Source organism: Pan paniscus, chromosome 12 (assembly GCF_029289425.2).
Source record: "Pan paniscus chromosome 12, NHGRI_mPanPan1-v2.0_pri, whole genome shotgun sequence".
Classification (NCBI taxonomy): domain Eukaryota; kingdom Metazoa; phylum Chordata; class Mammalia; order Primates; family Hominidae; genus Pan; species Pan paniscus.
Genome location: NC_073261.2, coordinates 88,788,795 through 88,860,883, shown reverse-complemented (window position 1 = coordinate 88,860,883; position 72,089 = coordinate 88,788,795). Strand labels below are relative to the sequence as shown.

The 72,089-nt window shown below is 43.0% G+C and overlaps 1 protein-coding gene across 3 annotated transcripts; it reads right to left on the bottom strand.

Annotated features, from left to right (window-relative positions):
* Window positions 1-19,397: 19,397 nt before the first annotated feature.
* CDC42EP3 (CDC42 effector protein 3) lies at window positions 19,398-49,982 on the bottom strand. 3 transcript variants are annotated; one of them, XM_003817645.8, is made up of 2 exons: window positions 49,514-49,982; window positions 19,398-24,261 (listed from the first exon to the last, which is right to left on the bottom strand). In XM_003817645.8, the coding sequence occupies exon 2, from the start codon at window positions 24,024-24,026 to the stop codon at window positions 23,262-23,264; it is 765 nt and encodes a 254-aa protein (XP_003817693.1). In that variant the 5' UTR covers window positions 24,027-24,261; window positions 49,514-49,982; the 3' UTR covers window positions 19,398-23,261. The 3 variants fall into 3 exon arrangements, with proteins under 3 accessions (XP_003817693.1, XP_034808842.1, XP_003817692.1); XM_034952951.4 differs by having other exon boundaries at window positions 49,490-49,877; XM_003817644.8 differs by having other exon boundaries at window positions 48,856-49,751.
* Window positions 49,983-72,089: the final 22,107 nt, after the last annotated feature.

Genomic DNA, 72,089 nt, shown 5'->3' with positions numbered 1-72,089 from the left:
CCTCTTTTAATATGACCCATAGTATCATTTCAGTTAGCTAATTTGCTCTGAATTAAATGGCAGATTTATTTTCAGTTCCTGAATTCATTACTGGTGGTCATGGTTGGCGTGGTTTATTAAGGCAATTCCTTTTCGAGTCAGATCATTCATAGCCTCTTCAAATTAAAATTTGTGAACAGATGTACTGCCACAGGTACCCTGAAGGCTGTCTGCATATGAACAGGGTTTGGTTTTGTAGTCAATATGCCATTTAACAAGATGAACCCCACAGTTAGTAAAAACAATAGCTTGCATTGTATTATTACAAAGCAGTGTTTATGTAATGATTACATATTTTCACTTACATAATTATGAAATGCACAACTGTGACTGCTGCACAGTAATTAGTCACAAATGGCACACATTTCATGTAAATGGCTGCAATTCCTGTGACTCTTCCTATTGGGGCTAGCTTCATGAGCGTGTGACCTATCTAGTCCCACAGGGTCCCCTTGCTCAAGAGGGCCCCATGTTTGGTTTAATGTGCTGTGGCTGCTGTCTTGAAATTGTTCATAATTTTTGACACGGGGACCCACCCCACATTTCCCCTTTACACTGAGCCCTACAAATTATATGGCCATATCCAACTGCTATTGCAAAGATTCAAGCTGGGCTGGGAGGTAGAAATAGAAGGACCAGGTAGAGAGGCAGGGAGCAAGACTGAATCCTTTTAGTCATCTCAGGAGCCTCTGCCTCCAATCCAACAAGAAGGGCTTCTCCTGTTACTTAGAAAGTCTTGGCTCTTTTTATTCCACTGGAACAAGGAAGAAGAATTAGCTTTTCAGAAAATAAAAAGTTTTGGTTAGGTCACAGTAAGGGGGAGCTGGGGAGATGCTATGGTTTTGATATGTCCCCAGATTTCATGTGTTGGAAACTTAATCTCCAAATTTGTATGTTGATTGGAGATGGGGCCTTTTGGAAGTAATTAGGATTAGATAAGGTCATCAGGGTTGGAGTCCCCATGATGGGACTGGTAGCTTAATAGGAAGAGGAAGAGAGACCTGAGCTGGCATGCTCTTGCCCTCTCACCATGTAATGGTGAGAAATCAATGTCTTTTCTTTATAAATTACTCAGTCTGTGGTATTTTGTTATAGCAACAGAACATGAACTAAGACAGAGAATTGATACTGAGGAGATGGGCTATTGCTAGTAAGAAATACCTGAAAATGTGGAAGCAGCTTTGGAAGTGGGTAATACATAGAGGCTAGGCTCTGAGAATAACTCACAGTGGTCAAGTGGCCTAGGAGATGCCTTCAGGGAGACCAGAAGCACTTGATGGGATAAATAGTGGTCATAAGATAGGCAGTGTAAACTACCTCACTCTTCCCCACTCTTCCGTAGCATCTGCAGTGAAGATACTGTTTCTTATGGTTTTGTTAGTAGATTTCTTTGTGGAGCTCAAAGTTCTGAACCCAGGTTGATTCAACGTGAAAATAAACATTGATCGTGCAGGCTCAAGGAGCCAGAAGACAGGGGTAGGGGGATGGAAGGCGGGACAGTGGGCAATTGGGCTCAGAGTGATGTGTCCTCAGTGAGAATTCCAGTTTTGCCATAATCTTCCCTGTGAAGTTCTGAGAATGAGTGTACAATGCCATAATGTCCTGGACTATGGTGGGGATGGTGGGTGTTCCCCACACTTGAGCAGAACGAAGCCTGTGTAAGCTGTGAAACTGTCAGCTTTGGAGATTAGTCATCCTTGCTCAGACCCTATAAAGCTTTTGCATTAGTTAGGCTGATGTTTCACTTTTAACTCCTATAGTAGACTTCAGACGCTTGGAAATAGTGCTTTTATCATTAGGTATGTTGCCATTTTTATTTTTTCAAGTTTCTCGCTCTCTCTCTCACCACATAAGTACACTTAAAGCTTTACCCTTGCTATGAGGTTAACCTAAGGCAGAGGGTATGTTGCCAGCTGTAGGCCAAAACTCTGGGTAGGCATGTGAGAAAGAAATATTTTGGTAGCAATATAGCTTAGGAAGTCAATATTTTTTAACATAAGTGACAGCAAATATTTACAAATTCAGGCTACTGTGGGTGTTCAGATTCTGAGTGAAAAGCAATCTCATGCACTGATATTTACTTTGAATATGTTCTCCTTTTTTCAGCACCCATGACTAATTCCCCTTTTCACAGGGTGAAGAGCAAGTTGGCTCTTGATCTAGCCAGAAAAAAAAAAAAGGTTTTCTTATACTTCTGGTAGTAGGCATATGGTTAGAATACAGGAGTAAGAAAACAAATGTGACTCTTAAAATTATAGTACAGATTAATAAACGAACTAAACATCTAAATGTTGCTAAAGTGACTGAATCACAGATCCACTATTTCTTACTCTGGTTTTTGCTAGAGGGGCAATGAACATGTAAATTCAGGGTATAATGCAGCAAATGAACTAAATTAGAGACTTTATTTGAGTATTGTTGATGCCGGGAGAGATGAGAAAAATAAGACAAACCTTGCCTTCAAGGAACTTATATTTGTGAGGAAAATATATCAACAATGCAAAGTCAAGTAATCATAAAAATATGAACGACACTTTAACAGTAGAAGGGAGGGAGAAAGCTGAGCATGGTTAATTTATACATGGAATGAATGAAGTTGTTTCAGAGAGGCAAGAAATTATTTGCCTCTCTGAGTCTTCCTGGAAGCAGTCTCCCTGGAGGAGGTAGATTTGAATATTGAAAGGAGCATTCTAGGCAGGCAGAAGGCATGAGTGGAATCACAGAGGTGGTGAAAGATCCATGAGAGTGAGATGAGTAAGCCAGGCTGGCTGATGTGAGGTTTTGGGATGGTGAATAATTGGAGACTGTGCTGGAAATAGCTAGTGCATTGGACTCCAGAGGGTCTTAATTGGTGGGATAGGAGCTTCTGCATGCACCATGAAAGACCTGCTCTGACACAGTGAAAATCTCTGCATCTCCCTTTCCCACTGAGTCATCTTAGGCTTCCCTCTCTGCTTTTCCCTTGAAGCCAGGAGTCCATTCCCAATGGGCAGGCCCATCCTTCCTGAAATCCAGCAGAAGATGAGGCCTGGTAGGTGAGTGTGCAGGGCCGTGGTGCAGACTCCTCCAAGCTCATCATTACTCCAGCTTGGTCAGGGTCTGTTTGGAAAATGGAGTGGTGACATCCTCTTGCCTCAGGATGTGTGGAAGCTCCTTCCATGTATACAGTAGAAACAGAGCATCTCTGATCCTTTATTACCCCCAGAACCCACTCTTCTGGCTCCTGGCCGAAGGGCCTAAGAAGCAGTTGTAAAATTGGGAGCTTGCCCAAAGGACCAGTACTATATAAAGATTCATTTCAAACCCTGAGCAAGGCGTTACGGATGCAGACCTGATAATGAGCCATTATGAGAAAATGAAAAGCACAGACTTTGTGGTGGTGCCCTCAGAGCTAAGTAATTCTGGAGAGTAATTATGAAGCAGAAGAATGATTATACAAACTGCAGACTAAACATTTAGGCCCTGTGTGTGAGGCCAGCTGACAAAGCAGAGGTAATTAATAGGCAGTTACAATGTGGAAGATTCTGGAAAGTAGAGTTCTGTTGTCTGAAATTTAGTCTGACAGAGGAATATTAGCAAGATAAATGTATTTGGACCAAGCACTCCCGAGAGGAAGGGCATGCTCAAATTGTTTCTGTAAAAAGTCTCTGGCGGTGTTTGGCTCCCTTCTGCGTCCTTCATGAAACAGTTCTCCTTGACTATTACGGTTGGCAAGCGTGTGGGTGGGGGAGATGTCACACGCACCCGCTCCAGCTGTACAAGCAAGCCACTGCGAGGATTAGATGCTTGTTAGTTATGAACTTAGGTGTCTGGTCTGTTTCTTTGCCTTTCAAAGGCACTTCCTGGCAGAGAGGTACAATGGTGCTTTGCAGGAAACCCTGTGCCCACAGCATCTGTTCTGCAGCTTGGCAGACCGCAGCTGGCCCTGAGCATGGCCTACTAATTTTCTGGGTCAGGTGTGGCTGTGGTGAGATGGATCTCAGCCAGGTAAGACCCTCTAATCTCTGTTTTCTTTCTCCTGCCATAGACACACTGATGATTGGAGGGTATGACAGGAATTCTTGCCTGCCTTTGGGTCGTGAGGGAAACATAGAGAGCGTAATGGGCTTTTTGGAGTGCCAGGAGCAGAGTCCCCAGAGTTCATTCTTAGAAAACTATGAAGCTGTTCTTTGAACTCCAACTTTTTCTCCTATATTCATTCAGGGCTCTTTCCTCTACAACCCCCTCATTCTTGCTGTTGATAGATGCCTCTTTCCTACTCTCTAAATGTCCAATTTTATCTTCCTTTGGAATGCCATCAAATTCTTCCTCCCTTTTTCTGTACCCCACCTCCAAAAATAATCCCAACACCCACCTCGTCAGAGCGTCCATTTATTTCCTCAGGGCTAATCCCAGAAGGAGCATACAAGTTGGTGAACTCATACTAATATGTGAATGATTGTTGCCCTTGGATGGTTAGAAAATCAAGGTAGTTGTCCACTGTAGAAGATTGTTTAAAGCCAAGTGGTTAAGAATATTCTATATCCTTCCTTTTGCATATATTATCTCGTTCATCCTTGTGAAGCAGATAATCTCACCATCTCAATGTACAGAAAAGGAAACTGAGGCTCAGAACATTTTGAGTAGCCTACTTAAATAGTCTAGGCAGAGACTGAACCCACATCTCTGGCCCCAAGAGGTCTTGATAATTCCCTCACAACTGCTGCCTAACAGCAGATAAAATATATTTGGATTCTTCTCACCTTTAAGAAAACCTAGTAAGTTAATCTCTAAAAATCAGCAATCTGCTCAGGGGATACAGGGAGAACTAGGACTATTGTCCCAAATGTGTAGTCATATTTATCTGCTTACCAAATGACCATGTGTTGAATCCCTGAAAACCATGGGAGAAATACAAATTTAAAAAAAAATCAGAGTTCTGTGACTTCTTTTTTACTAGGTTTCCCTAAAATTATGTTTTACTACAAAACCCTGAGTATAGACCACATGCTACGAGATGATCCGTGATATCTCTTAGCCCAGTTATAACAACTTACAGTTTTCCTTTTCTTTCTAATTGAATACAATGTTCCCAATTATATTAGTTATAAAAGATAATTGCAAAAACCATGCCTGGTCATTTAAAGTCATCTTCTTGAACCAGTTGATTCCATCTGGTCTTCTGGATGAAAGAAGTGGAAGACATTGAGCTGAGTTCTGCCCTCCAGTGAGCTTTGTTCTCCAGAAGTTACTTTCTATGATGCCAAACCCACACATCTGGTGAGAAGCAGATGAGGAAGTTTCCCTTGGGATAACCCAACTGGAGGTGATTCACATCACTCAAGGGTGATGCCATAGTCAGAAAAGGAAACTTGACTTAGGCAGAAAAGGAATTGTTGTCTCTCATAACCAAACCATGGGAGCATAGGGTTGTGGCTGGACCTTAGGAATAATCTGGATGAGGAGTCAATGATCCTAAGCCTTTGTCTCCCCATCCCTGGCCTCTGCTTTTCTGTGCTTGTTGATTCCATTTTGTCTGACAGACATCCTCCTGACAGCTGAAAACAAGACCAGCAGAAGCAACCAACCCTCACTGCTCACAGCTTGGGCCCAGTGCTCAGCCCCAGGACCAGCTGACACTGATAGTAGCTGTTTTAAACCACAGGAATAAAATGGAGGAAAAATCATCTTCCAAAGACGAGAAATGCTGCTCACAAAAGAAAGGTGCTGTGTAGATTCCCAATAAACAATATTATCTATAAATGACTCTGGGAATCACTAATAAGTGATGATAAAGCTGATTATGCATTATATAAATGTTTAGATTTGAAAAAATTGATTTATAGCATATAAAATCCCATTATTTTATATTACTGAAATAGGAATATGAAGGAATGGAAACATTTTATTTTAAAAACATAAAGTTACACTAAGACATTAGCTCCTTTGACTCACATATTTCAAAAACAATGATGGTTTTCAGTGGAAAATAATGCTAAGAAGTTCTGAAAATAACAGTAATAAGGAAGAATTTGAGTAATAAAACATTTATTCACTCATTTTCCTTCAAGTATGTACAATATAGCTATAAAATAATTAGACTAAAAAATGGCAGGCACAGCAGAACCTTAAACCAACAAATTTAAAGTATAGACATTTTGTTGGTATAATAATAGCATTAATATGTATTGAATGTTTACCAAGTGCAGGTAACTATTATAAAACCTTTATTGGCATGATCTGAATTAGTTCTCAAAACAAATAGTTGGCAAACTAAGGCCTGTGGGCCAAACTCGGCCCACCTTCTATTTTTGTACAGAGTTTTATTGGAACACAGCAACACTCATTCAGTTATGCATTGTCTATGGCTACTTTTATGCTACAGAATTGAGCTGTAGTGGCAGAGACTGTATGGACTACAGAGCCTGAAGAATTTGCCATCTGGCCCTTTACAGAAGAAGTTAGTTGATCCCTGCAAAACAATCCAATGGCGTAGGTACTGTTATTTCTGCTTTACCCCAAGGTCACAGAATGGTAATTGTCAGGGTAGTGACTCAAATCCTGAACTGTCTGACTATAAAGTCTATCATCTTTTTAGATAGATTTATAGCACAGAGCACAGGCCCTAGAGTCAGACTGTTTGGGTTCAGATCAGATTCTACCATCTAGTAACTGCATATTGGACAGTTTGCTTAACTGCCCTGTACCTCGGATTCCTCCATAACTCTTCCCATTGGTAATAGATGTGGCTGGTCATCCTTCGTGTCAGTACAGGCCTTGGACCCGGGGTGTCTGTCCTAGGCCCTGCATCTCAGGGCCTCCCATGCTTTGGAGTGCCTCCTTCAACATTCTCAAAGTTTCTCTGGGAACAGCTGGAGTAGCAGTGCCATCTGGGCAGGGTACCCTGAGCTGGGACCAGTAAGTATCCTAGTCCCCATTTCTGCCCTTTGGATTGCTCTTTGATCTCTACTTCCCAGCCCTCATGTGGGGCTGATCTGATGCCCCAAGGAGCTCCAGGACTCATATCTGTGGGTTTATTTTGGGATCCTTGACCTGGCCCTGATTCCGGGTGGGTGACCAGATGAGCCACTGCTCCCCAGAATAGCCCAGTTTTTCTTGTTGAGTCACCAGGCAAGTGCAGACATGTTGATTTTGATGACTCTCACTTACGTAAAACCCATACGTTCAGGGCTCTGAGGTTCTCATGGCCCACTGCTGGCCCTTGACTAGAGCCATATGTGGGGTCCATGTGTCAGGTCTCACCGCTCCATGTCTGAATAAATAGTGGCTTCCATTCTATAGCACCCCAAGGTAGTAAAGGTGGTATCACTTACCCTCTCCCGTGTACCCCTCCCATCACTAGCACCAGGAAAGTCAAACCCCATCGCTGAGCATTCTTCCAGAGCATTGTCTGTCCCCAAAGAACATTTGACACTTGTTCTGCAATGCTAGCAGACCCTTCTGCTTGAGGCCCTCCAATCAATGTGTTGCCTGTGTCAATGTGTTGACATGAACCCTCTGTGCTTAAGCCATGTTGGGGAGACGTGGACATTTCTTGCACAAATAGGACCACTCTTCTTTTTCTACCCATGGGTTCCCCCCACCTCCCCATGGTGAAAGTGTGTGGAAGGCAAAGGTGCTGTCAACATTGAAAGAAATCACATTCTAGGAATGCAGGAATTACCGTAGGGAGTTCAACAGAAGATATGGTCAGAAAATGTGCTCTTCTATATTTATGCTATAAAATTTCAAACAGTGAATTTAACATTCTCAGAAAATGAATTAACATTCACATTTTCCTGCATATTCTGGGCAAGACTTGACTTTGTGGTCATCATCTCCAAAACACAGTAACCGCCCTCCCTTGAGAGCATCAGTGGAAGCCAGGATTCATGGGTGGCAGCAGGGATGACACAACATCATGATTGATGATATAACCAGCATTAAATAAATGATATTAAGGAAATCCAGAGGCTAGAAAAGCTGTTATTTCAATACAAACAAATGCTGAAGAGCCAGTGTTGTAATAACAGCATTGCAACCCTTTTCTCCCAGTGAGACATGTGGAATTAGCACATCTAACAATAAGAAACACAAAGAGGATTCTGGCATCTGCACAGAAAGTGATGGTGCCTAGACACTACGAAAAAATCTTCCCTTGCACTGATTGAACAATAAGCAAATACAAAAATACCCGTTCTTTACTCATTATTCTAAATCTTCATTGATAAATCATGACTCAGATAGGCCTACGAATTTTGTAAAACATTAAATCAAATTCTTTATACAGACAGGGACTTGGCAGAAAATATTTTCCAGGGACACATACCATAAAGATGCCCTGCTTGGTATTACCTCATTTTCTTTTCTATGAAGTCACTCTTGCTTTCACTTGCAGTTTCTCCTGTCTTTCTTCACATTGGTGCTTTCCCATGTTTTTTTTTTTTTTCTCGTTTAGGGTCTTCTTTCCTTCTTTTCAAAAATCACTTTATGCTTTGTAATATTTGTAGCCCTCAACTTCTTTCCAAGCAGGTAATTTTGCCTTTCTCTCTGTCTCTTTGGTCATCTGCCTGTCTTAGCCTTTCAGACATTCTCACACTGTAATACACACATGCACGTGCACACACACACTCTATACATATACACTATGCACATATCATATATACACACAACTGATAAACATTTTGTTTTAACGTACAAGCAGCATGTTTACACAGAATTTGTCCTTGGCTTTAGTAACTATACTCACCAAATAGAGGGCTACATATGTGATACAGGAGAGTCAGTCCAGGATTACTTGCTTTCATTCTCAATCTTGTCTGGATAATCAGGTTACAGTATGCTAAGGACATCAAGATGCCCAGAATGGCACAAGTGGAAATTCTTTTAGATGCCTTGTTGTGCGCTCTTGAGTGTCTGTGGTTAGAACTTGATTCTTTACTGGCCTATGGATCAAGTGTCCTGTGGTTTGTGATAGCTGCAGCATTGGATGAGATAACTGGGGGTGCCAGGCATAATTCATCCCCGTATGCCCACATTCTGACTATAGAAAGCTATTGACCTAAAATAACATTTTATATCATTTAAAAATATTTGGGTAGCCTAAGATCCATTTTTTGTTTTGGATCAGCAGGCACTACAGCCAATTTTTACATGTCGTACCTCTTTGTTTTCACAGATAATTTATATTTCTTTATCTCTGACACTATTTGGCTGTCCTAGAAATAGCTGATGACACCAATTAGGAGATATGCTCAGTCGCTGATGACGTCCTATCCTATTATGTGTTCATGCACAGCAGGGCAGGGTATCTGAAATGCATTTGCTTTAGCACATTTAGATAATGTGTGGGAAAGGTGACAGGTTTTTATTTTCTTTTTTGCCAATTTGTACATTAGTGTCTCTTAAGTGGCAGATTAAAAATTTATTAAAGCACTAACACTGATTAAAAATGTTTGTTTAGGCTTGTTCAGAACTCTTAAGTGCTTGCAGGATCCAAATCACATTCTCGTCCTTTAAGCAAACAACATTTTAAAAGCCTGTAATGCTGTATCTTATTGAAGCAAACGATAATAACTTTCTATAGGGCTATTTTCTTTTATAAGGTAAATAACTAAAACTTGTAAATATGGAAAAATAATCCAGATCCATAGACATATTTGTAAGTATATATTTCTTAAAAATGTTTCAGTCCTATTAGTCTCTATCATTTTAATACACTGGCAAAATGTATAGTACTTTGTTCTTTTCTCAAAACTCTTTTTCAGAATTTATGGCATTTCTTGTACCTGGTAAAGACTACTGATAAGCCATTTTTTGTGGACTAATAAAAAAATTAGTTTTTGGTAAGCATTAATTTTAGTCCCTGCTTTTTATCTGTTTATTCATTCTTTCATCCTTCATTCAACAACAGCTTCTGTGCTGGGCTGGGAGTCAGGTTGGAGGAATGTGCCCTCTCACCAGGAGGATGGACTTGATTGTATCACTGTGGGGGACCCACTGAATAATGGGACCTCTGCAAAGTGCAGTGCAGCCCAGGAGGAGAGAACAACTGATTCTAACACAGGCTTCACAGAGAAGGTGACAGAGGTTTTAACGGGTTAGTAAAAAAGGAGTTCATGCAAAGACAGAAAGGCTGAAAAGATGGGTATCTGGGGAGTTCTGCAATGGTAAATGAGGGGGAAGCTAAATGTGTGTGGCTGGTGGCATAAGTAACGTGGGATGTGTAGATTGAGGCCAGAAGGCGAAGGGACTTGAGTGCCGTTTTCAAGACTTTGTTTGGACTTTGTCTCCTAGCTATGGAGACCTCATAAGGACCTTTAGTCAGGTGGTGACTTAAGAGTGGGCACTATTGGAATCAGAGGCTCTTGCAATAACTGTGAGAGGGAATAAGGACTTAAGGCAAAGACCTTCTTTGTGATTATAGACAAATTTATTATGCAATACAATAGATAAAAAAGATTAATGCATAAGTCTTCATAGCCCCTCCTCCTCTTCTTCCCCATACCCCCCAGGAAAATTCTAGCAGAGCTATGGATTATGAGTTGGATTTTCTTTGGAGTTCTTTAAGAGAAGAATATAAATATTCTAAATGCTTTAATTCTTCTTTGTTGCTACATCTTGATTTGTTTGTTTTTTCACTGTAACTGCACTGAGATCAGTCCCCATGGAGCTCTAGGTTATTAGGGTTACATAACATGTTTTTTTTTTTTTTTAGGAGAGCCAGTATAATGTTGGGTGACCCAAAGGTTAATGCCTACTTGGGGGCAGTTTGAAGACCTACTAGTTAGTCACATCTACAAAGATAAGATAGGCAAGATTTTAAAAACCCAAACCCTTTCTGGTTTCCTGCTACCACAGTAATTTCCTGAGGAATACTCCAGGATAAGAACATGCTATTTATTACCAGCTAGGGCTTTGTCCTTGACACCTCACAAAAGTGCCTATTCCAGGTCATGAACCTGTGTCAATCTGTGGGCAAGATGTAAGAACCCTTTGCCTCCTCTGAACTCGGAAGCAATTGAGATGACATCCATCTTTGGATGTTCTCTCCTGGACTCTACCTGGTTCCTGCTTGGTTTTCTAACAGAGGGAAAAAAGAGGATGCTGCTTTCCAATCATAAGGAGGCCTCCATCCAATCTTATCCTATCAGCTGCCAGGAAGGGAAAAGAGAGAAGTGATCTCTGTTCTAAGAAAGTTGAATTTTAAAGGAAGAAGTTCTGAATGAAGTGCCCCAATCAGGAGCAAGGATACTTATCTTCTTTCCTCCTCTGATATGGTTTGACTGTGTCCCTACCCAAATCTTATCTTGAATTGCAGTTCCCATAATCCCCATGTGTCATGGGAGGGACCCAGTGGGAGGTAATCGAATCACGGTGGTGTTTACCTGCATGCTGTTCTCGTGATGGTAAGTTCTCATGAGATCTGATGGTTTTATAGGGGCTTTTCCCCTCCTTCTCTCTGCACTTCTTCTTGCTGCCACCATGTGAAGAAGGGTGTGTTTGCTTCCATTTCTGCCGTGATTCTCTTGCCTGAGGCCTCCCCAGCCCTGCAGAAGTGTGAGTCAGTTAAACCTCTTTCCTGTATATTTAATCAACTATCTAGTCTCTGTTATGTCTTTATTAGCAGCATGAGAACAGACTAATACAGCTAACCCACTTTGCCCTTAGCAGCATAGATTCAATTCCACCTTCTTTGTGGAATTGAATTCCTAATTCATATTAGGGTGTTGGGCAGAGTGAGTATTTGACTTTCATTTATTCATTGGATTTTACATCCAGGTTGTGCCACTAGCACAAACAGTTCATGGAGGGCCTTGTATACCTGTTTAGGAATTTGGGCTTTGTATGGTAAAGGAGAGTTTCTGAAGGTTGTTAATTAGGGACTTTATGGGTTTAGATGTTCAGTTAGAGAAGCTTAAAATATTTTTTAAAATAAAGTATCTAAAAAATATTTTTAGAGGCCATCACTCAAAATTAAAAAGGAAAAACATTGGCAGGGGTCATTCTAAAGACAGTGAAATAGTTAGGAAGCTGTTGCTATATAATAGAAGCAAGGTATGATGAGGGCCTGAATGAAGTCAGTGGCAGTGGGATTGGAGAAAAGAGATTGGACATGAGAAATATTTAGGAGGCAAAAGGAGAGGGTTGTGTAGAAAAAGGAGTCACTTCCCGGGTTTTGTCCTGAGAAGCTGGCTGGATGGTATTGTCACTCATAAGCACAGGAGAAGGAGGATGGAAGCATATTTTTGTTGGTGGTGAACTTGATTTGAAATATGGTAGATTTGGGGTTCTGGCAGGCCAAACAAGCAGAGATGTCCAGGGCTCATCTGGATATTCAGGTCTGAAGCCCAGGAGTTGTATTTGGGCAGGAGATAGAGATGTGGGAGTCATCAGAAAATAGATGGCAGATGAAGCTCTGAAACAAGACATCACCAAACAGAAGAATGAGAATGACCCTAGGGTGCGTGGTAGCAATGGGGTCAGTAGTCGAAGAAGAACCGGGAAGGATTCACAGTGATGTAGTTGGTGGGAGAGAAGGAAAATCAGAGAGAAGGGAGTGAGAGGAGCAGCAGTGCCCTGGAGAGTCAAGTGCTGCAGAGAAGAAAGGGAGGTAGGGTGGGGAACATCTGTGACTTTAGGAAAGTGGTTCATTGGTGACTGCTGAGCGCAGCTTCAGTGAACGGTGGCAGTAGATCTGGAGGAAAGTGACTCAGTGAATGTGAGGTGAGCAAATGGAGACATTGGTGTAAACGCCCCTCTCGAGGTTGTGGAAGCAGCTCACGTTTTTGAGGCAGGGCTGTGTTTGTTTTTCAGAGGTAGGGACTTGAGCATATTCTCTGCAGAAGCCCCCAGTCAGTGAGACTGGTAAAGACTGTTGTCATGTGGTCAGAGGCAGAGTCTCAGTTCTACTCCTTCTCTTATCTCTGTCACACTGAATACTTTTGCTCTTTCTTAAATCACCATTTGGCTCCTGGGGCTCCCAGGCCTTTCTGGGTTTGCTCTGGGTTTATTCACCTCTTGTGTCAGTCTGTTCTCATGCTGCTATGAAGCAATACCCGAGACTGGGTAATTTATAAAGGAAAGAGGTTTAATTGACTCATAGTTCTGCAGGACTGGGGTGGCCTCAGGAAACTTATGGTCATGGCAGAAGGGGAAGCAAACATGTCCTTCACATGGCAGCAGGAGAGAGAAGTGCAAAGGGGGAAAACCCCTTATATAAAAACATCAGATCTTGTGAGAACTCACTATCATGAGAACAACATGTGGGTAACTGCCCCCATGATTCAACTATCTCCTGCTGGGTCCCTCCCATGACACGTGGGGATTACAGGAACTACATTCAAGATGAGATTTGGCTGGGGATGTAGCCAAACCACATCACCCCTGTTAGAGGTGGAGGATTTGCTGTGCCCCTCTCACTGCCACCCCCACTGCCACCAGGGCAGTCATGTCTCACATGGTGCAACGTTTGGTATCCCCACTCCTTCACCCACTTGTGCCTTCAGAGAGGACTTGGAGCCCTCAGGAGAGCTACAGGGTAGTCCCGTAAATGGCCAGGGGCCAGTGAGATGATGTACTCTGAGGAGAGGCTTCCCACAATACAAACCTTAGGTGTCAAATGTGCTATGAGGACACTGAGGCATTGTACCCTCAGCACCTGTGGCAGGTAGGTGGGGCCCAGGCCAGCCACAACAGCCCTTTCATTTCCCCATGGTGCTGTCCCGATGTCATAATTTTCCTTGTCATGATATGGGAAGCACTGCCTGATGGGGCCCCACCTCCAGCGCATTGGCTGTCTCTCTGTCACTTGGCTTCCTGAATGGTATTTAAATGCTGCCCGCATCACTGTTGGGTCTCAGCAAACTCTCAGGCCTCTTCTTCAATTTGCCCTCTGCATACTGGGAAGGCCTATTTAACTTTGCCTGGCATCTGTGTGGAAGAAACACTTCTTAGGCAAAGAGCTCCTGGAAGACAATCTCCCTAGCAACAACGAAGCATCCTCTCTACAGTCTTTTCTGCTTCTCTTTTGTTGTTATCTGGATGACAGGGATTGGATCTGGCCTCTGCCCATATCAAATGCTGTCTGGGGCTGCAAACAAGCCTCAAAACATGTTTTAAATATTTTATTTCCCCCCATCTCCCCTAAGTCTGCCCACCATGCATACGCTTGATTAAAGTTATGCCCCAGTGATCAATTGTGAGTGACAGTGACCCTCCTAAAGGTAGTCTACTTAGCCTCTGGGCTCAGGCAACACACTGTGTCTGATTAGACACTGTTACCCTGCTTGAACATGTGCCACATGAAAATAGCTTTCTCTTGTGCTCTCGTAGTGGGAGATGCTTTCTTGTAATGTTAATGCAGGGCTAGACTTTTCTCCTGCTGATCCTTTGCCTGGAATGTTCTCCTCTTCCTTGTCACCAGCCAGAGCACCACTAAATCAGTGTAAACTCCTTAAGGGAAGACTAAAGTCCTGGGAAGTGGGGTCATCCTGGCCTTATCTCCTTAAAGAACATAACTCTTCAAGGGGGTCTTCCCTGTTAACCCTCTGTATTAGTTGGCTAGGGCTGCAATTGCCAATACCATGAACTGTGTGACTTAAACAACAGAAACTAATTGTCTCACAGTTTTGGAGATCAAGATCAAGGTGCCAGCAGGTTTGGTTTCTCCTGAGACCTCTTTCTTTGGCTTGCAGATGGCCACCTTCTTGTTGTGTCCTCCCATGGCCTTTCGTCTGTGTGTGTGCATCCCTAATGTCTCTTCCCCTTTTTATAAGGACGTGAGTCCTATCCAATTAGGGTCCCACCCTTATGAGCTCATTCAGCCTTAATTACTTCTTCAAAGGCTTTAGCTCCAAATATAGTCACACTGAGGGTTAGGGCTTCAACATATGAATTTTAAGGGAACACACTTCAGTCCACCTCATTATCCTTAACGTTTTCCATTTTTCTGTATTCTCTCCAGTGCTTGGGTATTGCATCAGTTTCCTATAACTGCTTTAGCAAATTACTAAAAACTTCGTGGCTATAAACACAGAAATTTATTATCTCACAGTTCTAGAGGCCAGAAGTCTGAAATCGGTGTCACTGGGCCGAAATCAAGCTGTCAGCAAGGCTGTACTCCCTCCAGAGGCTCTAGGGGGAAATCCGTCCCTTGCCTTTTTCACTTTTTGGTGGCTGGCAGCATTCCTTGATTTCTGGATGCATCAATCCATCCTCTGTGGTCACATTGTCTACTCCTCTTCTGGTCAAATTTCCCTTTGCCTCTCTCTTATAGGGACAATCGTGATTGCATTTAGGGTCCACCCAGATAATCCAGAATAATGCCCCATCTCAAGATCCTTAACTTAATCATATCTGTAAGGTCCCTTATACCAAATAAGGTGACTTTTATAGGTTCCAGACATTAGAATCTCCTATTTTGGGGGCCATTATTCCACCAGCCACAGGAGTATTGTTCATAATATATCATTTGATGTTTAAACAAATGATGTATCATTTGATGTTTAACAGCTGACCTACAAGAAGAGCCCTTGTTGCAAGGGCAGGAGACACAAAGATGTTTTTGCTGGGTGTGTTCAGACAAGATCACACCCTTCATACCATAATCTAGACCCTTGGCTCTGTCCTCCCACATGACCTTCGCCTGAGGGGAGGGGCTGGGGACTAGGGAGCCAAGGAGTCTCCCTGGGGAGGTGAGGTTTCAGATGATCCAGGGGTTGGAAGAAGTTTCTCCCATGCATTTTTATCTCATGGCTGGTTAAGAGGGGTGGGCATCCCACTCCCAGAAGCCATTTCACTTTGAATACTTTGTTTACTTCTGGTTAGAAGAGTCTTCAGGAGTGTGGGCTCTGGTAAGAAGGTCCCATTTTCCCTGGTCTTATACAACCAGGTCTGCTTCTTGTATTTTGCTATCGTGACACTTTTACAATTTTTCCTCTCAATTACCTAAGGTACCTGATGAATATTCAACATGTTTGTGAAATCCAGAGTGCCAGATGTATTGAAAATGAGCAATTTTAATCAACGGTGAACCTACCTCTTTTTTATATTTTTTTTTAAAAAAGAGGGTGATTACTGAAGCTTCACAAATAGTGCTTTATTTAGTCATAGGAGCCATGATCTGGTACTAGGATGGGAGGACTTTATTGGCTGCTAATCTAAGATTGTGTTTGTCTGTTCTTCCTTCTTGCCATTTATGGTGGAAAATCTTCCAGAGCACCACAGGTGTTTTGTTTCTTGCTTCTAGTCCCATCCAAATTTCATTTTCATGCAATGGGAGTCAGGTTTGGAAGATAATTACCAATTTCCTTTTCCTACTTTTAACAATGCCCCTGCTTACCGTACAAAGTTGTGTCTGAACATTACTGCTTATTCTGAAAAACTCAATATATAATTTTTAATGTCGTTTCAAGCCTTCTGAAGTTTCATCTGTTTCTGGGGCATTGCTAATGGTTTACCTTACAATGCAGAAAGAACTTATAAAGGAGATGTCAGGAGAAAATAATAATCTGCTCAATGCAATCATGTCATTAAGATGCTACTGTTAAGAGTGGGGGATGAGGCAGAGGAAAGACCAGACAGTGACTTAGAAACATGAGCATTTGGCATCGAAGGCATTACTGTCTTGAAGCCTTCTGGCCTGTAGGGTGTATGGAAACATGTCAGTTATGGAGAGTTTTATATTAATCTCCTGTACCATCTAATTTGGTTGATTCAAAATTAGGTGTAATTACAAGTACTCTTCTGGCACTAGGGAGACCGGCCAACAATAACCTTCATTATCTCTTCTGGTGAAGGCCACATTTGCTCTCAGGTAAATCTCTCAGAAAAGCTCATCACTGCCCATTTTTCTTTGGTCCCAGGCAAAATTATGCATTACAGGAACTCACTCTTCATGCTTTTCCTGGTCTCTCTTGCTACCTGGTCCCAGGCCAGTTGCTAGAGACTTGTGCTCCCACAGTGGGCATCTGATAAGTGAGTTCACTTTTCACTGTTGGTGGCTTGCAGATGTTGTTACTCCTGGAATTATTCTAAGGGGACTCCATGCCTAATAGAAAAAGCCTCACCTAAAAAGGAACCCATCTCCAAGGGTAGATTTTTCTAGCCCTGGGGCAGCTGAGTGTAGAAGAAATTGTTTTGAGCAGTACTGTTTTTCTAGGGTCACACAAATTCTGCCTATTTCACTTGTAACAATGCTGCCCATGGGTATAAGGATGACATCCTTTGGAGTTTTAATGCACATTTCCTGGGACTTAAAGATGGGAATTTTCTATGGACACAGTACCTCAAAGGGTTTCTTTGTTGGGATTTTCGAGACCCAAATGTAATGAAAGAATCTTTTCACTACAGATGATCCTTGACTTATGATGGGGGTTACGTCCTGATAAGCCTATTGTAAGTTAAAAAATGTAAGTAGAAAATGTGTTTTCAATTAAGAACCATCCTAAGTCGGGAACCATCTGTACTTTTGTGGGTATTTGGGGTGCAAACGTTGGGGACCATGTGTTATGCTGATAATGACCATCTTGCTGATGTGCCTTGTAGGGTAAGGACTCACCCTGGGAGAGACTGTGAGTTTCCCTGAGGGGTGGACAGTCCACACATCACCTCTGGGAAGAGGCAGGTCCTCGGAAGTCTGGGGCTTCTGCTCCTCTCTGAGCCTCAGTTTTATGAGTCTGGACTTCAAGGAGTCTGAGAGAACTTCCAGGGCTGTTTGTTTCTACTCAATTGAATTGTTTTTCCTACTTTGTAAGCCAGAACTCCTGGCTCTCTTGGGTTCTAATGACCCAGGAGACTCTTCAATGACATTTGGATTCTGCTTCCTGGGGAGCTTTCTTCCTTAATCCTGGGGATACTCAAAGTGTAAGCCAGCCTGGGAAAAGATGGATTGAAAGAAGTTCCAAGGCGGGAGGATCACGAGTTCAGGAGATCAAGACCATCCTGGCTAACAAGGTGAAACCCTGTCTTTACTAAAAATACACAAAAAAAATAGCTGGGCGTGGTGGTGGGCACCTGTAGTCCCAGTTACTAGGGAGGCTGAGGCAGGAGAATGGCGTGAACCTGGGAGGCGGAGCTTGCAGTGAATCGAGATGGCGCCACTGCACTCCAGCCTGGGTGACAGAGCGAGATTCTGTCTCAAAAAAAAAAAAAAAAGTTCCTGGGGCTGGGCACAGTGGCTCACGCCTGTAATCCCAGCACTTTGGGAGGCCAAGGTGAGTGGATCATTTGAGGTCAGGAGTTTGAGACCAGCCTGGCCAACATGGTGAAACTCTACCTCTACTAAATACAAAAATTAGCCAGGCATGGTGGTGAGCACCTGTAGTCCCAGCTACTTGGGAAGCTGAGGTAGGAGAATCGGTTGAAACCAGGAGGTGGAGGTTGCAGTGAGCCGAGATTGCGCTACTGCACTCCAGCTTGGGTGACAGTGAGACTCTGTCTCAAAGAAAAAGTTCCTGGGGATATAGCTGGTGGGACAACTGCCCAGTGTGTTCAGCCCAGGGACTGCAATACCAGCTTGCTTCATCTGGAGTTGTTTCAGGAGACACTTAGCCCCTCTCACTTCCTTCACCTTCCTAAATGACTTTCCCTGAGCACCTCACATCAGCCTCACTATTGAGGTGTCCCTACTCTGGCCTTCAGGTCTCTGAATGGGCACTATAGACTGGGCATGAGCTTTCACAAAATGCTGGCTAATTTTATATAAATATCTATCCTGGGAACCACCTGTTCAGCAGTCTGATTCTAGAATCTTCTTCTACTGGAGTCTTCCCAGGAGTGGATCCCAATCTTGCAGACCTAGAAGCGGGCATTTTTTACTCCAATCCCTGTTTCTGGACTGTTTTGAATAGAAGCACTACTAGGATGTGAGTGTATCCTTTGGTTAGCTCATCATATTCTTTCCCTTCCAAGAATGCCCCCTCTCCCTAAAATGATATCAGCAGACCCTCAAGGTACCTTTTGGGTCCTTCTCTTCCACAAAACTGCCCCAGGTCTCTCCCTCCCCAGAACTCAAAGCTCTTTTTTCCCCCAGTGATCCTTTTGGCAATGAATCACGTGCATATTTTGTGACACACTCCAATAATCACTTCATGGTGAGCATAATACCCACTTCACTGACTCAGCTTTGCTCATTTTGATGTATGGCAGACATCTCTGTCTGCGTGATGAGTCTCTGGAATATTAACTCTATTCTGCACGATGGCTTTGCTTTGGGCAGATGTTTTTATCTATTACCCGTGTCGATCTGTTTTCCATGAGGGAAATTTGGCTGACCTTCAGAGGATGGATTACTGACCTCCCGGGAGCCAATGGAAGTGACATCATTAACGGATTTTTTTTTTTAACAGCAAAAATGGAAGATAATTAAATGCAGCACAGTAGTTGTAAAACAGATTTCATTGTGTTATACATCACTTCATAAAGTAAGCATAGTTCCCATTCTTCCACATGATGCTTTCTGCAGCATTGTACCACAGAATAATGACTCCCTAATAACTCAGCTGAAAAATATTTAGATCTACTTGCTCTAAGAATAAGGTCAACATTAAACATTCTCAGATGAAAAGCTTGCTGGATGAAATACTGCACCATCAGAATAAAGCATGCAATATATTTACAGTCAGATGAAACAAGTGTGTCCATAAATCAACCAAAAGACCATCTCCTCCTTTAGGAAATACATGTATTGCTTAGCCAGTACCAATAAGTTAACGTCGTGTGAATAATTTTGGGTATTCTGGCCTTCCTGAATCTCATACAGCCAAACCAACCAGAAGGCTTCCCCTCTGGGTTGATGGTGGCTTATCATTTGGCATCTGGAAACTTCTCTTATTTTGCTGGATATGGCTGTCTAGTGGGTGGCTTACTGACTTGCCTAAGGAAAAATAATCATTCAGATTAATCTGGGAGGCTAATTCTAAAATCGGATTTTATGAGAATTGCTAGATTTGGGGCTAGGTTAACCTCATTTCCAAAAGAAAAACTCTTACTGGAGAGAAACCATCATGTTGGCTCATTCTATTGTGTTTATATATTTCACAGTAAAATGATTCAGTCTTGCCAGGTTCCATATTAGAAGGAGGATTAGAACTACATCACTCGATATTTTCTTTTGTCTGTTCTAAAATATTTATCAAGTTAATTTATGGACTTAGGGATTTTTTCCATTCCAGGACTTCATTTGCGGGGAGCCTTCAGAAAAAACAGGTCACTTGCAGTAATATAGAAGGACTAAACTGTGATTCTGGAGACCCGGGTTTCTCTTTGCTGTTCAACCAGTGTAGTCTTTTGTGTGTGCTGTTAACAGTGATTTCTGGCTCAGTGAAATGTGATAATGACTTCATATTTGTGAAGAGCTAAGTATCCTGATATTTTGATCTTTTCAAGCAGATAATTTCAGGCAGAAATAATATAGCTTGTCTTTTGTTAGGTCTCACTAGGGGAAAAAAATCACTCACAAGAGCCTTGCCTACCTCAACAAGAAGTGTCTCTACTTATACAAATGGCATGGTTTCTTTTCTGGTTATTGGGTCACAGGTGGCTCGCCATTTGCTTTGAGTTTGCAAATAAAGTACATCTTGGGTTTCCTTATCTTTAAACAAGTAAAGATAAATTAGGTTAAAGTGGGAGAAGGTTCACAGGATGAGAACATCAATTCAGCTCACAGCAGGTATGGGTCTAAAGTGCCTCTCTGCAGGAAAGAAAGCCACCACCAGCAGTCCACCTGCTCTCAGGGGAAGGGACCAGGCATTGGAAAGGCTGCCTCGGGAGAAGTGACTCAACAAAATCATAAGCCGGATGTAGCTTTGTTTCCTCTTTCTAATAGGGGCATATTTATTGCCATCTCAATTATACCTAATTCAATTAATGGAAGAAAATGTACATGAAAGAACTCCCAGAAACTAAAATGGCTAACTGTAGGCAGGATGTGTGATTAATATTTAGAATCTATCAAACCCAGTACTGGCAGGGCTGTTCTCTCCCCAGTACTTACCAGAGAGGGAGTAGAGCTAATGCACAGCCATACTCCTCCCCTTTTCATGAAATAGTTTCATCTTTACCTTGAGGTCACGCTACAGATGAAGAGTAAAATGAAAGACTGAATATGATCAATACTAATTAAAATGGGGGGGAGGTATTGAAAAGAGTCTAAAATTGGCTACAAATAATGAGATACATTGGACTGTTCGTCATTAACAAGATTTAGAATAGGCTGGGAAATTTCTATTTGGAACTGTGAACTGTGACGGGTGTGGTCCAACAGAAAAAACACTGGAGAGTCATGGATAACGAAATACAACTGAGAAGTTGAGGAAAGCACGCAATGCCCTAGGGCAAGCTTGTCCAACCTGTGGCCCGCATGAAGTCCAACACAAATTTTTAAACTTTCTTAAAACAGTCTGAGATTTTTTTTTTGTTGCAATTTTCTATTTTTATTTTTTTAAGCTCATCAACTATGGTTAGTGTTAGTGTATTTTACATGTAGCCCAAGAAAATTCTTCCAATGCGGTCCAGGGAAGCTAAAATATTGGACACCCCTGCCTAGGGGAACTTGCTTCGTCTACTTGGTTAGTTGTCCTAATTGCATTTTACCTGCAGTCCAAAGGTTATTTTAGATGACAGAATTGCAAGAACCCCAAACCCAAAGAAAGAATCGTTGAAGTGGTTGGGAGAGGAGGTCATTTCTGAGATACATTTCCAGGAGAAACACAAGTTTGTGAGAAGGAGCTGGTAGTTAGTTACTGTGTGCAAGTGTTTTTCTTTGATGGGGAAGGAGTAGTTGGCAAAGGGATAGGAATCTGTGTGTACATTTCCTACTCCTGTTTCCTTAACCACCATCCTCAGGGCATCTCTGGCACCCTGGGGTCGGGTAAGTGCTCTCTACTCCCCTCGTTTTAGCTGCCTTTATCTTGTCTATATGGCACTTCCTGCGTGAAAAGACATTTGCCTTACAGGGATGAAACTGGACTTGCAAGAGTTTGCTGTAGAAGGTGTTCAAGTCAGGCAGATGCTCAGAAATGACCACTGAGAGGGTGGCATCAGTGCTGACTTAAAAAATCTGACCTCACATGTTCATTTTTCCTAAAGTAGAGAGGCTCAGTTTCTAGCCTCTCAAACCATAAGGAAGTAATCAAAATGAGAGTAGATGGAAATCATCTCTTACCTTAAGGGCTCATGTACATTTCAGAGAAGCAATTTCTCTAGCTATACTTATTCTCTTATGGTCTTGTTTATTACTATAAACAAGCAAGTTCACTTTATCATTTACTTTTTATTGTGTTGTTTGAAGTACCTATGTAATGCAAGTATGTACTGTACTAAAATACCTATATTTCCAAATAACATATGTGGTGTAGCCCACAGTCTCTGCAGAAGCATCATGAGTAACCTGTGCCTTTACACTTTACAATCCGTTATTGGTTGCTATTAAAAGTATGATAACAGATGAAGAAAAAAAAAAACTAAGTATGAATACACTTTTCCAAACACACACATACACAGCTTACAATGGAATCCCAATGGAAATAAGTGACAACATCTGATGTAGAATCTATAAAATGTAGACTCTGCAATAAAAAGCCAAAGGCACGTAAAAATATATTTTAACTTTAAAAATAACTTAGTTACAGTAATACTTTGCCTGTGTCTTACCAACATGTAGCTGACAGTCAAAATTTTGCAATATAGATATAATATATAGGGATATATAAGAACTACAAGAAAATCCCCAAAACCCATAAAGTTCAAATGTGAAAACAGAAAAGTTTTAACACTGGAGAATTCGCTATGGTGAGCCCAAGCAATATATAGAAAAGAGTCTACAAAAAGGCTTAGGTGTTAAATAAATTTTGACTTCCTCTTGCTCAGAAAATGTCGGAGTGCTATAAAGTTCCGTGAAGTTCCTTAATGTGACTCGCTCAGCCCTTCATAGCTAGTGCCAATCCTGGCCAAGCCAGATTTCTTGTGTGTCTGCAAACACTATGTGAGCCGAACATCACCAATGCCTCCTGAAAATGGGCTCTGACTCACTTCCTCTTTTTGCCAAGATAGGTTTTGCTTTGTTGTTTTTTTCTAAATTGTTTTTGCAAACAGGGCATGACAGGTAAAAAAATACTTTGTAAGAATATTATTTTAGAAAACCCAACACAAAACTGCAAATACAGCTCCGGAAGCCCTTCTCTTCAACTGTGGTTAGTTTGTTTTTGTACCTTTTACCCCAAAGGAAAGAAGTTGGCATCTTGTTACTTATTTTTATCCATTACATTCAGCACCTCATCCAAAAGTGAGGGCCCAAGATCAAGCTGCAGGGAGAGGAGGGAACCTGTAAGGTCAGAGAGGGACTCCTCTGACTTAGTCTTTCCCTTGATGAGCTCGCATGGGGTGGGATGGTCAAACATGTCCTCGGCTGGCCAGTCGGGGTACTGTTCGGACAGGCTGGAGGAGTGGCTGTCTCTGCCTTGGCTGGACTGAGATGCAGAACCGCTGGAGCCCCACGAGGTGTCTCCCTGGTGGACTGTCCCGTTCTCCAACAGACTGCTTTTCTCCTGAGCTTTTTCCTCCATGACGGGCTCGCAGCTAAGCCTGGGCAGCTTTGCTGGCCCGAAGGACTCCTGTTTGGAATTAAATGTCACTGGTGACAATAAGGGCAACATGAGAGCTTGGGATCCTCCAATGGTCGGGAGGGAGATGGCATTTTTGAGCACCGGGGAGGGCGTTTCTGTGAACACAGAGTCTGAGGTGCTGTTGGCCCGGAAGAACTCATTATGTCCAGGGAACTGGCCCAGGTGTGCTTTCTCCTGGTTTCCAGGTAAAAGCTCGTAGTTCCCTTGAAGAAAGGAAATATCTCCAAAGACATCGTGCTGGCCCTCTTTGCCAATGTGGATGGTGTGGCGAAAGTCTCCAAGCGGGGGACTGATCATATCAGGAGACAGAATGTCCCTCAGTTTAAATTTCTTTCCTTTCTTGTTATTGGCTGCTTTCAGGTAAATTGGGGTCTTGGCTGGCATTTTGGAATTTGAGAATGTCTATTTTGCAAGCGGGAAAAAGGGCCACTTTCTTCACAGATGGTATATGTTTCTGAATCCTTTTTGATAGGAACTGTCACATCATTTTTCTCAAGTGGCTTCAGAAGTGGCTTCGAAATGAGATGAGGTCAAAGAGAACCTTCCTGAGGTTACGGCCAAGTGAGGCTTCCTAGAGAGCCAGTTACATCATCCAGTCTTGACCACAACCAGGACAAACCTGCAGAAGAAACCAAAGCAGGTTATAAGCTAAAGACCCTTCTGGGTGCCCTAGGGCCTCCCTTTTCACAAGAGCCTGTAAATAATGGCAGGGCCAGTTTCAACTAATGCTGAACTTATTGTTTCCCTCCAGTAAGTGGATAAAAATTTTCATCTTAGAGAAAACAGGAAAGAGAAAGACCTAAAAACCCCATATCTATGACACCAGTACTTTTTAGACATAGCCATGGACACATCTTCTGGACATGTCTATGGTTTTAGTCATTTTCCTCTAAGAATTGCTGTAAGCATAGGATCAGTGATTTCAGCTCCTTAAATACAACTGGATTTGTTTGTTTTAAAATACATTTTCCTTTTGCTTTGATGTGCATACTAGCAACACTAATATTTCATTGTTGAGTTCCATATGTACATAAGTTAATGCAATAAAATGAACAGTCCTAAAGGAAAGGTGCTGGAATTATTTAATAAGTGACAATAACTATTATATGCTACTGTCCTACAAAATGTTAGTGGAATACATTCTTACAGATAAGAAAACGGAGATTCAGGATAAGCCCTTCTCCCAGAAAGTTACCTTTTCTCAATAACATATAGCCAATAAATAAGAGAGCCAGAGTTGGAATCAGGTTGTGGCAAAGTATTGGGCTGTCGAGGATGTCAGGATTTGAAGTCATTCTGAGATGGGAGGAAATGAACAAAACTACTTCACTTCAAAGAGAAAACATTGTGAATCTCTATTACAGGCTGGGCCTTCACTTGGGAACACTTCTGAAACATTACTGATAAGGCTATATCCTCCCAGCAGTAGGCAGAATTTGAAGGGAGCCCCCATGATCTGCCTCCTGGTGTTAATGCCTTTGTGAATAGAACCTGTGACTGGCTTCTAACCAAGGGAATATGGCAAAGGCAATAGGTCCCTGATTAGGTTACATTATAGGAGATTTCATCTGAGCTGACAAGGGAGAAGACTCCCTGACTCCCTTTGCTGGCTGTGGAGAGGTGAGCAGTTACACTGTGCAAGGGCCTATGGAAATGAAATCTGCCAACAATGTTGGGGAGCTTGGAAGTAAGTAGATCTTTTCCCCAGTTGAGCCTCTGATGAGACCACCACCCTGACCCACACTGAATCATAACTCAGGGAGATGCTGGAACTCAGCCCTGCCCAGATTCCTGACCCACAGAACCTGTGAAATGGTAAATGTTGTAAGCCCTCAAGTTTGTGGTCGTTTGTTACCAGTGTAGAAAGCAACATATCCTCCCTGCACATACTATATGATAAGATTAAGAGGGATGAGCTACAAGAAGGCATTGGGGTTGTAATGTCCTCTTTTGCCAATGAGATGCTCTTATCTTTTGAAAATAATCCTCCACCTCTGATGCTGACACAGAGAAGCTAAACCCTTTCCCACTGCAGGAACTTCCCAAATGGCTCTGCCATGACCTCTTCCCTCAGGTGCTCCTCCCACTGGCTGCAGAGCCTGCAAATAAATACTCCAAGGGCTGGGTGGGTTAGCTGGTGTTTTGAAGGGAGCCACATTTGCTTGTAGCAGCTGGCGGCTGTCTGCATCTGCCCCATATTTCTTTCCTTTCAGCAAGAGTTTTAAATTCATTTACCAGTGGCAGGTGACAAGAACTGTGCTCCACCACCCACTGGCTCAGTAACAGCTAACTCAATTTGGGAAGCAGCTAGTTCAGCGTGTCAGCATGCTGGCCAGCAACCCAGGCCGGAGAAGGCTGGGAACAATGCACTGGAGAGAGCCAGCCCCACTCTGGCTTTGGGTATGGGGAGGACACAGAGAAAGTATGAGGAGGTTTGCATTCATGCAGAGTGGGCTGACCATGGGGCTGCCAGCAATGACATGATCGTGGGTCCTGACACTCGTTCTCATAGTTTTAGCTCTAATTTGGGTCTTGTTGTGGTAACAAAAGTTGAAGCCCATGTTCTTCCTGTTAAAACATCAGAATTTCCTTCCTGTATGAGTGTACAATGCCTAGTCCTGGCCTAGGGCCCCTTGCTGTTCAGAGGTGGCCTCCCTGCCCTTTGGGCACAGTGTGGCTGACTGCCTGCGGGAGCAGCTGGGTGGCCTGAGGAACAGCTGCCCACAGGAGTGGTGTCCTCAGCACACATGGCCAGGAAGGCAGCTGCCATGGAAAGATACAGTGTGTCCATCACAACTCAAGGGCATGCCAGGGCTGCCTGGGGTCAGCTGATGGAGGCAGGGTTATGCAAGGCCAGGTCCCAGGGCAGGGTGTTCCAATTATTTAAAAAAAAAAAAAAAATCGATCACTTAAGGCTTGGAGTTTGAGGTCAGCCTGGGCAACATAGCAAGACCCTGTCTCTATGAAAAAAAAATTAGCTGGGCATGGGGGCACCCGCAGGTAGTCCCAGCTACTCAGGAGGCTGAAGCAGGAGGACTGACTGAATCCAGGAGTTTGAAACCAGCCTGGGCAACATAATGGGACCTCATCTCTACAAAAACTTTCTTAAAAAATTAGCTGAGAATGGTAGCACACACGTGTAGTCTTAGCTACTTGGGAGGCTGAGGTGGGAGGACTGGTTGAGCCCAGGAATTCAAGGCTGTGGAGAGCTATGATTGTACCACTGCACTACAGCCTAGCAAGGCCTTGTCTCAAAAAAAAAAAAAAAAAAAAAAAAAAAAAAAAAAAAAAAAATCCCATGAAAATGTAGCCAGAGAGCAGTTCCCTGCCACTCTGACTGGATCATTCACATACACCCTTGAATTAAACAAGGATTTGGGACAGTGAGGAGGAAGAGCAAAGGGGGAGAAAGTGCCTGCTGCTGAGGGTGCAGGGGAGGGAGGGCCCAGTCCGTAAGCTGGTGGGGGCTGGGCACCCACCAGGGAGGAAGATGCTGGTCAAGCCCCAGCCTTTGGTCAGTCCTTGCCCAGCCACAGGCACCAGCACCAGGGGCCTCCAACCAGAGGCTCACTCGTCCTGCTTGAAGTTGGGCTTCATGTCGGTGGCATGGAGGCAAAGGTTGGAGGGAAGCAGCAAAAAAAAAGGCAAGAAAAGGGTTGGTGGGGAGGCTACCTAAGCTGTAGTGAGATTCTGGTGAGTAGGAGATACTAGAGAAGATACCTTCAGAGGCATTTTGCTTTCTTTCTACAAATATTTACATCATATTTACTGCATGATGGGGCATAGGCTTCTAGGACTATAGAAAAAAATAATTTGAATTGAATCTGAATTGCCAATCCTAACAGCTCCCAAATACCCTGAAAGTTAAAGAATTTTGGGCAAAATGTCAGTTTTACAACTCTAGATAAATTGACGTTTGTGCTGCTGGGAAAGTATCTGGCAGCTCTGATCTAGTCCTTCTATTGCATCTGTTCTCTTTCCTCCCCAGCTCAGGGCCAACCATGATTGATCCCAGGAGAGTCAATCCAACGCTGATAATCCAATGCCCATAATTTCTCGAACTGACCACTTCCTCCTCTCCTTTCTGAACATTCTGGGCTAAGTCCATGCAGCTTGATCAGTTTCCCCTTCTGCTTCCTGGGCTCACTGCTCTTTCAAAATCTTTGCCAATTACTTACTTAGGCAGAAACCTAATGGGATAGTTTCTTCCCTAGCAAGAAGTAGCTGCTCCTGGAGACGGTATGAGCATCTCCTGGGTACCAGCAGCACTTGCTACAAGTCAATATTTGTTGAGGGCTTCTCTATGTACCGAGCATTGTTCCAACCCTTGACATGGACTAGCTGAGGAAGCCATGGGGCTGTTACTGTGACTATTCTCATTTTATAAATGGATCACTACTGACGAACTGATATCCAGCCACTCTGCCAAGGCTGCATGGCTACCAAGCACGAAGCCACATGGCTGGGCTCTGAGCTTTGAGGTCTTGACATGATATTTAATGAGCACCCTCCCTGGGAATTCTGTCTGCTCCCTAATTATGAAAGGGGTGCATTCCAAAGCCTGTTTAAAACACAAATGTGTGGCAATGTGCTGGGCTGATGAGGATGGGAAACAGGCCCTGCATAGACTGACAGTTGAAGTACGAACAGGTCCAAACTCAGTAGAGGCAGTGGGGCAATATCTATCAAAACTGCAAATCATATGCCCTCTGACCTCAGATTGCACTTACAGGGATTTACCCAACTCACATAGAAATAACAAGGCTGTTCAAACCAGCACAGTTTATAACAGTCAAGAGTTGGAAACAACCTAATTGTCCACCTATGGAGGACTGGTTCAATTAAGCGTATCCTTACACATGAATACTACTCAGATCTAACAAAGAAGTGCTTAATATGCTCATCCGAGAAGAGCCCAAAGATGTACATCATCAAAGGAAAAAAAAGAGGTGCAAATGCGTGTATTCATATTTGTACTGGCTTATCTATAGAGTATTTCTGGAAACACACAAGTAATAATAGTGACTGTCCACAGAGAGAGGAAGGAGATGGAAAGGGAAGTAGATGGAAGGGGAACAGGGTGGCAAAGAAATTTCCCTATCCTTTTATGATTTTGGATTTTCAAATCATGTTAATGAACTGGCTATTTTTTTTTTTAAATCACAAATATATAAATGTGTATGCAGGGCTCAGATTAGGCTTTCCTGGAGAGCCAATTTTATACATGGCTGTTAGGTCCTGAAAAGCCTACTATGAGTTACTAATCATAACACAAACATCAGGAAAATGTGTCTAAAAGCAGCATCTGCAATGACAGTGTGTGGGTATATGAAGACTTCACAAAAGGCCTGAGCCACATCTCCCCTGACCCTGGCTATGGGACAGATCACTTTTTGCTTCTGCGATCAGGCCTTCACCAAAGAGGCAGCATGGATCTCTACTTTATAAAAGGGAAGAGATCTCAGAAGAGAAACATTTGTAGTCGGAAAGGAAAGTGAGAAAATTCAACAGGTGGGAGAGGATGCAGGAGGAGCTGCCGGCCAGGGCATGAGCGAGGAGGGAAGTGCAGGCAGGTGGAATCGCCTGGGCCCGTGAGGACAGCTCCTTGTGCAAGGGTGACTAGTGACACACACACATAACCTTTGATGATGGAATGGGCCTATATGCCATGACTTGAAATCCCATCCCTCCTCATCATTTTAAGAAGACACCTGGGGCCGGGCACGGTGGCTCAAGCCTGTAATCCCAGCACTTTGGGAGGCCGAGGCGGGCAGATCACAAGATCAGGAGATAAAGACCATCCTGGCTAACACGGTGAAACCCCGTCTCTACTAAAAATACAAAAAATTAGCTGGGCCTGGTGGCGGGCGCCTGTAGTCCCAGCTACTCGGGAGGCTGAGGCAGGAGAATGGCGTGAACCCGGGAGGCGGAGCTTGCAGTGGGCCAAGATCGCGCCACTGCACTCCAGCCTGGGCGACAGAGCGAGACTCCCTCTCAAAAAAAAAAAGAAAAGAAAATAGAAGACAACTGGGTTCCAGGAGACCGCTGGTGGATGACCAACACATCAGAACAGTCAGCATGAGTCAGGGGAACCCCAGGGCTTTGCGTTCTGCCCAGAAGGAAGAAGGATCTGCTTGGAGGAAGGGATGCTGGGAAAAGAGAAAAGGAGGAGCTAAACAGGAAAAGCTTACAGGCCGGAAGCGAATTACTAGACTACAACTAGGGAGCGGGCCCTCCTGGGTGTTCCACAACCCAGATGAGAGAATTTTAGCTTTCTGTCTCAGTCAAAACTCTTAACACCAGCATTAACCTGTGGGCACTGAGCCATCCGAGGGTGCTGAGCACATTCACTTGTGTCTGTCCTTTCCTCATCTTGAACCCCTTTCCTGCAACCAAGGGTCAAGTCATGTGGTCACCCAGGCTGGAGTGCAGTGGCATGATCACAGCTCACTGCAGCATCGAACCCCTGGGCTCAAGCCATCCTCCTGCCCCAGCATCCTGAGTAGCTGAGACTACAGGTGCACAACACCATTCCCAGCTAATTAAAAACAATTTTTTTTTTAGAACAAGGGGTCTTGCCATGTTGCCCAGGCTGGTCTTGAACTCCTGGCCTCAAGTGATCCTCCTGCCTCAGCTTCCCGAGCAGCTAGGCTTACAGATGAGCCTCACCATGCCTGGCTCTCTAGTTTTCTTGCATTTCTCTACTCCCACTATCTTACCTAAATCTTAAAAGACAGACAAAGGTTCTTATAGTTAGCCCTTTCTCAAAAACCTTGACCCTGAAATTTGAACTTTCCACAATTATTCCTGGTTTCTTTCTAGTTCCACAAACTTTCTCCTAGTTCTTGGATCATGGTTTGTTCCTCTTTCCCTTCGTAGATAACACTGGAGATAACATTCATCTCAGAAGTTAGATTCCTTTAAAAACAAATGCTCTAGTTCCTGGGGCACTAGAGAGAGAAGATTTGCCAACAAAAGGGTCCAGCTTGCCAGTCAGTCATGTGGCAGGTCAGAGAGAACACATGTGGCAGGCAGACAGGTGGGCACAGTGCTGCTGAGAACGGACATGCTCCCTTACAGGTTGTGTGAGAAATCCAAGAGTTTCAATACACAAAAGGACCAGAGAGGAAGCTACGGCCATGGTTTTTGTAAGGAAGGAAGAGAGCCAGGTTGCACTAGGCTAGACAATTCTAGTTTCTTGTGACTGACTGAAGCGTAAATGACAGTGATAATAATAGAAATAATCACAGCAGTAATAAATAATTTGGTTAAGAAAAAAACTGAAGCGGTGCTTTGCTTCATTTCTTACCATCTTTTTGGCAAACAGAATGATGCTGAAAATATCAAAACAGGGCAGCAGCCAGGAGGAAGGGAAAATCAAGGGGTTTTAAAAAATGACAGACAGAAAAATCAGCTCCTAAGTTACTTAGAGTTGATGCACTGGCAACTTACAGGACTCTGAAAAGAACCAAGGAGTTGGGATATTTTTAAAATTCCATTTATTTTAAAGGAATGTTTGGTTTGCCTATTAATTGTTTTTAGATTAATTCTTAGTGGAGAGAAAAAGTAAAAAAAAAAAATTTGCATCCTGCAAAACAGGTTGCAGTGTTAATTTAAAACACACATGTATAAAAATGGGCAGGTGGGTTGAGGGGTGCTACTGCCCCCAGGGACCTGCAGCTCTGTTCTTTTCTCCTCCTTGCAGGAACTGAGCCTGCATCTGACTTCCCCTTTCTGGCTCAGTTGTCACATCCTTCAAGGACATTCCAGCTTCTCATCACTTTTCGCTTTGCCTCAGCACAGTCGCACGATGCGGCCAGTCACGGCACCACTGCACTACTGCACCATCTGAGTCCCATGCCAGAGTATCCAGCGACTCCTCCTGCATGTTGGAACCAACAGTCCTAGGGGAGGATGATGACTCGGCCAAGTACCCTCCGCCGCCTCCCTACCCCCAACCATCTGTGTCTGTGGGCTATGTCTCTCTGCTGCCAACCAGAAGATAATAATTCCACTGTGCCAAGCACCCAGAACATGATCCTGGGCTCCACATTTAGAAGGGATAAAGGCTACCTGGAACATGTCCCCGCATGTTCAGAGGGAGGCAAATGGGAGGAAGTGAAGGAGCTCGGTCAGGACATGTGAGAAGAGGCTGAAGGAATAGAGCAGCTTAAAGAGAACTCATAGAAAGAGAAAACTAATCTTAAGGGATCTGAAGGATTCATTTAATTGTAATAAAAAGGAATTAACTTGTTCTGGGAGGCCCTAGAGCTACCAAGCAGAAACTACAAGGAAAGATTTTGGCTCCTCCAAGTAACAACTCAGGTTTCTCAAAAGATGGAATGGGCTGGGGTGGGGAGGGGACAGCAAGTATGGCCATGGGATGAAGCTCTCACAGAGGGGAGGGCGGTTACCCTGCGCCTCCCTGACAGTGCGTGAAGGGAGGTGTTCACGTTCCCATTTATTCTGAGTTTCCTGTATGGGAACACGATCACTGCCAATTTCCTTATAGTCCCATGTCACTTTCCCGTAGAAAAACGCACACAGACTTTCCCTTGAAGAAGCTTTCTCTTTGAACACGGCAGTCTTCTTACTAATATAGAAATGACCAGCCAATCTTTGGGATCAGAAACACTAAAATATTACTACAATGTGGGCGCTCATGTCAATCCTTTTACAAACCTCTGTAGGAGTGCTTCTCTGAATAATTTTAAAATTGAAGGGGAAAAAAAACCCCATAGTGTTAGATTTTCATTTAAGTTCAATGCTGAATTTCTAAGGCGGAAATCAGTGTAACCAGAAGCACCCAGTAACCCGAAGGGGATGCTTTTCATATTTTCAGTCTGTTTAACTCCACCCATTTGAGAAGATAAGAAGATGCCTTTTCTATTTTTAGATTCTTACCCTCTCCCCATATCATCTAAACTGAGGACATAGCTCTAAGCTTCAAGACTATGAAACTCTATTAGCTGGCTCCCCAGCTGCTGAGCTCTGTTATGCAAATGAACTTAGCCAGAATGAGCAGACGGTATTTTAAAGACCCATTCAAAGTCTGATACATCTCACCTTCCATTATTTTAAAGGACTTTCATTTGTGATTCAGCTACAGCTTGAATTTATTGTTCTTTTACAACCCTGATTATATACAGACCCACAAATACCATATGTGAGACTCAGTGCTAATTTGTGTACACGTCTCATTTTTATGGGATCTAATTTGAAAGATCTCTTAGAAGCAAAATTGGAAGACAGAAGGTCCACCTCACATAGCACCAAGTCTGCACTTTTGAACAGAGGCCATTAGGGCCTTTTTTCCTATAAAAATGAGTTACTGGGGAAGACTCAATGTGGACACAGATCTCTGGCAGTTACAACAAGGCAGGAGGAGGGCAAGTCCTCTCATGCCTGGTTCATTTATCAGGACGTGTTGTACATGGCACCAGGGCTGGTCAGAAGCACCCAGGCAGGCACTCTAGTTTCATGGATGTGAATCTCTGATAAGGCCATTGCTGTGAACTGCTCACGTGTTTCCACAACTAATGGATCTGACTTGGTCTGTGATGCTGCAAGGACAATATCAATACAGGAAGAGAACTTGACTCTGAAGTTTTCAGCAGTATTCAGCCAGGATAGTCATTCTAATCTCTGCTCAAAAGCAAGGAACTTGCTCTCAGTTGCTCACAAAATATTAATATTTAAGTCAGCAATTATTCTATGCAGTACTCCAGTTCTGGTAATGGTAATTTCAAATGATCCCAAATAATAAGCTGACACTGTCCAGAAATTCAGATTATGGTCATTTAACCCATACTACCTTGGAGGGCAAAGTTCCTAGCCATTTCCCTTTAGGCCACATTCTCAAGTTCTCTGATGGGTTAAAGGGACAAATACAGGACTTCCATGCTATTCTGCCACCCTGCTAGGGCTGTCTACAATAATCCATGTTCCTTGGATGGGCTGAAACATGGCTTTTCTGTATGATACCAGCACTGGCTATATGTGGAATCTGGTAGTCGTCATTCTACTCTCAATCTACTTCCACTGCCAACATCCTTGCGTTATTTGTATATGTGTTAGTACAAATATATTTGTTGAATGATTTCCCTCTAACTAGGCTAAAAGCTCTTCTGTGGGCATGAGCTTATTCATCTTTTGCCTCCCACAACACATGGCCCACAGTGAACTTCAAATTCACAAGTGTTAAATCCATAACCCCTGCCAGACTTTCCATCATGAGAGCCAGGTTGACTTGCTCCCAGGGGCCAAACCCTAGAGCAAGTCTACAGAGGCTCTCTGGAAAGTGACAAATCTGAAATACTTTGTTCTCTAAATAATTTACACCTGTGAAGAGTACTAGCTAGCATGAGTGCTTTCTGTGGGCCAGGCAGGCATGTAATGCTCAGAGCATACCTCTTAGGAAGCAGTCTTAGATGAAGCCTGTGTCTCCAGTCAATCACCCAAAATGTGGAGGAGCTAGGATTGCAGCCATAGCTGCATTCTGTAGCCACTGCCGATTTGATAACTCAAGGACTGCCAACCTGAAGACTATGTATCTTGAAGTCTGACAGCACCAAGAGGAAATGACACACCAAGAGCGCAACACTGATGAGAGGTGGAGATGCTAACCTGACCTTGTCAGAAGCCAAAAATGAGAAGAAGGGTCCTAGACACTGGTCCCTCCATCTCTAACTCACTAGGACTTTTCAGTATTTTTGCTATTGTCAAAAAGAATCTCAAAAGGGATTTGACTTTGTGGTAAACGTCAAAAGATTTGAATTGTAAAGTAACAAAGGCCCCCTCATCCTCGAGGAGAAAAACAAACATCCTGTTCTTAGAAAATCGTGTTAAGTGCTGTTCATTCTTTTCCCAGAGGAAGCCCATTGCATGCGACAGTGAACAATCACAGGCTTTCACTGGGGACAATAGCTCCCTAGCTTCCTAACTGACACTTCATTTCCCTCCTAACCTGAAACTAAGAACCTTGTGTTCCCTACATGGAAAGCTCTCCCACCTTCTTACCATCAGCCTCTATTCACAACATCCTCTGAGACCTGCTCCAGACTCACTTCCTTCCTGGAGGAAGTCTACTCGAATGCACCTCACGTAATCCAGCCTTGCTACTGCTTTGCTTAGGGGTTTTCTTAGGGGTTGTGGAGGGCTTGTATTATGTGATTTGTTGTTTCCTGTTTTGTGGTTTTAATGCCTGATATTTCCAGGTGGCTGGTGAGCTCAAAAAGAATAAGGTAAGCAAAAGGGCTATACATGAGTGTTACTGTTGAGAAAACTCTCTTCCTTTTTATGCTGAATCACTTACAGAGCCTCCTCTTGAGCTGGGGACACAGAAGGCCCTCAAATCTTACTGAATAAGCTCTTCTAGTTTTCTTTCTGACCATCCCTTAAGTCAAGGGTCTACAAGCTACAGGCGGGCCAAATCCGGCCCCCTGCCTGTTTTTATAGATAAAGTTTTATTAGAACACACCTATGCCTATTCATTTATGTACTGTCTACAGCTCAGTGGGGTTCTCAACTGAGGGTGATATTTGTTCCCTACGCGATATTTGGCAATGTCTGGGAATATTGTTGATTTTCATGACTGCGGGTGGTGTGCTCCTGGCATCTAGTGGGTAGAAGCCAGGAATGCTACTAAACATCCTACAGTGCACAGGACAACTCCCCAAAGGAAAGAATTATCTGGCCTCAAATCTCAGTAGTGCTGAAGTTGAGAAATCCCAGTAAAGGTGCTTTTGCTCTATCAGGTCAGAGTTGAGTAGCCTGTGACAGAGACTGTATGTGGCTCTCAAAGCCCAAAGTATTAACTGAGCCCTTACAGAAGAAGTCTGAACCCCTGTCTTAAATGTTGGCATTTTCATAGGGTTGGATGGCTGCTGCCCATCCCCCGCTCCTCAACAATTCCCCCGGCAATCACATACCACCTCTTGGGATAACTTCCAAGTCACTACCGTCAACCCACATGCATCTACTTAAGTCCAGACCAGTGCTACTCAAAGTGGGTTCATACAGTCCATGATGAGATAAGAACAGAAGTTGAAAGCAAGATCTTTTTGACATTGCCATAACATCAAGCATGTGACCAACAGATTTTTTTCTTACTGAACAGGCTATTGACAAGTTTGGGAGCTGTATGCTGTTGAGCTTGCATGGGGGTTGTGTGTGGCCCAAGCTCCATATTCCTTGTGCACAGTAGTATTGTACAATGCATTGGAACTGGAAACAAACAAAAAGACAGTGGCCCTTCCCAGAGAGTTTGAAAAGCATTGATTGGCCTTTCCCTTCCCTTATATTCCAGACTTCTCTACTTTGCTTCCCTTGTCCCATATAATACTCATAAACCTTGTCCCAAATGGGATTTGCCATCTTTCTTCCCCCTGCCTGCCTTAGGCATCTGCCTTCCAAACTATGCTTTCCTGGTAAATGGCAGAAGTCACTCAATTCCAAAACCTAGCTATCATCCCAACACTTCTCCCCGCCTCCATCTCTACATCAAGTCCTACAGTCCTATCAGTCTGTCTGGACTGTCTCTCCTCATTCATCCCTGCTCCATCAGCCTTACTCCTGGCCCCCATGATCTTTCTCCTGCACAAGGACATTTGCCTTTCACCTACCTCCCTGCCTCCCCGGTCCTTCCACCTTATCTTCCAATCTACACCAGAGTGAGGTACCTAGAATCCTCATGTAACCTTATCACTCTCTGCTTTAAAACCTTTCAAGGGTTTTAAGGCTACAGCTTGCAGATAAGATAAAATAGCTTGTGAAGCCCACTTCAGCAATCTGGGGGGCCTGCCACACTTGCAACTGAATCTCCTGCCAGTTCCCCATGGCATCCTAAGCTCCCATAGCGTCCTGTGTACACCTCAAACCTAGCAACTATCACACTGGATTATTATCACTACTTATTTAACTCTTCCCCAATTAGGCTATAATCTGGGAGAGAGAACGGAGATCTTATTCATAGCAGGTATTGAAAAAAATGTTGAATGGATAAACAAATGAGAAAGCTTGAAAGACATTGCTGTGCCTCTTCCTCTTTAACCCTGCCTGCTCTATTGAAAATGCAAGATGGAATCTATGATTCTTACAGAAGAAAACAAACATGTAACAAGAAGCTGTCTCCTCTTTTCTTGTGGTAAAGGCTTTCATTTTTCCATCTGTAAGCCATTTGAACCTTCCCCTATCCATGCAGGGTAATAATTTAACAGTGTATCAATGCAAGCCAGAGTAATTCTACAGGACCATACAGATCTTTGGCAAATATACAGATAAAAAATATAGATCTTAAGGCAAATATTTGTGGATATGCTGTTTGAAAGAGATACAACTCTTATCCCTGAATGCAATGTGCAAATAGTGTCTTAGGTAAGACTCAAAAAAAATTTGACAATACAGTCCTCTGAATTCAAACTCAGTGATTCTACTTAAATCAAACTTAAAGAATGAGGCCCTGGAGAAACAATGAACTTGCTCTTTTCTCTTTTCAAAAGGAAATGTGTTAAGGGAGAACTTGGCTCATTTGGCCTAAAATGTACAAGGAAGCCTCAAGAAACTACAATGGACAGTCTATAGAAAAGGGTTGTTTGGAAGATCAATGTGTGACTGGCACAGATCAGATACGTGGGGAAAAATAAACCTATCAAAACATTTGCCAAACCAAACCAAATGAAACACCGACTGTACGGGCCAACGAAACTGCTATCTCACTGCTGTTCCTGGCCTGAGCGGGGAAAGAGCTGGACCAAAACCATGAGCCATCCCTGTAAGACGCAGAAGCCCTGATACACTGGGTACCAGTTACCTTCATGTAAAATGGAGATAATCATCCCAAACTTTATAATAACCACAGGTGTTAGAGCTGAGTGTTAAAATCTACAGTGCTATGTAAACACAAGGCATTACCTTTTCCCCAAATGAGACCAGACTATCCACTGAAATACAGAGTGGAGGGGAAACTATTCTCATTGCCAAAATAAACACTTCTATTTTCTCCTTAAATTTCGCCTGTATCACTCATTAATAAAATTGTTGCAGATGAGGCTAAAATGGTTCCTATTGATCCTGTGGACAGTCTCCACAGCTGGAAGGGATTCCTACCACCAGCTTGATTAGAAGTTAATTCCCCTGTCAATGGGACATAGGGCTGGGGCTATCTTCTCATTCACATCTACACGCATCGGTTATCTTCAGCTGGGGCTCTTCCAGCCTTAGGAACAAATGAAACGTCCCTGAGTTGGGAAAATTACAACAACTGCTATATAGGTCAGATAAAAGTGGTGTTTTCATACCAACTTGGGATCTCTTACAGTAGCCCCTGACCTTAAGACATAAATAAATACAAACAATCTAACATTTTTTTTCTCCTAAATTCTGTTGACCCACTTACTTTATCTTATGGATGATTTTAAGAGGAAAATCCTTTTACTTCCATTTAAAGTTCATTTTAAGTTACTTTGGTTTTACTTTTGTTCATTTGGTTTTACTTTTTAAGGAAAAAGGAAGCTGAGACCAAAGGGGAATGTTACCTTCTCTGATTTATTCAACTTCTATTTTGCCTCTACCTTAAGGTTAAAAAAAAAAAAAAAAGTAAATGGAATGAACCTCAAAGTGGCAGACCTGGAAATGATGGGATCTGGAGGGTGTAGGGTTAGGGAGTGGGCACAACTAACCCTGTCAAAGGGAAATGGAAGGCCAGAGTGGAGCAGTAATCATTGGAAGGGACTTCATACCATATGGGAGTCCAGATTTCCAGGCTTGATGAGTAAGGAAGAGCCTAAGGTCCTGAAATCACTTGTCTCCTTTTGATCATGAAACCATTTATGAAAACCTTGTGAAAAACTATAGGGAGTAGTATGTATGTATGTATATGTATGTATACTATACATAGTGTGTGTGTACAGTGTGTGTGTGTGTGTATATATATAGTGTGTGTATATATATATATACACACACAGGCAAATGATTTGATTTTCCAAAAAGAAGAGACAATTACTTGTGACTACTATCACATGTATCTTCAGTAAAGGTCTGGGTTTTGAACACTTAGGGGATATATGCTCAGTAGGCACTGATAAAAAGTTCACTGGCACCTCACTTGCTTACATACATGACACAGTTGCTAGATGGGTCAATTACTTGTAATCTGCCAATTTTAGCCAAGCCTTAAAGGGATCTTATTAATAGGGCAAGTGACTTGGAAGACACAGGAGATGCACTTATCAAATCTGAAGATAAACAGGAGACATAGAGGGAGCTTCATTGTGCCAGTGGCTAACTGGGGTTCAGAATTACCTGGACCGAGAGCTGGGGCTGGATGAAGCCCACAGGAATGAACTGAATGATGATGAATAGAAGTCCTGCTTTTGGGTTAAAATTAATTACATAATCCCATTTGCGCACAGTGGTGCAGGCTCTGGCTGCTGGCGCTTATAAACTGGACGGCAAGGCTACCAGGAGCTGACAGCACGAGGAGGTGGCTGAAAAAGTCATAGCCATCTGAGGGTCTCTGGACAGACCCCACCAGAATTAGTGATGTATGAGAGAAGAGAAAAAACAAAAGGGCATATTGTTATTTTCTTAAATACTTGATAAGTAGGGCCAATCTCTCTCCTTTTTAACCAAAGAAATTATGTTATTATCCGCTTATATGTCAGGCTTAAGATTTTCTTTTCCTTGGCTTAAAAAAAAGTTTGACAGAGCTGGGCCTAGGAGGAAGATTCATGCTCTGTGTCACTTAAACACTTAAGGCCTTGGTTATATCATGTCAGAATGAGACTGGGGCTGAGATAAGGTCCTTCCATCTGTCAAATGGTAGGGCTCTGTGATTCTATTTGCAGAAACATCTAGCGTCTAGGAAGTTTCCAAAAAAGAAAAAAAAAAAAGTAATGTTTTTAAGGAAAGTAAGACTAGCCTTAGAATCAAAATACTTTTTACCAGCGAATACAATTTTCATCACCCTTTCCCATCCTTCCTGGTATTAAGTTAAGGGTCCTGAGCCATGTAGTGACTCCCTTTGGGAGCTTCAGTTTCCCCATCTGTGAAGTGCAAATGGCAAAGGTGGGAGTCTTCTTAGGTAACAACGAGCATAAAGTGCTTGGCAAAGCACCTGGCAGGCAATGAGCCCAAATCAATGGAAGGGGTAATGTTCATTATAAATTACCCCAAAAAGCTGGAGCTGCATAAGGAAGAAGATGAGCTGGAAGCTCATGGTGGGGATTCCTTCTAACCTTACTCCTTTTAGACCTTGGGATCTGGCTGCCTAAACTGATTGTTTTAAATATAGTGTGAAAAACTCCCAAATGTTCTGGGTTCAACAGTCTAATTCCCCATTCTGAAAAAAGAACGGAATTTGAAAGAAGTCCCTGCTTTACTCCCTGCACCACCCTGAGAGACCTCTCTCTGAACCTCACTCCCCCAGGCTGGCAAGTAAAGCACCACCATCCCAGGGTGAGCCCACAGGGAATACAAAACAAATCCCCATCACCAGCATAAACTTACACTAAACTTAACAGAAGGCCAAAAATCAACACTCTTTTGGAAGACATTTCATTCTGAAGCCGTCTGAGAGCAAGAAAACAGGCTCTAGTTGGTGATGCGACATGCACAGAGTGAGCCATGTGCCTCTCGCCAGTTCAACCCATGGGAAGCCAGCTTTAGAAAGCCTTTCACGGTCAGGTGCGGTGGCTCACACCTGTAATCCCAGCACTTTGGGAGGCCGAGGCGGGCGGATCACCTGAGGTTAGGAGTTCGTGACCAGTCTGGCCAACACGGTGAAAGCCAGTCTCTACTAAAGATACAAAAATTAGCTGGGTGTGGTGGCGGGTGCCTGTAATCCCAGCTACTCACAAGGCTGAGGCAGGAGAATCTCTTGAACCCGGGAGGCAGAGGTTGTAGTAAGCCAAGACTGTGCCACTGCACTCCGGTCTGGGCAACTGAGTGAGTGAAACTCGGTCTCAAAAACAAAACAAAAAAAACAAACCAACCTTCCAGGTGCCTCCCAGCCCCTGGCTGGTCCCTCATGTATTCAACAACAAACATCCATGGAGGGCCTACTAAGTGCCAGGCACTATTCTAGAAGTTGAGGCCGCAGCAATGATGCACTCCACTGTGGAGAGACTGACGCTAATATAACAAATAAATAAATGGCTCATGTTTATTTATTTGTTAATGGCTGGCGAGAGGTCTAGGCAGCACTAGGAAATACAAGGACCCTTACTCTGTGCTCTAAGTGGACACATGGGTGCCAAGTTGCCTCAGTCACTCCCAGGGCACGAGAAAGCATTGGTGGGGGTTGCCAATCTCTCCGCGGAGATCTTGAGAAGGTTCCAGCAGGGGCTTGACCTATTTCCACAGGGCCCGCAGATGATCTCTATCACCACAACCAAATGACTGGGGTGACTCCCCTTGCATTTGAATGTTCTGTAGCCTGGGAAGGAGTAACTTTACTACAGCAGGACTTAAAAATAAGCTAGTGTGATGGTTAATACTGAGTGTGAACTTGATGGAAGGATGCAAAGTATTGTTCCTGGGTGTGTCTGTGAGGGTGTTGCCAAAGGAGATTAACATTTGAGTCGGTGAATTGGGAGACACAGACCCATCCTCAATCTGGGTAGGCACCATCTAATCAGCTGCCAGTGTGGCTAGGATAAAAGCAGGCAGAGGAGGCCGGGCGCGGTGGCTTATGCCTGTAATCCCAGCACTTTGGGAGGCCGAGGCGGGCAGATCATGAGATCAGGAGATTGAGACCATCCTGGCTAAGGCGGTGAAGCCCCGTCTCTATTAAACATACAAAAAATTAGCCGGTCGTTGTGGAGGGTGCCTGTAGTCCCAGCTACTTGGGAGGCTGAGGCAGGAGAATGGCGTGAACCTGGGAGGCGGAGCTTGCAGTGAGCCGAGACTGCGCCACTGCACTCCAGCCTGGGCGACAGAGTGAGACTCCATCTCAAAACAAAACAAAACAAAAAAAGCAGGCAGAGGAACGTGGAAGGACTAGACTTTCTGAGTCTTCTGGCCTTCATTTTTCTCCCGTGCTGGATGCTTCCTGCCCTCACACATCAGACCCCAAGTTCTTCAGTTTTTGGACCTGGACTTACACCAGTGGTTTGCCAGAAGGCTCTCAGGCCTTTGGTCACAGACTGAAGGCTGCATTGTTGGCTTCCCTATTTTTGAGGTTTTGGGACTTGGACTAACTTCCTTGTTCCTCAGCTTGCAGACAGCCTATTATGGGATTTCACCTTATGATCATGTGAGTCAACACTCCTTAATAAACTCCCCTTTATATATACATCTATCCTGTTAGTCTTGTCCCTCTAGAGAACCCTAATACAGCAAGTAAGTGACAAAGATTTCTGACCTGACAACAACTGAGGAGATATGCTACAGAAAGAATCAGATAGTATAGCAAGGGCTATACTGCCCACTTTGTCATTAAGTCCTACTGCAGCAAAGATGAATGACAAGATAAATGAGATTCAGTCCCTATCCTTGAGGAGCCAGTAGTCTAATTAGGCAGTCACTTGCGTCAATCAGGAACATGGATGGAGTTGGAGGCCATTAGTCTTAGCAAACTGACGCAGGAGCAGAAAACCAAATACTGCATGTGCTCACTTATAAGTGGGAGCTAAATGAGAACAAATGGACACAAAGAGGGAAACAACAGACACTGGGGCCTAATTGAGGGGGAAGGGCGGGAGGAGGGAGAGGATCAGAAAGAATAATGATCAGGTACTATGCTTAGTACCTAGGTGATGAAATAATCTGTACATCAAAACCCCGTGACATGAGTTTACCTACGTAACAAACCTGCACATGTAGCCCCGAACCTAAAAGTTAGGCCTATTACTGGATTTCACCTTATGATCATGTGAGTCAACACTCCTTAATAAACTCCCCTTTATATATATATATGAAGATAATTTAAAGGTAATAAGTGTTACAATAGGAGAAGATACAAGACACTATGGAAATGCCTCTGATACAAGAAAAAAGAGGAACAGAATCACAGTTTAGGGCCAGGAGAGGGCCTGGAGAACATCCACACACTTCTCTGGCCTCCCTTCCCATCCCCACCCTCCCACTCTGCCATTTTTTTTCACAGGTGATGGGATGGAGCCTGCCCAGAGAAGGGGAAGGATTTGTTTTCTGACTAGCTGGTTAGCCAAAGGCTTAGAGCCTCATCTCCCGCTGTGTTAAAATCAATGTTTTAAGTCTGAAGTGACCCTTGGCAAAACAAAAGTTTAAAAAATAAATAAAAAGGTTGAGAAATCAAACACATTCTGAATGGCAAAGCCACATTTCACCAAAAATGCCTCTGCTTGTTTTAAAAAATGTATGTAGCCTAAATGATTATGATGTATTTGGACAGAAAAGCTCTTTTTCAACTAAACTCATGACAACGATCTATCATTGGCATGATGTGTCTACAAATAGGACCTTCAGGTTGTCACCAGAACATGACGGATTCCCAAATGTGGAAGCTGTCTAAATAGAGGCCTGACTTTGAAGTTCCCTGCCTTCCACGCTTGCTCAGGCTGCTCTGCCAGAGATCTGCACGGGTCTGTTTTTCAACCCAGAGTCTTACATTATTAGTAGTAAGATAGCTATGCTAATAGGTGCCACTGATCCTGGCTCACTGATTCTGGAGCCAGAGATTATCTGAGATCATCTCTCACCAAATGCTACATTTTAGGGATGAGAACAAGAAAACCCCAAGAGGTCAAGGTTATACAATTTGGGTCAGAGCTAAGACCAGAATTGGTATTTTTTTTATCTCTATTTCTACACACAGACACACACAGACACCCCTTTTGATTGCCCTCACTTAATTCTCCATTAGTTTTATCAGCATTTGCCAGGATCTCCTGGTACATCCTCATGGCTCTCTTCCTGTAACGCCTTGGTTCTCTAACTAAAATGTCCCTGGGTTGCTTCGGCTCTGTAGGACATACTGCGGTTATGTAGCTTCTGTTCTGTGTTTCCCAGAGTGTGTTTCCTGCCAGGCTGGTCCTGCAGCTGCTCAGTGGGCAAAACCATTTGAGAAACTCTGGACACTACCTCCCTGTGGAGATTCACTGTATACACTGGCTTTTTAAATGTTCTGAAAAGTCCTGCAGAAAGGGACCTTCATCAAACTGGGGTCCCACAGAATACTTTTATGCCATTCATGGCTCGAGGTACACTTTAGGCGGTACCCTGTTACCTAACTGCAGGTGTGTGATCTCTGCAACATGGTTTAACAAAGGGCCAAAGGCTAGAAGGCTAATAATAACTTTATCCAATATGGAAATAAAACCCAATCCACTGAAAATCCTTTTTAAAAAGTTTTAAATTTGGGATTCTAGAATTCTATTAATTCATGACTTAGGCAAGTAGTAAGGACTAAGCAAACACTAGTTTGGAACTCATCAGCTTTCACACAGTTTACTTGGCTATTTAGAAATAGTAATCTTTTAAATCTCAGCATCATGCTTTGTATTATAAAACTGTATGGTTAAAATTTGAAAACTGCTTTTCTACCAGAGGTACTGTCAAATTCAGTCCATCATCATGTGACTCTGATGAAACTTGGCACTGAAGTATATCAAGGAGAAAGCTTTTTTTTTTTTTTTTTAAGGAAAGAAACGCACCTGACTATTGCTTTAGAACTACATGGCTACTTATTCTGGTTTGTGGGGTATTGTTTTGTTTTGTAGCCTTTAAGAGGTGGGGACAGGAGAAGATTTCAAATGGAATTGGACAGCTCCAAGACTGTAACCATTGGCTTTGAGGCTACCTAAGTTACTTCGGACTGTCCTTTCCAGAACCCTGTTTCCATCTGAAAAGTCTCTGGAGCTGATCCCCACAGCTAATCACAAACCCAGAGCATCAAAGTAGTGGAGGCCAAGGCAGGCCCTGTGGGTTTTCCGGGGCAAGCAGTAAGGACTAGGTTTCAAAGGTTTCCTTGTTCTGTGTTTCTTATCTAGCAGGGCCCAGGGGATATGCCGAACTGTAACAGGGCTTGACTTCTGCCATGGACACAGCCCAGTGCCTTTCTGTTCACTTTACCTGTAGCTCCTCTTCTGCTGAGTTCTTGCAGCAACATCATCAACAAACATGGACTAAAACGTCCACTGAGTGCCGGGACTGAAGGCCCAGGTAGTGTGGTTCCTGCCTTCAAGGAGGGGATTGTCCACAGGTGGTTACTGGACTCTGCAACCCCGGGCTCCCCAGAATTTTGAAGCGGGCACAGAGTCTATGCTAGAGCTTCACTTCATCCCCAGCCACCAGAAGTCCTTGTCCCTGGCTGTGGCTTGGCTTGCTTTCTCACCATAGAGTCCCACATTTTCACCTAGTAAATCTCTTCGTTTATGGCATAAATTAAACTGCTTATGTTAACCCTAGCAGTGTTCATGCTAGATCCACTTTCATGCCACATATGTGGGATTGAATCATCTTTAATAATAAAATAATTTACATAGTGTTCCTCAAGGCTGGCAATTACTGTCATCTTCAACTGTGAGATACAGGGTGATATGAAATTATTTCCTTGCCAGAGGCCAAAAGTCATAACAAAAATCAGATTTAACAACTTCTCTGCCCCTCCTCCCCATTGGTGGGGGTGTGGTATTTAGTATAAGGTCAAAAAGACTTGAGTTCAAACCCTGCTTCTGCTATTTAGCTGTGTGACCTTGGCCACGTTACTAAACCTTTCTGAGCCTGTGTTCTCATCTGGAAAAGAAGAGCAATATAATAGTCTGCCTTATCCTCCACGGATATGTTCCAAGACCCCTAGTGGGTGCCTGAACCTTGGACAGTACTGAACCCCATATATACTATGTTGTTTTTTATACATACATACCTGTTATAAAGTTTAATTTGTAAAGTAGGCACAGTAAGAGATTAACAATAGAATAATTATAACAATGTAATAAAAATTACATGAATATGGTCTCTTTCTCTCTTAAAATGCCCCATATTCACCTATTTTCAGACCATGGTTGACTATGGGTAACTGAAACCCTGGAAAAGAAAACCACGGGTAATTGGGGACCACTGTACTATCTCTCTCAAAGAATAGTTATGAATATTACATGACAGAACCAGTATTAAGTACCTAGGAAAAAAACAAAAGCAACACTGAAAACCTCAACCTTTTTTTGTGGCTACTCTGGGCCAGGCACTGTTCTGAGTACATAATCTTTTTTAACTCCTTTAATCCTCAGGGAAATAATATTATCTCCATTTTACAAAGGATAAACTGAGGTAAAGGTGAGGTAACTTGCCCAAAGTCACACAGGTGTTAAGTGCCAGAACTAGGACACGTGCCCAGGCAGCCTGACTCGGAGGCTTCAGAAGTTCAGTTTTTTTTTCCCATCCCTTTAACCCAAAGAGCTGCTGACTTTCACATAGGATTAGCCACTCATGCCTGCACATATTGTGTTGTTAAACTGCACACGCATGTTTAGGTTTTGCTTACTGCACAACTTTGGGTAAGTTATATAACTGGTCTATCCTCAGTCTCTACACCAGCAAAATGGGGATACAACGGTTCTTTCATTAGATGATTGCTAGAAACAAGTAAGATAATCAAGACAAAAGGCTGAGAAGAGTGCTTGACACATAGGATGGGCTCCACTTAGGAAGTGCTTTTAACATCCAAAGTAATGAACAATGCAATATATTGGGAAAATTCTTGGTCTTCTATGGCTTGGTGAGGCACACAAGATTTTGTGGCTGGCTGAATCCAGTATTTTCAAATGGCTATCCTTGTTCTCTGGCAAACATACTGCATTTAAAAATAGATTTCTTATTCAATCAATGAAAAGAAAAACAGGTTCACAGGATTCTGGTTAGTAAGAAATGAGACAGGGCCTAGATAAAATCAGACTGAAAGCAAGAATCTGAATAACAATAATAATAATAATAATAATACGATCAGAGCAGTCTTCTTGGAGGTTTTTAGGTTATGAATTATATTCCACCCACTGGATAAATGTTACAGTTAATGGTCAAAGAATTTGTGAAAAATCTATGGCCTGGCTAAAAAAAAAAAACAAAAAACTTTGGGTGATACAGGTGAAAGCAATTTTATCCCCAACACTGTTGAATACCAGGAACTTTATACAAGAAAAAAGCACAGCTTTTGTGAGCATGTTGGACATAAAACAAAACACCACATTAAAGGAAAGGCTGGAGCGCAGACAGGGCAAATGAACTCATGTGAGCCCTTCTGCAATCATTGTTACGGCTTTGTATTTATTCATCTTGCACCACACTTAAATGTGCAATAAAAAGCAAAAAGTGTGCAACACTTATTACTCTAGCTGCTTTTACTTGTTCCATAGAGATACGCGAAACAATTTCACTGCTCAGATTGAGGGAAAGAGGAGCTCATCTCATTTCAAGCCTGTAGCTGCTGCCACAGCCTCAGCACCATGTTCTAATCATAGAATTCATCATGTAAATCTCTAGCAGATGATGCCATTGGAAAACAGAAACTGCCATGGATCCAGAAATGCTTCCAAATTTCTCCTCTAAAGTTCTTATCTGTGAGCCCAGAGGCTGGTGCTGTTTTATTCAAATGGGTGAGGCCCATTGGGAAACCCGCATTCTTTGGGAGACTTTATGAAGAATTTCAACCATTCCTTGACTATAGAAAGGGCCTTTATCATTTATTTCACATATGAAAATGCTAAATATTTCACAACTACTCCAACTTATTTCTGAGTGTCTAAATCTATTCTGAAAAGGGTATGCATCACACACATACCTGTGTAGCTTATTAACTACCAATAAGAGCTCACACAAATTGCAGGGGGTATGAAAGAATAGACTTCTGGAACTGTCCAGAAAAGAAGAGAAGGTACATTTCCTGGTTTTAAGATGAAAGAGCTTGTGTAAATTAGAACATTACAGGAGCCTTTTAAATTGTCTTAGGGATACCTTTGGGGCATCATCGCTGGTTCCTGGTGAGTCTTTTTTCTCCCTGTGATGTTAAGAGGAAGTCCCTAAAACTGGCTTTGCTATTAAAATACAGACATCTGCTGCTCTCCTAATTTTTGTTCCTTTTAAAAGGCAGTACTCCCAAGAAACTCTTGGATATTGTGAGAACTAAGAGCTGGGAGATGGGGATGGAATCTTTGTCTCCCTAACACATTCATCAGTTCCCTCCCTAGAGCCCCCCTACACCCTCAGCACACAGCAGCAGCCCACTCCTCCAAATACGCCAGGGCTGGAAAGATTCATGTTGCAATACCCTCCTGACATTCCTCATTTTAATTCGCTCAATTTTTTTTTTTTTTTTTAAACAAAATGTAATTACTTGACTGTCAGCCTGGGCTGCACTCTGGGGCTTTTACTCCTTTCAACACAGCTGCGCTCCCGGCTTTGATGCTGCTGTCCACGCAGCTTGTCCCAGCCACAGCCTGGCTCTCAGTAATGTAACATTCAAGTGCATATTTATTTTTAAACTGACCTCTCCTAGACTGCACAGTATAAAGGAGATCCTGCCAAAAAATATGCTACTTTCTATTTATAAGATGAAACACATGCCTCCCAAAGTCGAGAGAGGGATAGAGTATAATAATTCATAACGAAAAAATGGCCAGATCCATTCATCCTCACATGTCTGATACTTGTCTGTGTCAAGCCACTTAGTTTCAAGGAGAAAGGGAAGAAAACAAAAAACAAAAAACCTTGTAAACGTCTCAGCTGTTCACCGTCAAAAATAAAAAAGTCAATATCCAGATCTGCAGGTTGGCGCCCCACTAACAATGTCCTCCATTAAGAAAGAGGAGGGCACCGGGCAGGCGATGCCACGGCAGAGCTGTGCGATGCACCCATGTGCGGCCCTGGTACCAATCCATGATGCGAGGGGCGCGGTAGCCAAGTGCGGCTTGTTCTCAGATGGAAAAATGCTATACGCGCCCAGAATGGCTCTGCCAATAGCTCGTAGGGTGCAATGTGGCCGCGCAGCCCCACCCTGAAAAGTAGTGGGCACAAATGGCGGAGCTCTGAGTCCTGGTAGTGCCGTCCGACCCCCTCCTGGCTTGCTTTATGTCCCCTTCGTTCCGTTGGACACTAGATGGGAAAGCGATGCCCTGGGTATCCCGATTCCCTGCTGGTTTCCCAGCCTAACACCAGCGCACGCCGGAAGCGGCCACGGCCTTGGGCGGGACAGACTCACAGACAGGTAGAGAGGAAGGAGCCCTGGGCTGCCCCGACTCACCGGCCGCCGCTGAGGATCCCAGCCGCTGCCCCGGGCCTCCCGCGGGCGCACGCAATCCCTGCCGCTGTGCGCAGATCCAGCCGAGTCTGCCGGCGCGGTGCCTGCTCACCGCATTATCCGCTCCGAGACGGCGTGAAGGCGCCCCAGGCCGGTGGCCGGGTCTCCGGGCTAGCCCCGCGCTGCGGTCCCCCGGCCGCGAGAGAAGGTGCGCGCGACTGAGAGCGGGGCGGCAGGACGCGAGGACTGAACCTGCGGAGGGCGGGGCGGCGCGGGGCGGGGCCGGCGGCGCGGGGACTCACTGGGGCGGGGCGGAGGGCGCGGGCAGCGGGACCGACCCTCCCAGCCGCGGTACCTGTGCCCTGGCCCGGGGCCAACCGGTGGCCGGGCGCGCGCGCAGGGGGGGTCACCGTTGGACCCTCGGAGGACAATGGGCGCCCATTGTTACCTCCCCAGCGCCACCCCCCAGTAGGCGACTTCTCTCGGAGAAGATGCCGCTTTCGACTCCCTAAGCACAAAGAAAGGTCGCCGGACGCTCGGTTTAAAGAGGGACCCGGAGGTGCTGCCGCCCGGGTGCACGGGGACAATAGGACTCCGCCCGCACCCCGGACTCCCGCACTAAAACTCGTGCGCCCACCTCTCCCGATCCCAACAGGCCGACCTAGCTGTGCGAGGTTCCGGCGTGGCGGGCGGTGACCCGCAGGGGAGCGAGGCCACCTGAGTGCGCCGCCCCGGCCAGGCCGCAGCTCCCCAGGTCCCTCTCAGCCCGGGCTCCGGTGGGCGCGGAGGGGGAGGGTCGCTTTCTGTCAGTTTCTAGCTCGCTCCCCTCAGAGCTGCAGCCAAAACCCGGAGAGTGGACTTAGCGCCCTGAAGATGCCGGAGCTCCCGGCTGAGCAACTGGACACGCGACGAACAGGAGACGCTACAGGTTCTCCTACCCAGAGGGAGGCGTTTCTTCTCCCTCAGGGTCTTTCAAAAGGATTTGCCTAAAGCTGGGGCAAGCCGGTGGCGGCTGCCCCAGACGCGCGACGAGGCGCAAGTGGCGCAGCTGCCGGCCCGAGAGAGTAAAATTCAGCCCGCGGTGGCACCTGCGCCCGCCGGTCACCCGGCCACCGCCAGCGCCGCCGCCCGGCGCGCCCCTCCCCTCCGCCGGGGCCCGAGCGTGAACCGGGTTAATGAATGCTAATTTTCTTAATCGGCCTCCGTCTCTTCCTCCTCCGCGAGTCGTCGGCCTGGGGAAGGAGTAGGCGACAGGAAAGGGCGGTGTTTTCCGGCTGGGAGGTCCCAGCCCGCATGGTCAGCTAGGGGAGGGGGCTGGGACCCCTGGGAGTCGGACGCTGGGGGCCTGGCCTCTGCCCTGAGACTCTCGGGTTGGATGGAAATCCTGGCACAACGCGGAGAACCTCCCGGGCACCTTGGCTTTGCCGAGAGATATCAGCTTCAGGTCATCACCGCGGTGCCCTGGGTCTGTCTGAAACCTTAGAGGGTGCGCCTTAAGCCGATGTTGTAAACCCAGGCTGACTTTAAGGTGAAGTGAAAAGGAAACGCACACAATCTGGAAAGCAAAATACTTGGGTGGGGTGTTAAAAGCCTCAAAGAAAAATAATAGTTGGCAGGTCAAATGGCCATGAGGTTGGAAGTCAAATACGAAACTCGGCTGAAGTGATGTTAGAAGTTTGACAAGCAAAACAGTCCGTGAAGATAAGAGACCCAGCATTGTTTCCCTTCTTCAAAAGACAACTCGTCCAAAGTTTCCTTTGGCAGATACCTGGATTCTACTCCAGATTCCTGAGCATTTTACTTGGGTTTCATATTTCAAAATATATGTTCCATTTGGCACTAATGTATATATTTTATATATTAATTTATTGAAAAATATTAAATGTTCCTGGCCTACTTAGAGAAAGGTATTTTTATAAATATTTATGCATAGTTTTCATTACATAGGGTATTTTATAAGTCCAAATAATATGTGTATATATATAAAATACCACATGAAAAATTCCTTTTGAACACATAAAGACATTCCTGACACACATGTCTTGTATGTAATTTTTTTCAGTGATCTATTGTTAGCTGCTGTTAAAAGCACTTTATTTCTACATGGCCAAATAAATAACTTCTTTTACAGTTTTTGCAAATATAGAGTGGCAGTTTGTCTGAAGCGGCATTTTTATTCTAAAACCTATTTTTACTTTTCTACATTATCCCTTGCCTTTTAGAGGCTTTCTCTCCCTCTGCCGTTTTTAAATGAGACTTCACTGCTGGACTCTAAACAGTTATCCAGGACCTGCTCATTCAAGGGCCTGGTGGTTTGATTTATCTTGGTTCCTTTGGCCTCGCCTCCCCACCCCTCCCCTGCCCTCCCCTCCCCACCCCTCCGCTTCCCTCCCCTCCCCTTCCCTTCCTTTCCTTTTTTTTTTCCCCCCAGGGTCTCAAAACTCCTGGCCTCAAGTGATCCTTCTGCCTCAGCCTCCGAAAGTGCTGGGATTACAGGCATGAGCCACCATGCCCTGTGCCTCACGTTATTTCTTTGTACTGAGCATCTTCAGTGAGTAACTGATCCCTCATATAGTGAATTATTCTTCCAAATGGGTGCATTTCCTGTGCTAACTATGATAGCTTGTAGAGTTGATGGATTTAGGTTTCAACATGTTATGGGACTCTACTACCGGAAGAGAGGAAAAAGCTTTGCTTCAGGAAGATTTTAGGAGTTTTGAGATTCTGCTGTGAATTTTGGAAAGGTTTAGCCTTAAACATTTGGTGGTAACCTTAGAAGCCTGGTATCTGTAGACCACCTGTCAGGCCCAACAGTGGGCTGTTTTTCTATTAGTCCCTACTTGGGAGAAAAGCCAAGTAGTATTGTCAGTGCCCTTGCTGTCCAGAAACCTGTGATTTACCTAAGTGCAGAGAGCACCTTGCCAGGGTACACAAGCAAATGCTGACCACATTCTAGTCTCTTGCTACCAAGTATGGACCAGCAGAACCAAGCCTCACTCCAGGGCTACCAAGTTGGAATCTTCAGTCTAATGAAATGTGGATAGTTTGCGTGCAGATTTAATGTTTGAGAAGCACCATCCATGAGTGCTTGGTGGTTCTCCACCTTTCAAAGCTACAAACTCCTTTGAAAATCTCATGGGATTTATGAGCACCCTTGGAAAAGCATATTGATTGATACACAAAATTTTTCATATGCAGTTTCAGAGTTCCTGTAAATAATCTATTGATGCCAGGGAAGTCCTAGGTTAAGACCCCCTAGTCACAAAGAAGATTGACTCAGTGTCAGCTGGAGGAGTTAAGGGAAGATTCTCACAGGGGGCAGAGCTTAAATTAAACCTGGGGAATTTGATAGGAGGACGAGTAAAGAAGAGCATTTCAAGCTGTTGAAATGCAAAGGTCCTGAGAGGGAAAAAGAGAATGTCCTTTTTTGTATGTGTTCATGTGAAACTTAATGAGGAGATTGTTGTTTGACAGCAGGCTTTCCTTGCAATTCCTTATCATCACTTGAACGTCCAGAAAATGAAGCCAGACTGTGGACTCAGTAGTCATTTCACTTTGGGTGTGCAAGAACCCTATGACATGGGGGTTTCACATAAGATCTCATTTCCTACTACTTTGCTCACCTCTCACTCTGCCCCAGCCACATTGGCCTTCAGGCTGTTCCAGGCACTCCCGACAACAGAGCCTGGCCCACTCTTGTCTGCGTGGGGATTCTTCCCCAAATCAGCAAAAGGCTCGTTAAGATCTTTATTCAAATGAGACTTCAAGGGAGAGGCTTTCTTTCTAAAATAGCAGCCCCTCCCACACTCCCTTTCCCTAAATAAAACAGGAAGAACAATTGCTTCACTACTTGCGTTATATTTATTTACAAATTCATTTATGGCCTGTTTCCTTAAATGTATGAACTTTATTTGCTGCTGTATCTCCTGTGCCTAGAGTAGGGCCTGGCATATAGTAGGTACTCAATAAATGTTTATTGAATAAATGATCTTTTAACTACAACCAGTAATGAGTGTAAAAGCCATGTTTACAACTCTATAGCTACAAAATCATAATATATGAAACATTCTTGGAATATACCACATGTTTGCTGAGACTGAATTTTCAACCACTTCTCTTTAGTCTAATGAAACAAGGAACACTAAACACATGGAACATTTTAAGTTTGAAAATTCAAACATTTTAAAGTAAGACTTACAAAAAATGTCTGTATAGTCCATGTATAATGCATAACTATTTTTCTTCTGGCAAAGCTGAGACACATTCATGTGTACTCAGCTGGGGTTTTCTTCCAAAATGCCACATCCAGGCTGAATTCATGTGTGTATGGTCTGGATTATCCCCCTAAGTTAGATTTGAGGAAAATGTAGGAGAAGTTGGAAGGTTAGAACATTTTGAATGAGAATTTCCTTAAAGCTTGAGTATTCTCCTCCTTACTACCCAATTAAAATTTCACCAGTCCTGGAAATATGTCAACCTCTGCTAATGAACTTGATTGACTAATTGCCAAGGCTAAGGAATTTTCTAACCAGTGATTTCCTTGTAAATAAAGAAATTTAGGTCACATCTTGGTTGGGAGATTTCAGCTTTGCCTAATCAAATGCAGCAGGAAATGGTATACTATGAGATATACTATGAGAGGCTATGTTTGCATGAGGACTACAGGCCTAGGGTACAGTTCTAAGCAGGTTACACGGTCACTCACCATAACCACCAAATACGTTTTTGGCATTTGTATTAGCTCTTGAACTTGGGCCAGCACCAATTTAATTTGTGCGTAAGACCTTCAAATATAGATGCATACTTGATCCTGTTAGTGCAAACCAGTGACTAATAAAGAGCATTACTGTATATTTATATAGCCTTCTATACTTCTAAAAACACTTTTTCATTTCATCTTCATTTTAGGTCGTTCTGTTCTTTCTGGGTAGGTAAGGCATTTATGGTTGATTTACACATTTCTTCTTTCCAGAAGGGATTTGAGGCAAAGTAGAAGGCTTTTGTATAGAATGAGTCATTCCTTTTTTTTCCAGCTTTACTGAGGTATAATTGATTGAGTCATGCCTATTGTACTCTTTGTTATGTGTTCTTTCCCCACATACCTGTATGTCTCCCTCCTTAGCTTTCTTCCCATGTCTGCTTAAATCTGAACTCCCAGAGGCCTGCCTTCCAAGACATCCTAGATAAAGTATCACCCATGGCCTTCCTTATCCCAGTACCCCCTTTATTCTTCTACATAGCACTTAACACCTGACATGTTGATTGTATATTTATTTGTTTATTGCCTCCCTGCTCCCCATACCACTAGAATATAAACTCCATGAGGGGCAGAAATATTGCCTATTTTATTCATGGCTGTATCCCAACCCCGTGATCAGTGCTTGGCACATAGTAGAGATTTAATAAATATTTGTTGAATGAATAAATGAATGAAGCCCCAGTGCTTAGGGCAGGCGCCTGTCATGTGATAAATATTTGTTGAATTAAACAAAGCTTTAATGAATGAGCTAGAGAAAGGTCTGTGATTCATTCAAGGTTATGCAGACAGTGATAACTTGCTTTATCTAGATGCGAATCCCCGCTAATTCTTTCTCCAAGCCTTCTTCATTTGTATACCTCGTAGCAAATCCAGCCTGTTGTAATGTCAAAATGTCTTTGTTCATCCTTTTTGGTACCTGACAAAAATTGAACATTATAGAGCTTTGATAGTGATTACAGGATGAGCAAGAAAAAATGACTATTTCAGTTAATGCTCTGGGTTAGTGAGACACCATAAAAAAGAGAGAGGTCGGTTGGGCGCGGTGGCTCATACCTGTAATCCCAGCACTTTGGGAGGCGGAGGCAGGTAGATCACAAGGCCAAGATGGTGCAACCCTGTCCCTACCAAAAATACAAAAAAATTAGCCACGTGCAGTGGCAGTCACCTGTAATCACAGCTACTCGGGAGGCTGAGGCAGAGAATTGCTTGAACCCAGGAGGCAGAGGTTGCAGTGAGCCAAGATCGTGCCACTGCACTCCAGCCTGGGCGACAGAGCGAGCCTCCATCTCAAAAAAAAAAAAAAAAAAAAGAGAGGTCTGCAATGATACCGCCCCCCACTTCTGCTTCCCTGCATGCATTCATGCACATGGATAGAAGAACACATACTCCTATACCATCCCCCCAAACACACACCTACACCTAGCAGTGTGCACCAAGGACAGATCATCTTCTGAGGGTTAATTACAGATCACTTCATTTGGACTCCCATAAAGGGAACCAGGAAATGTGCAGTAGAGGACACCCAGGATTGTTCTTGCATTTACTTCACAAACAGCAACCCATAGGGATATTTGTAAACCGCATCAGACAATTGTCTCTTCCTCCTTTTAGGGCCCCAAGGTGGCTTGCACTTAGGGACAGCATCCTTCCCTGTGGCTCATGTTTCTGATGTGCTGGGCTCTTCAGCATGCCTCTTCAACCTGGTACTGTGGATGCTCTGAAGGCCCCTTCTTGGCCATGCCTGATTTTCAGAAATGTTCACCTGGTCGTCAACTCTGCAGAAACAATGGTCGTGGTGTGTTCCTCAACAAAGATAACAGATAGATGCGGGGCCTTGAGAGTACTTGGAACTCCCTGGCTACTGACTGAACAGGTTGGAGCCAGAGGGGAGGGGAGCCATTTTACACATTTAACGCGTGTTTATTGGGTGTCTACTTTGTGCCAAGGAATTGGGCCAACAGTGCTGGCACTCTCCTTGGGCTGACCTATATTCCTCTTATTTTTCAAACCAGTGGACTCGATGTGGAAACTATGTTGTCGAAACCCTCCATCTGAACATTCCAGAGACATCTAGATGCCCCTGACTGTAATCAGATCACTTGTCTGAGCATCAGGACATGCACACATGCAAGAGTCAACACTTGGTAATCCCGTGCTTTGCACTTTTGTCTGGAAATGCTATTAGACTGACACAAGTGAGCACTGAATGCTGAGCTGCTTCTTCCAAGGTAGTCATCTCCTCTGTGGCACTATATTAAAATCTTTGTGCCTAAGAGTGGTCTAGGACTTCCTTTTTGGTTTGTAAAGTCTTATCTTTAAATTGTTTCTAATTATGGATTTGCCTAGAAAACAAAGGTAAGAATTTGCACGTTCATGCCATTATATTATAGCCCTTAGAACCCGCTGCACAGCTCTGTTTGCTAGTGAATATGACCTAACACTCTTATTGTCATTCAACTTATATTTATTGAACACCAGAGTGTAAGGCATTGTGACAGGTACTCTAAAAGGTACAAAGATGAATATGCTTCCTACACCTAAGTAGGTTAAACTTGTACAGATGATAAAACGAGCACCCAAGTCACTATAATACCAGATAATATATAATAAATAATAAATGTTATCAATTCCATGTTTTCCAAATGCCAAATAGGGACGCATATTCTGATACGTTATCTGACAATGGGACAATATGTATTGCAATTGGGATTATCTGGGATGTGTGGCCCACTAATACTGATATTTCACTATACACTGGTGGTTTTGAAGTTTTCTCCCTTTTGAATGGAATTGTAAGCAAGACCTCAATGCTTATTACAGGTGAACGTGCAGCTGCTCTGGTTGAGCTATAATGAGTGAGAAGTCCTTCTCTCTTCGTCCCCCACCCCCATTCTCTCACCAAGGGGTTCTTGAAAATCCTTCTTGATTCTCACTGGCTCTCTTATGGGCTGAATATTTGTATCTCCCTAAAGTTCCTATGTTGAAATCCTAACCCCTGAAGTGATGGTATTAGGAGGAGAGGCCTTCAGCAGGTGATTAGGTTGGAGCACTCATGAACAGGATTGGTGCCCTTATAAAAGAGACCTTAGAGAGTTCCCTTGCTGTTTCTGCCAGGTGAGGACATAGCAAGAACGGTTACCTAGGAACCAGGAAGCAGACCCTCATCTGACACCAATCTTGGCCTTGATCCTGGACTTCCCAGCCTCCAGAACTGTGAGATAAATATTTGTTCTTTAAGCCACCCAGTTTATGGTGTTTTTGTTGAACTAGCTTAAACAAACTAAGACTCCAAGAAACAGCTGAAACCACAGAGAGATGATCAGTAAATAGAATACTTCTGGTTAGAGTAACCAGGATGGCCTGATTAACACGGGCTGATTACTGGGCTTTCCATTGTATAGGGCTGGGGCATGTGGTCTGAGTGCACCTGTTTGTGGTACAGATCTTTATGACTCAGGTAAATGGCCTCCATAGAGGATGTCAGTGAGGATCCAGGACTTGACTGGTGAGTTTCATGGCCTGTGTGGTTTTCAGGTAAAGTGGTGAAGGATCCGAGGCTCATTTCCAGCCTCCTGTGCCTTCCTCTTCCTGAGTCCTCCTCTTTCTTCTCTCCACTATAGATGGCTTCCTGCCATCTGTTTCTCAGCCCAAAGCCCTGGCTCCTCTGGATATTTGTCTTTTGCCAGCAGCAGTACTCATAGTGGAGCCTAACATTTCTTCCTTTAGCAATGGATCCCAGAAGTACACACCCTGGGCAATGCAATGTTGGATGAATAGTGCCATCCCCAAGGAGGCAACGCTTGGTTTGCTTCCAAAGAGGGCTGGCTTGGGAGGCATGAACTCCACAGCCATAGACCAATAAACTAGAACCCTAGTCCTTTAGTGTAGCATTCTGGCTAATCAAAGTTTTATACCATCTTGGAGCAGAGTTAACAAGCTTCACACATTGCTTGGGAGGGAGGCTGCGTACTTTGAGGTTCATGCTGTCCTGAAATCTCCAAATGTTGGGATTATGATGGAGGCATGATGAAGTCTTAGACACCATTCTCTTTTTTAATTGATTTATTATTCCTTGTCAATGACCTAGCTCACTATAAAGGAAAGCAGGGCTTATGGAAACCCCAAAGATGGAAGCCATACCCATATTTTTAAAAATATGAGGGCTGTGCAGAAAATTCAATTAAAAATTGTATTTTTGAGGGGTTTCCTTTTAAGTAAACTATATATTTTTTAGAGCAGTTTTAGAGTCATGGCAAAATTAAGCAGAAAGAACAGAGAGTTTCCATAATCTTCCCACTCGCACATATGCACACCCTCCCCGCTATAAAGTCCTACAACAGGGTGGTACCTTTGTTACAACTGATGAATCTACATTAACACATCATTATCCCCCAAAGTCCATCACTTCCATTAGGTTTCATTCGTTATGTTGTGCATTCTATGCATTTTGTCAAATGTAAAATCATATGTATCCACCATTGTAGTGTCAGAACAATTCTATTGCCCCGAAAATCCTCTGTGCTCTATTTATTGATTCCTCCCTTCCTTCCCCAATTCCACCCCAGTGACCCTGGCAATCACTCATGTTTTTTACTGTCTCCATAGTTTTGACTTTTCCAGTATGCCATATAGTTGGAATCATACAGTATGTAGCCTTTTCAGATTGGTTTCTTTTACTTAACAATATGCACTTAAGGTTCCTCCCATATCTTTTCATGGTTTGATAACTCATTTCTTTTTAGCATTGAATAATTTCTTTTTAGCATTGAATAATATCCATCCATTGTATGGAGGTACCACAGTTTTTTATTTGTTCAAGTATTGAATATTTGTTAAGTTCTTACTCCGAATGAGGTATTAAACTATATGCCATTGGGAGACATAATAATATAAGACACTATTTATAAAACAAGGCATTGTTCTGTCATACAAGGAACTTATACACCTCTAGGCCTTTGTTAAGTGGTGGAGTGGAGAAATGGGGTCTCAAGGAAGGAGAAATTCCAGCTGGCTGAGTTTCATGCTTCCTGAAGGGAAGTGCATCTGAGGAGGGATGTGGATGGGTAGGATTCCAACACTGCATGGGCTGTGTCTCCCCCAGCAAATTCATATGTTGAAGTCCTAACTACCAGTACCTTAAAATGACTGTATTTGGAGATATGGCCTTTAAAGAGATTCAAGGTTAAATGAGGTCAGATAGGTGGACCGTGATCCAATGTGACTGGTGTCCTTACAAGAAGAGGAGATTTGGACACACACACACAGACTCCAGGGGTATGTGTGAGGCTCACAGCGAGAAGATGGTTGTCTACAAGCAAGGAGAGAAGACCCAGGAGAAGCCAGTGCTGCTGGCATTTTGATCTTGGACTTCCAGCCTCCAGAACTATGAGGAAAGAAATTGCTGCTGTTTAAGCAACCCAGCGAAATAGCTAGTGGTATTTCATTTTTTCTTTCTTTTTCCTAATTGTAGATTCATAGCAAATAGTGATATTTTGTTAGGGCAGCCCTAGCAAATGAATAAAATTGTGAAGACAAGGAGGAGAATGATGCAACAGTGAGAAGGGCATGAAGAATGTTCAGAGGCTGGAACACATGCCTGTGTTCAACATGGAGCCTGGGTTGGCTGGTAGTTTGGGACTATTTCACCAGGCTGTTGTTGGCCTTGGGGAGGGCAGTAGAGGGGAGTCCATGAGGGTGCTGGGATGGAATGACCTCTAGGATTGCCCTTGTGAGTTCGGTTAGCCTTGGAAGTGGTGGCTTGGTAACAGGAGATGTTTGTATTTTGCATGTTTTCAAGTCAATGAAAGTCAGTCTTTAAAATGCCTTGGCTCGCTTCTGTTTTATTCCTGGTGTCAGTATACAATGGTTTTAGTACGGTAAGTTTGCAACACTAAAGGACATATTTTGTCAGAGAAACCAGCTAAAAATATTTCAAGATGTTTCTCAGCACCAAGTGAGCTCCTTGCCATCCTTGGCTTTCCTTCTCCTGTATTCCTGAACCTCAAAGCAAAATGGTTATTTAAAATAGAGGTGCAGATGTATCTGATCAATTAAAAGAATGTCAGTGCTTAATGAGATCTTAGAGGTCATCTAGTCCTGCCTTCTCATTTTACAGCAGAGGAAACAGAGACTAAAGAAAATTAGTGATTTTCTCAAGATCATCTGATCATTAGTTAGCAGTAGAGGCTCCTAGTGTAGACAGGTTGTTTGGCTAAATAATTTTGTTTCTATATAAAAAAGGAGGTTCATCCTTGCAAGCGTTAGGATGGGAAAGTGCTCTGAGTTATGTCTGCGGGAGGCTCATGGAATCCAAATGAAAAGTACATGCTCTGGTATCAGGCACCCGGATTCAGACCCCTGCTCTCCATCAGCTAGCCCTGTGATCTTGGGTCATTACTTAAGCTCACTAAACCTGAGTTCTTATTTGTAAGAATGGTGGTAGTATGGGCAGGTTGTCACAGAACCCACCTTAAGTGTGATGTGAAGATTAAGTGAAACTGAAACAATTCTTACCGATGTGACTGACACATTATCAGGCCTCAAAACATATGCTCTTATCTATTCTTCCCACCACACAAGGATACCATATTTCTCTCTGTCCCAGGGCCCTGGCACAATTCCTGTTCCAGTCTGTGTGCGACAAATATGTATTAGATGACTGAAGCATCAGGAGTGGCCTAGAGGGAAGGATAGCACACGACACTGGGAATGAAAAAGGAAGCAGAATACAAGATGATATACGGATAAGGGAGATGTGTAAATATTTAGATTCTCAGGCAAGTGGAAAGATGTGAGAAGTGTTAAAGAGCAATGAAAGTAAAAGATGAATTCTCCACCTCCAGGGGGTGGTCACAGGGGGTCAGACAACAGGTGTACTTGACATGCTTTGCAAACATGAAGTGTCAAACAGGTGTATAGTAGCCATCAATACCAGAAGCAAACACACCTTACCAAAATTTCAAGAAGACAATGTTGCCTCAAGCATCTGGAGAAGCTTATACTGCTCAGATCTCAGGAACCAGGGAGGTCACGGGGGAAAAGACCAAGGACAGTCGCAGGCAGCTTCAGCAAAAGTAGACTCAACAATAAAAATGATGTAAGAAGTGTATTAAGTATGTCTTTTTATTCTGATTCTTCAACATCTTGGAGTCTAGCTGACATTGAAAGGAACTGCCCCTCCCAGGGTTATGAAATTCCTAGAGATAGCAACTTGCCTGGGAGCCTATCTTTCATATGCAAACCAGCCAATCCAAAGCCCACACTTCTACCGCCTCCTTTATCTGGCTCTTATGTGCAGACCCACTATCCCACTGTCCTAATCACCCTAGGCCAGGACAGGATACCAGATGACTAGAGACAGCCCCTATGCCCCAGATCCTGCTGAAATTATTCAAACTAGCCAATCCTAAACCTGCTTACTCTGCCTTTCCCTTCTCAATAAAGGTTCTTGTCCACGATCCCCCCTCACTCCTTCTTTCTCTTGACTCACCCTTCTCCATGTGGCCCTACCTAGGGTGCTCCTGTTATTAGGTATCTGTAAGTATAAAAACTTATTCCTTCATAACTGTCTTTTCTGCATGTCTTACCATACCTGATTAAAACAAATCCCAGGTACTCTTATATTAATAAAAAGGAGCTATCAGGGTTTCTAGGATCATCTCCTCTATCCAGATGACAGCCCTCTCTTCTCTTTTTGGACATGTTTTTCATTTTGGTTTGGAAAGGATAATGTCTTCTGTGTTCTGAGAAGTTACTTTTTGCATTTCTCTCCTCTCTTTCTCATTTATTTTATGTAAAGCATTATTAGCTCCCACAACTTTGTTTGCTTTCTTACTTGATAATGGAGAACATAAGAGCTAAAGTCAAGTGGAGGAAACAAGTTGGTGGTTTCTACATCCTGCTTCTTATAGGACCCGGAAGAGGAGCACCTCTTCTATAGCCTGAGCTATCTCAACAATGTTCTCTATGGCTCATGCTGGTGACTCAGATTTCTTGTTTAGTTTTTAAGTTTTACTCCCCACTCCTGACAAACTTTTAATATTTTTAAAAGCGGTCAAACAACAATGAGGTACTATTATACACCTATAAGGATGGCTAAAATCCGAAAACAACTGACAATACCATTTGCTGGCAAGGATCAACAGAACTTTGTGGAACAACAGAAGTCTCATTCATTGCTGGTGTAAATTTAAAATGGTTACAGCCACTTTGGAAAACAGTTTGGCAGTTTCTTAGAGTTAAACATAGCCTCATCATAGGACCCAGCAATCATGTTCATAAGTATTTACTTAACTGAGTTGAGAACTTATGTCTACACAAAAATCAGCATGAGAATTTTATAGCAGTTTTATTTATAACTACCAAAAACTAGAAGTAAACTTTAGTAGGTGAATGGCTAAATAAACTGTGGCACATCCACACAATGGAATGAGCTGTCAAACCACAGGAAGACATAGATGAATCTTAAATGCATGCTGCAAAGTGAAAAAAGCCAGTCTTAAAAGGCTACATAATGTATAGTTCCATTTAAGTGATATCCTGGAAAAGGCAAAACTCTTATGGAGATGGCAAATAGACCAGTGGTTTCAGAAACTCTTGGTGAAAGGAATTGAATAGGTCAACCACTAGGGATTTTTTAAAGAGTGGTAAAACTATCTTTTTATGATATCGTGATAATACTAGATACATGACACTATGCACTTGTCAAAGCCCATAGAACTTCACGGCATAAAGAGAGAAACTTAATTATACAAAATTTAAAAAATATTTAGAAGGTTGGAGGATTCCAGGATGAAATGTAAAATATGGCAAAATAATCTAACTGTATTACAAATGCATGAAATAAGCTTATTGAAGGGGATGTGAGAGAAAATGCTTACGTAAGTAAGTTTGGAAATGAATCGAGTCTGTAAGATTAAAGGCAAAAAGAGCTCTATATAAGCACTCAAACTTATAAAGTTATTTCTATGTGGGTATGGCTTAACAATTATGGAAGTACTATACAGGAGACTGGAATTGAACAGTGAAATAAATGAATGGCTGATGGCAGAAGTCAGGTTCTTCATTGCAGGAGGGAGAGGAAACAAGCAAGGGGGAGAAGGTTAGAATTATCTATGTGCTACTGGGTTGGGATTGGAGACATCAGTATCAACTCATATTTAGCTTAATATAGATACAGATAGTTACAAAGAGAAGGATTTATAGATATATGTGTATAGACATGGGTTAATTTACACACATATATGTTATTTCTCTGTCAGCTTAGCCTAGAAGCAATAACACCTCTGCAACAAGGAGCATGTCCAGGTCTTGATTTCTAATACCATTCTCCAATAAAAGAACCAAGCTCCTTGGAGACATGGACTCTAGGATGGAGCAGGAAATATACAAGACGAACCTAGAGCATTTTGTAGCTCCTGAAAGTAGGAAAGTGCTCAACCAAATCCAATAATGACAGGGCTATGTTACAGGGACACAGGAGCCAACTGAATGTATTCTCCATGGCCAGGGCTGGAACAACTTGAGCAACAAAGTAAAATAGTATTGAAAGTGCAAAATAGATATCCATGAGACCATAATGATACAAACAAATGATTGAATAAATAAATCAATGGGGGACAATAGACAAATCTCCTGGGCAGAAGAAGTTCAAATAATTTCTGTAGATATTTTGCCATCAAAGAGTGGAGTATAAATCGCTGCTTCTTAATTGTGTGCTATGCATTGTGGCTTCCTTCCAGAGTATAATATAAAAATGTGGGGAGGTACAGTGGGGGAGAAGGGCTGTAATCCTAGCGCTTGTGGAAGTCGAGGTGGGAGGATCACTTGAACCCAGGAGTTCAAGGTTGCAGTAAGCTATGATCACACCACTGCCCTCTAGCCTGGGTGACAGAGTGAGAGTCTGTCTCTAAAATAATAACAAATAAACAAATAATAACAATAATATAAAATACAAATAAAAGATGAGAGGAGTAACTTTACAGTAGAGAAAACTAACAAACACCACCCCAAGCAGGTGATTAAGGTCAATATCAGCAGTCATAAATCTTGCTGATAGTACACAGCCTTGATATATGATGAGAATGACATTTTACCTCTGTGGTCTTCATCTCATAAATCCATAACTCCAGCCTAATCACGAGAAAGCCATCATATAATTCCCAATTAGGGGACATTCTACAAAATATGTGAGGAGAAATGACAGGAGAACTCCTCAAAACTGTCAAGGTCATAAAAAGCAAGGGAAGTCTTAACAGTCATGGCAAACAAGGGCCTAAAGAGACACGACAACTAAATTTAATGAGTTATGTTGGATGGGATCCTGGAACAGAAAAAGAATATTAGCTAAAAACTAAGGAAATCTTAATACATGATAGACTTTAATTAAAAACTATGTATCAATATTGGTTCATTACTTATCACAAATGGACAATATTAATGTAAGATGTTAATAAGTGAGAATGGGTATAGGGTATATGGGACTCTGTATTATCTTTGCAATTTTTCTGTTAAGTCTAGAAATATTTTAAAATAAAATACTTCTTTTATAAAAAATGCTGGGAAGAGGATATGCCCTTAGTTATTTTGGTTAAAACTGATTTCTGTCTTTAACTAATCATCCTATAATTTATGGTTAGAAATTTAACTTTTAAAAAAATATTAATAAAATGATTACATTTTAACTCAGCATAAAGAGCTAAAACATCTTACATAAATAATAAACAAAGAGCAGAAAGCTGGAAATAAATGAATAAACCAGTAAGAACATGGGTTAGGACTAGATAATTTCTTCTATACTGATGATGAGGGTTGATCATAGCACTGTTGTGGTTTGCATTACTGAAATGAAAACATGAAAGTTCATGACAAAGACAGACATTTTATTCAGCTAGTCTATATTGCAAGATAACTTTCATATACAAAATACTGCTGGTCTTGGAACATGTTTGCAAATGGATGACTTTAGAGAATCCTGGTGAACCTGAACCCTTAGATATCAATAAATAGGTAAGTGGGTATCTCGAAACTTTGGCAAGAAGGTCCTGTTGATTTTGGCCCTGCCACTGACAAACATGTAGCTCTTGTGGATGACTGACTCATAAATTCAGATCATTTTCTAATGTCTGGCAGTCTACTTTAGAACCTTCTAGAAATTATATAGACTCTAGTACCCACCATCTCCAAAAAGATGGTCAGCAGGGATGTTATGAAACTTTCTTTAAAGGTCTCTGGTAGGCTGTAAATGTCTTGTGGATGTGCAGTATGGCAGAATGATTAATCTCTCTGCAAAGGAGGGAGTTGAAGGGCTTTCTCTTGGTTTAAATACTGACTCTAGCACCACCCCCCCCCCACAAATTCTGTGTTAATATTTATTCAATATATATTTATAGCATCGTTGATATGTGCAAGATCTGTGTTAGAAAGTGTGAGCAGCACAAACATGAATTAGACACAGGTGTCTCTGATCTTCCTTCAAGGACCTGATGATTGAATAGGGGCAATAAAATTTACATAAATAATGAAAAAAGGTACCGAGTAGTCATTGGAGAATAATATTACTGATAGGAGAATTATGCTATTTTCTTCTCCTGCCTAGTGAAACCTATGGGATCACATGAGGCCATTTATTTGTCAATTATATCTTTGGTCGAGGCTGTCATCATATGTCACCTGGTTCCTTTACACCTTCTCCCCAGATCCCATTAGTCACCAAGTCAAATAGATTGGACCACCGCATGTGGCTTCTCATAGCCATCAGGATAAAATACAAAGTACTCAGCTGACTACAAAAATATTCTGTCATTCCCTGGCTGTGCCTACCTCTCTAACCTCATCTTCTACCATCCCCAGCGTCTTACTCCATTTTCACGCTGTTAATAAAGACAAACCTGAGACCAGGTAATTTATAAAGGAAAGAGGTTTAACTGACTCACAGTTCAGCATGGCTGGGGAGGCCTCAGGAAACTTACAATCACGGTGGAAGGGGGAGCAAACACGTCCTTCTTCACACGGTGGCAGCAAGGAGAAGTGCTGAGCAAAAGGGGGAAAAGCCCGTTATAAAGCCATCAGATCTCGTGAGAACTCACTCACTATCACGAGAACAGCATGAGGTTAACCACCCCCATGATTCGATTACTTCCCACTGGGTCCCTCCCATGACACACAGGGATTATGGGAACTACAAGATGAGATTTGGACGGGGACAGCCAAACCATATCACATGGCATCCCACACTGCTATGTTCTTTCACCTCACTCTGTGCAGTGCTGCCTCCTCTTTCTAGGATGCCCTTCCCCTGCTCTCCATCTGACTATCTGCTACCTCCATATCCTCCAAGTCTCAATAGAAGCATCACTTCCTCTGTGAAGTGCTCTGGGTTCCTTTTTACTGGGTGATTTTTCCCTCCTTGCCCATGACTCTGTTCCATTTCACATCTCTTGGGATGTACACCCCAGCCCCTTCCTTCATATATTCTCACTCATCCTTTAAGATTCCCCCTGGTCAACCCCCTTTCCTTAGTCAGAGTTAATTATCCTCTGCTCTGGCCAATAATTAATACTTTGTTTATGCCTCCATTATAGTACTGAGTTGCATCTGACTTGGGATAGTTGCTAGCATGCTTTGTCTGGCGTTTTCACCTGATCACAAACAATTTTAGAATAGGCACTTGCCTTCATCTTTTGTTTTAGGACAATGCCTGGCATAACACCTGTTGATTAAATTAATTACCTTTTCTGTGGTTTCTTGGGCCTCTAATCAACCAGACATCGCAAACCAGACACAGACTGCCCCAGTTAGCCTCATTTCTGAACATTCTAACAGGCAGGCTATGCCAGTCTGTATAGGACTTAGAGAGCCTCAAACACCCAAGAAATTGAATTTACAGCATGTTTATTTCTTCTCTCTAGATATGTATTCTGCAATCATGACCAAACAGAAGGACTAAATCTGGATCAGAATCTGAAATGTAAAAAGGCTACTTGTCAACCACGCCATTGTTTTCTGTTGGAGCTAGCAGAGCAGCCTCGGCTGCACATTCCTGGGACGTGAATAATATCGGTTGTGATTACACTTCAGTATCTCATCCATTACCAGCCCTGTGAACACTGAATATAACCTAATTAGGAAATGTGAAGGGCCCTTTGCTAGGGATGAGTGCTGGGGCAGCAGAGGTCCACATGCCTTCCCGACACAGGGATTCACCAGGTTTCACATACAGGTTTGGATCCTGCAGGGCTCAAGGACAGACTTTACTGGTCTAGTCCACATTCCTTGTATAATCACCAGGAAGCTGAGAATGTGACACCTTGGATTCCATCCTATGTTACACTCCTCTTTAAATGCATTGCAAAGGAGATATGCCAGGACTGATAAGTCAGTCAATTTCAAATAGGTATTAAAGTATTAATGAAGTGATTAACTCTCTCTGACTAAAACATTTTTTTGTTTACTGGTTTCTACTGGCCTTGAATAGGAATTTCGAATTTGTTGTTGACAATTGGCTTCTCATCTTTCACTGAATTCTTCTAAGCTTGTTTGTCTTTTCCTACACAGCTCTTAAAATGCTTTCAGAGGACTGAATTCTATCTTCCAAAGTGCAGAGAACAGAGCACTAAGGATGTCTGCAGGCTTAATTACAAAGGATGTGATTCTATTCTTATTGTTCCATAACTTTTCTTTGTAGTAAAAGCTGCTGCATTCATTTATTCAATCCTCTGTCCCTGCATTCATCTGACACTTGCTGAGCACCTGCTACAGCACAGATTCACGTCATGCCCATGGCTGGCATCCAGCATTTATAGGGTAACTGGCAGGAGAAAAGAAGAGGCCTGTGGCCATGAGGCAGTGAGATGGAGTCACCTGCTCTGGGAGTCAGCACCCCGCCACTCACACAGAGCCCAGCCAACTGAGCTAACTGATAAGTCAACCTTAATTCTGCTCTAAAATATTTTTCATCAAACCACCCTCTGCTGAATCAATGTACATTCCTATAACCTGTATCTTGCCCTAGTAATGTGTGACCTTCAATGTCATGGTCCAAGGTTTTGCTGCTGGGACATGTGGTCTCAGGATGATCATCAGAATCCTTCACTACATGCTCTAAACCATCATTAGATGCTCTACAGTTTGTCACTTTTTTCCAAGTGTCCTATGTCCACCTCATTTTATAGAACTGGGCTTCACTTGAGTTCTCATTCTGGGTACCTAGTATATTTCCCTGCAATTCTAATTGCTGGGTTCTCTCCCCAGGGAATGGAGCCTGGCTTTGGCATAGATCTCCATGAAGTACTGGGATTTCAGATGGCACCCACTCAATTTTGTTCACCCAGCTCTGACCATGAACGAACCATTCTGCTACTTCTGCCTTCTAACCTGGTGTTTGCCTGCATTTTATCTGGACATTGCTCAATTGTCTTGGTTGCTATGTACCACCTGCTTGTCTGAATTTCTGTTGTTACTCCAGTCCCTGCCTGTCCCTGCAACTTCACACCCACTCCCACCCCCATTTGTCTTGATGTCAATGCCTTACTGAAAAATCTTGAAATTTGATAGGGAGGATAGTGGTGGCATTATTATTATGACTACTACCTTACTGTTTAGAAAACTGAGGCTCAGAGGATTAAGTGACTTGGCCAATTACATGTCTAATAAATAGCAGAATACTGCCAAGGTAATTTATAGATTCAGTGCCATCCCCGTCAAGCTACCAATGACTTTCTTCACAGAATTGGAAAAAACTACTTTAAAGTTCATATGGAACCAAAAAAGAGTGCACATTGCCAAGTCAATCCTAAGCCAAAAGAACAAAGCTGGAGGCATCACACTACCTGACTTCAAACTATACTACAAGGCTACAGTCACCAAAACAGCATGGTACTGATACCAAAACAGAGATATAGACCAATGGAACAGAACAGAGCCCTCAGAAATAATGCCACATATCTACAACCATCTGATCTTTGACAAACCTGACAAAAACAAGAAATGGGGAAAGGATTCCCTATTTAATAAATGGTGCTGGGAAAACTGGCTAGCCATATGCAGAAAGCTGAAACTGGATCCCTTCCTTACACCTTATACAAAAATTAATTCAAGATGGATTAAAGACTTAAATGTTAGACCTAAAACCATAAAAACCCTAGAAGAAAACCTAGGCAACACCATTCAGGACATAGGCATGGGCAAGGACTTCATGTCTAAAACACCAAAAGCAATGGCAACGAAAGCCAAAATTGATAAATGGGATCTAATGAAACTAAAGAGCTTCTGCACAGCAAAAGAAACTACCATCAGAGTGAACAGGCAACCTACAGAATGGGAGAAATTTTTTGCAATCTACTCATCTGACAAAGGGCTAGTATCCAGAATCTACAATGAACTCAAACAAATTTACAAAAAAAATAAAAACCCATCAACAAGTGGGCAAAGGATATGAACAGACACTTCTCAAAAGAAGACATTTATGCAGACAAAAGACACATGAAAAAATGCTCATCATCACTGGCCATCAGAGAAATGCAAATCAAAACCACAGTGAGATGTCATCTCATACCAGTTAGAATGGCGATCATTAAAAAGTCAGGAAACAACAGGTGCTGGAGAGGATGTGGAGAAATAGGAACACTTTTACACTGTTGGTGGGACTGTAAACTAGTTCAACCATTGTGGAAGTCGTGTGGCGATTCCTCAGGGATCTAGAACTAGAAATACCATTTGACCCAGCCATCCCATTACTAGGTATATTCCCAAAGGATTATAAATCATGCTGCTATAAAGACACATGCACACGGATGTTTATTGCGGCACTTTTAACAATAGCAAAGACTTGGAACCAACCCAAATGTCCAACAATGGTAGACTGGATTAAGAAAATGTGGCACATATACACCATGAAATATTATGCAGCCATAAAAAATGATGAGTTCCTGTCCTTTGTAGGGACATGGATGAAGCTGGAAACCATCATTCTCAGCAAACTATCTTAAGGACAAAAAACCAAACACTGCATGTTCTCACTCATAGGTGGGAATTGAACAATGAGACCACATGGACACAGGAAGGGGAACATCACACACCAGGGCCTGTTGTGGGGTGGGGGAATGGGGGAGGGATAGCATTTGGAGATATACCTAATGTTAAATGATGAGTTACTGGGTTCAGCACACCAACATGGCACATGTATACATAAGTAACTAACCTGCACGTTGTGCACACGTACCCTAAAACTTAAAGTATAACAAAAAAAATTAAAAAAAAATAAATAAATAGCAGACCCCTGTCTCTAATAGTTTGCTCTTTGCCCAAATCCATGCTGTTTGCTCTGAAAAGTCTTACGAGTAGTTTTGAAAATGAGATGCTTTACAAAGGTAAAAATATACAGGATATAAAGGTTTTATTGTTATTATGAGCAGCAAGTGGGCTTTCTCCAGTATGTAGCAATGCATTTCTTCTGTTGCTAACCAGGTCTTTGAAACAAAAAGGCTTCTGCTTCATTCTCAGCTGAAGTTTGCACGTGGGTGGGAAATTACGACAATGTCTACAGGTGCCAGTGTGAACAAGTCTAAAACTTCATTTGTGGTTATTTAGAATGGGAGCCTCATTTCTAAACAGATAGTGCTATAAATGGTGGTTAGATTCTTGGGCTAGCCCACAAAAGCAGTTTAATAATGCAGCTGGAATACATTTCTAATTCATAAGATAGCTGAAGTAATGTATATGTTATGCTCTTGCAACATAATAATCAAGGCTCTGATTAATTAAGGAATGTGTATTTGGAGTCCTGGTCTCTGTAGACCTGTCTCCTGACAGCAGTAGTGATTTCACCACTATTGGCTCCAGAGTGCTTATGGGTTGCTGGGAAATTTTCCTGAAGTTTCATAGCCCAGAGAGCTAGTTTGTTAGGTGGGAAGTCAGAAGTTGCTCTAAAGAGAAGTCAAGAGTTTTTGGAAAAAAAAAATGTGTAGATGAGGAGTAGCAAGAGGGCAAGAGAAGAGGAATACTGGGGGAAAATGGTGTAGAGGAGTTGGAGGAAAGGAGAGAGAAAAAATTGGTAGGGTCACAGCCAGCTGAGGATGAGAAGTAAACTCTGACAAGGAACTGGGAACTAATAAAGGGACTTAGACAATGTGGAGTTAGAAGATTAGGAATTTAAAACTCAAGAGATAAAAGATGATTTTGGCAGGAGATGATCTTGGATGACTTTGAATAGAGAAAGATCGGTTTTAGAAAGATGTTTTAAATAAAATGCTATACTAGTAAAGTTTATAGAACTTAAATTAGGTGTAATGAGCTGCCAGATTAACCAGGGATTCTCACTGATAGGGGACAGGATGCAACCTAGGAAGAGCATAAGACCTGAGGACCCATGGGAGAGATAGACTTGCAGGGAAGCTATGTATTCCTCCATGCCCAGCAAAATAGAAAAACGGCAATCCTGCAGAGAAGGAACAGATAGATTTGGTGAAATATGTACCCTTATGTCTGTCTTTGCTCTCTTACAAGACTAGGATAGGAAGAAGTCTTGAATAGAATAGGATTTGGTCTAAAGGAAAGAAAAGCTAAGAATGGCAATCAAGCGAATGGCACTGATGTTTTCAAAGATACTGTAAGGGGCTTTGTTGGTTGGTTTACATAAGGAAAAGACTGGACAAGGTCTGGAAACAGAAGAATAGGAAAAAGGAATCGAAGTCTCTTTGCCAGTAATTTTAAAATGCTATTTTCATTGTGACCTCAGGCAAGTTCTGCAGATAATGTTTCTCTCTTTTGTATTTGTAGACGGATTTTTTACTACACTTGTTCTAGAGAGGTGAGTATGTATTGTTTCACTGAAGGTCCATAGTGTTGTCCCAGATTGAACAACTCAGTCTTTGGGGAGACACTGTAATGAGCTATGTCTCATGGCTGTCCTAGCAGGGACTGGGCGATTGTGTTTTAGGACAGAACCAACCCCTTTAAGTAGGGGAATAAAGTTTTCTAGAGGAAGGTAGAAGCTTGCGACATGATGGATTTAAGAATATTCTTTCTCGGCTGGGCACGGTGGCTCATGCCTGTAATCCCAGCGCTTTGGGAGGCCTAGGCGGGCAGACTACGAGGTCAAGAATTCGAGACCAGCCTGGCCAACATGGTGAAACCCTGTCTCTACTTAAAAATACAAAAAATTAGCTGGGCATGGTGGCAGATTCCTGTAATCCCAGCTACTCGAGAGGCTGAGGCAGGAGAATTGCTTGAACCCAGGAGGCGGAGGTTACAGTGAGCCGAGACTGTGCCACTGCACTCTAGCCTGGGCAACAGAGTGAGACTGTCTAAAAAAAAAAAAAGAAAGAAAATTCTTTCTCAGCTGGGGCAACATGGAGAAAACCAATCTCTATAGACAATACAAAAAGTATCTGGGTGTGGTGGTGCAAACCTGTAGTCCCAGCTACTTGGGAGGCTGAGGTGGGAGGATTGCTTAGCCTGGGAGATTGAGGCTGCAATAAGC

Coding starts and splice junctions, on each gene's coding strand:
- CDC42EP3 (XM_003817645.8), bottom strand. CDS start 24,026: ATGCCAGCCAAGACCCCAATTTACCTGAAAGCAGCCAATAACAAGAAA.